Genomic DNA, 70,068 nt, shown 5'->3' on the forward strand with positions numbered 1-70,068 from the left:
AAGATGCGGTCCAGGCAGGGCGAGGGCCACGTGAGGACAGGCAGAGGAGAGGTGGCCACCAGCCAAGGCACACCGAGGACAGAAAGCAGATGTCAGGCTGGCGGAGCAAGGAGGGAGTCTGCCCTGCAGGGTTGGAGGGAGCGGGGCTCCGCCAGCGCCTGGGCGTGGACTTGCTGCCTCCGGGCTGCAAGGGGACAGCTTCCTGCTGATTGGGTTGGCCTGGCCTGGGGTCGCTGCAGCCCTAAGAGACTCATTCTTTCTGCTTCCGCTCTCTTGCTGCCCGCGTGACTTCCCAAATAAACCACTTGCTAACTGATCTTTCCACCCAGGTCTTGTCTCCAGGAACCCAAGCTAAGGCACCCTGTGCTGTACAGAGAGTTACCGAGTGTCCATCCGAGTCCCACGTTCCTGAATGACCTCTAAGTTTTGTTGAAACCGTTGAGTGTAACTATCCGTTTTCTGCCCACCTGTTTTGAACTTGGCAATTTACAAACAAATCTAATTGGATCCCAACCCCCTGGGGCAGATAGCATCACCAAGACCACTACTTTAAGCAAGAGGGAGATGGAGTCTGACTGGGGACGAGTAGCTTGCACCATCTGGGACCCCGAATCCACGATCTTTCTGATGACCCGGCACCAAAACATTGCCTGATAACTTCCGGGTAGACGTCAGGGTTTTACCTATGTGTTCACCTGTATTAGTTGGTGCGTATTAGTTGCCTTGACCGAGACCAGAATATCAGTGGCTTACTTATCAGAAAGTGACCTGTGGGGTGTTTCTGCTCCTGGGAGTCCCTGAGGGCTCCGATTCCAGCACCATGTGCTCTGCCACCTGGGGGTGTCGTTGCAGCAGCTCATCACCCTGGTCCCCCTCCAGGTGGGAAAAGGGAAAGAGGAGCTACTCACATTCCGTGTTCTAGCTTGGATCTTGAGGGCTCCCAAAGGCCATGGTCGAAGGTTCGGTCGTGGTCTGTGGCTCTGTTGAGAGACGGTGGACGCCTCAGGAGGCAGGGCCCAGGAAGCTGGTTCATCTGGTCAAGCCCTCGAGGGGATCTTGGGACCAGCCGCTCCTCTCTGCTTCCTGAACGCCCTGAGGTGAGCAGCTCTGCTCCTCCACGTGCTCTCTGCCAGGCGGACTGTCTCACCACGGCCCCAAACAGTGGAGCCAACCAGCTGTGGACGGAAACCTCTCCAACTGTGAGCTGGAATGAACTTTCCTTTTAAATTGGTTTTCTCTGGTTTTTCATCACAGCAACGGAAAGCTGACTAACATGGTCTCCATCAGAATTTTGACCCTGGTCACGGTTGGATGCCAGGGGAGGGGAGCCGGGACGTGTTGGTGCCTCGCTGACCCCCTGGACGCCGTTACTGGAGGATGGGGACATGCCTGTGGAGACAAGCCACAGGGCCACGGTGGCATCGTGCCGTGTTGCAGGGAATGCAGACCCGACACGTGGATCCTTCAGCCCAGCAGAGGAGGTGGTCAGGGGGCGCGGGCCTGTGTGAGGCGGGAATACGATAAGTACAGAACACAATGTCCTGCTATCAGCCGGCAAGTCCTGACCTAGAACGCACAAGTGAGGAGGTAAAGAAGCGGGCAGAGTGGCGTTGGCCTGTCCAAGCCTGGACTGCAGATCCCCGAATCAATCAAACGACCAGACGGAAAGCCCAGACCTTTGCAGCCTGGGGATTTGACAAGGGTCCCAACACCGCACTGCCCTCCACCTTGACTTTGGAGGGAAGGACCCGGGTGAATAAAGCAGAGCTGGTGGGTGAGCGCAGACGAGGCCAGCTGGACGGTGGCCTTTCTGGGAGCTGGCGGGGGAGGCTGCAGCAGCCCACCCCAGCCCTCCCCGCGGCTGCTGGAACCGAGGACCCTCAGCTGCGTGGTTTGCACCACAGAAACTGCTGGAAGGCTGAAGTCAGAGGCCAGGTGTCCGCAGGGTCACCCTCCCCAGACCTGCAGGGGAGGGATCGTCCTGGCCTGTCCCTGCTTCTGGGGCCTAGGTGTTCCTTGGCTTGTGGCCGTGTCATCCCAGGCTCTGCCTCTGCGTCTCCTGGCTTGTCCTGGAGTCCCTTCACGTCTTTCTGTGTGTGTCCACGTTTCCTTTTCTGGTAAGGACGCCAGTAGCCTGGAGTGGGGCTCCTCTAATGACCTGGCCCTAACTTGGCTCCTCGGTGGAAGGTGGAAGGCCTGCCTCCAAATAAGGCCACGCTCACAGGTGCAGGAGGTGAGGGCTCCCGCGTGTCTTTTTGGGGACACGGCTCAACCTATTTTAGTTTGCCTGATGGATGTTCATATCTGAAGCCAACATAAACGTGAATCTCGCCCTCAAAGCCGGGAGACTCCCTCTAAAGCTAACGGAAACATCCAGGGAGTTTTGTTTCCTGAGCAACAAGCAGCCCTTGTGCAAGAAGGGATTGCCAAGAAAGGACTGGCTGGTTCTCTCTCCCCTGTGCACCCTGTGAGGAGGCGAGCCATTTTGACATGCCCTAGGCAAGAATTTGTCAGTAAAAATAGAATAGAATCAATTAAATTATGATGTCCCAAAGGCAATTTGTATTTTTCTAAAACAAAACAACAACAAAGAAACCCCTATGCTTTGTTTTCAAAACACGTTTTCGCATTTGAAAACTGAAGTGCATTTTCAAGGGTCACTCTTATTTTGCTTTCTGTCCAACTTTTGTGAACCTCGTGTGGTACAGGATGGCAGTTAGACGGGGGAACTCAGCGTCGAGGGCCCGGGAGCCAACGGAAGGCCCCCCCGTACCCTGAGCGCCTTGAAAAGACCCCAGGTTTTGACCTCTCAGCCACCAGCCAACACCACTCCTGCTGACGTGTCCGATGGCCGACTGGGCTTCTGGTCACCTGGAGGCAACTGACGAGGCCCAGGCCCGGGGCTGGAGGGGCTCGCTGGTGAGCGGCTTGGCTGGGCTTGTCCCCCAGGGTCCACGTGTTCTTGGCTCGGTCCTCCGAGGGGTGGTATCGTGGAGACGTGGGACCCTCAGGAGGGTCTGGGGTCCCCATCTCTCTGGCTTCTTGTTTCTCTTCCTCCCACAGGTGCTCCGGGCACCCCATCCCCCTTGTGTCCTCGCAGGGCCCAGCTGATGCCAGCGCCGGGTCCTTGAACCTTGCACAGCTGGGGTCTGAAGTGTCCCCAAAGGCCGTGTTGGAGGGCTTGGTGCCCAGCCTGTTCTACGGGAGACGGTGGAAGTACTAGGAGGTGAGGCCTTGGGAAGGAAGTCGGGTCATCTGGGAAGGGATCTGAGGGGCCTTGGGGCTCCGGTCCCTTCTTCCCTCCTTGGTTCCTGGCTGCTGTGAGGTGACCGCTTTCTCTGCAGGCTCCTGCCATGAGGCTCTCCCTCAGCACCGCCACAGCAAGGGAGCCCGCTTGGCTGACCCCTTGATGTGGGTTCTGGGAGGCCCCGAGCAGAGCTTAGGACTTTAACCTGCAGGACCGAGAGGGATAAGTGGCCGTGTGTGAGGCTGCACTGCGTGCTCAACAGCAGAAGGCAGTCCTGTGACACTGTGCTGATGTCCAGGTCCTCGCTGAAAAGGCTGGCCGCTCCCATTTCTGGCCTGGGGAGCTGACCCAGGGGGAGGCTCCAGCTGTCCCCTGGAGAGGCCCTGTGAGTGGAGGAGCCCCTCAGCCCAGCCCAGCCGAGGTCCTGACCCCAACCAGGACCAGCTTCCCAGTCTTGTGAGCGGGCCACCTTGGGAGTGGACTGTCCAGCCCCGCTGCCCTGTCCCAGCCAGCATGCGGAGCCCTGCTGGAACATGAAATAGATGCTGGCTGTTTGGAACCGCCACGCTCTGGGAGCTGTAAGTAGAGTGCAGGCTTGCCGCTTGCTGTCTCTGGCGACGTGCGGATGTGAATGGAGCCGTTCAAGATGGTGTGTGGACATTCCTACCCGAGGGGAGAAACAACCCGCAGCTCGGAGGACTTTTTCTTACTCATGGGGGTTGCGATGCTGTGTCCAGGTGCCCCGCACTGGGGAACATCGGCTTCATACTCTCGAGGGCTCGGCACGTGGGTTGTAAATGGTGTAGTTCTGGCAATTAATTGAACTCGACCCTAATTTCAAAGTGATCAGGGCCTCGATGTGTGAACCGAATTAAAGAAGCCAATGTGGATCATCAGAGTGCTAAACGAGATGAGTACCAGCCCCGCATCCGTTGTGATGATACCGTGTACCGCAAAATGGCGCCGTGATGATACCGTGTACCACAATGTTGCATCATGATACCGTGTACTGCAACGTCGCGTCACGATACTGTGTACCCCAACGTCATGTCATGATGATACCATGTACCACAACGCGGCGTCGTGATGATACCGTGTACTGCAATGTTGTGTCATGATGATACCGTGTACCACAATGCCACGTGCTATTATGAACCATTGAAGCAATCGATGTTCGTGAGTGGGCTTTAATGATAGGGAACAATGTGTATAGCATAGTGTTAAATTGAAAAAGATACAAAATTTTATGGACATTATATTCTACGGTACAATATATGAACGTATATGTGGTTTCCAAATTAAAATATTCCTCATAGTTAAGACGCCGGCACAATTAATTGTACAACAATGAAGAAGTCTTTAAATAACTCGGTACATCCATAAAACATCCCATTCAGCCCTTAAAGTCACATCGTAACGACACATAAACGGACGGAAACCCAGTGAGCCGCTTGCTGGGTGGGCGTCTCGGTGTCCCGGGAGCCATAGAAGGAGCCACACGGCGGCCCTCTTCACGCCACCCGGCTCCTTCCGTGGTGCCTCTGGAGGCCGCAGGTCTGTGGTCGAGGGCCAGCCGGGCTGTGTCCCCGCCAGCTCTGGGGAGCAGCCTTCCCACCCCTCTTAGCACGGCCAAGGCTGGTGGTCCTTGGTGGTCCTCCGTGGTCCTCGCTCCCGCATCCCCGGCGGCCTCTCCCGGGGCTCACGCCTTCCTCCCTCCGTCTCTGCGACCATGTCCGTCTCTTCCTCCAGGACCCCAGTCACGTGGGATGGACTTCCCACCTGCTCCAGGGTGAGCTCACCTTAATTTAACGCATTACGTCTGCAACGACCCTTTGACCAAACGAGGTCACACTCGGGGGTTCTGGTGGACTCTTCAACCGGTACAGGGGATGAAGGGAAAGAAGTAGATTCTGAATATAAAATTCCGTGTAATACTTCAATAAAAAGTGAAAAACGAGGTGTGGCTCGCTCCCGGGCACACAGGTGTGCACACACACGCTCGCACACAGGCGGGGTGAAGGGCTGTGGGGGACGCTCTCCTTCCTGGGGGGCTCTCTGGGCAGAAAGGCTGTGGGTTCTGTTCGACCCTGTGGGTTTTTTTGAATTTTATAAATTTTCTACATTGACGACACACCCCCCTTTGTAATTAAAATGCTGGTAAATGTTTTGCCAAGTTGTTAGAAATAAAATAGCTGGTGGTGCCGAGCGCCCTGAACACTACCTGCAGGGTCAGTGGGCGTCTGGCAGAGCCCGGCTCACGCTGCCCACTGCTCAACATGTGCGCGTCCTGACCCGCGAGCTCACTGAGAGACAGGCTGCTGATGAGAGCTGCAGGTTCCCAGCAGACCGAGCAGAAGGGGCAGAGAGCCGTCCTGTCCCAACCCGCGCCAGGCTCCCCGCGGTCGGCGCCCCACCCCAGGGTCCTTTGTCACGTGGGTGTGTGTCCAAGTGGGCAAGGAGTGCGGGCTGCACACCCTGAAGTGCCCCGTTCCTCCCTCGCCCCTAACTCCTGGCAAAGCATAGGGTGATACTGTCTGTCTCAGTCCACCATCTTTCCTTCCCCCACCCCTCCCACCCATTTTCCTCTACACCATCCAAAGTTCCTTCATTATTCTCTTCCCCCCACTGCCACCCCCCACCCCCGTTAAGTACCATCATCTACTTATCAGAGAAAGCATTCGCCTTTGCTTTTTGGGCTTGGCCTATTTCCCTTAGCATATTCTCCAACTCCATCCATTTACCAGCAAATGCCATCATTTTCTTCTTCTTTATGGCTGAGTAATATTCCACTGTGTATCTATACCACAGTTTCTTTATCCATTCATCAGCTGAAGGGCATCTCGGTCGGTTCCACGGTCTAGCTGCTGTGAGTTGAGCAGTTGTGAACACTGATGTGGCTGCGTCACTGCTTGAGTTTTGTGCATAGGAGTCACTTGCTTTCCTTTTGGTGTCTGGCAACTCCCAGCCGTCAAGGCTCACAGGCAGCTCAGGCCCGGTTTCCACTTAACTTCTCAGTCTTGGCCCTGCTCCAAGGTTCCCACAGCTTTTCCTACTTTCCTTTTTCTAGGGGAGATAAAAACCAAACCTCTGGTCTGGCCTCGCACCTAAGGTCACCGTGGCCGCTCTGCTCTCAGGGCCCACCCGCCTCTTCAACGTCACGCACCTGCCCCGCTGCCTCACGCACCCTGTCCCCTCTGCCCTGAGGTGGCTGTCCCTGCCGCGCAATTTTCTACCCCCTGAGCAGCCAGCTCAGCCCCCATTTCCCAGGGCCTCCTGGGCATCCCAGGGCCCCCAGGCCTCCCGGCCTCCACTGCAATTCGAATTGCCACATGAACATGCGTTATGTAAATTTGAACTTTGCGATTTTAAAATAGCAAAGGCTAAAAATATCAGTAAAATCTCTTTGTGCTCAAACTTTGAAATAATGCAAATCTCCAAACTTAAAAGAAAAAAAAAAAAAAAAAAAAAACCTCGCTCAGGGCCACCCTCTGCCAGCTGCATTTCCAAAGGCCTGCAAACCTGATCCCGGTCTTGCCTCTGCGGCCTCTCAGTCCAGGCCCGAGGCCCCCGGGGACACTGTGCTTGCTACGGGAACTCCGAGTGCGTTCTTATCAGTACGCGGGCTACAGGTCAAGGCACGCAGGTGATTATTAGTACTCAGTTCACAGGTGTGCTGACACGCATGGCGGTGACAGTTTTTCCAGAAGTCCTGATAGCGGTGCTGGGGCTAAGGCTGCGGCCGGAATCTCGGTGAGAGCTTGGCTCTCACTGTCTCTTCCCTTCCTTGGATGAGAGACGGGTTGGTCACAAGGAAGTGTGGGGCCGACAGGGGGAGGCAGAGAGCCTTTCCCCGTCTGATTTTTCTTAACCACCTCCAGCTCAAAATCATCTTTGCAGCAAATGCATATCTTGGGGTGGCATATTATGTCCCCTCCAATCTAAGGCTCCAAATCATTTTCGAATGAATGGAGAATCAATAAATATCACTATTGAAGACACTCGATCTGCTCGGAGGGCTCTCCTGAAGGGGCTGCCCCTCACTGGCTTCCTGCCTCAAGTCCTATCCACGCTGCAGTCGGCCTCAGGGGCTCTGGGAGGCTCCTGCTGAAACCAGAGCTGGAGACTGAACTGGGTTCTCCGCTTCTGCCGGTGGGAGATCTGGGTAAGTTCCGGGCCTCGCTGGTTTCTTTACAGGCCTCAGTGAGTTCTTTCTGGGTTCTAGTCTCATGGATTTGAAGAATGACATCACAGACAATGAAAGCTGAATGTCAAAGAGCAGGATTTATTCCAGCGAGGAAAGGAAGCCACGCTCTCCTGGAACAGAGGGGCCTGACGGCAGGCTATCCGGTGGGTGTGCTAGTCCAGGGCTTAAGAGGGCTGCTGGGTACCGTCCTTGGCCGTCTGTGCTAACAGGTATTGGCAGGTGTCAGGGCCAGTGGTTCGGCCCTGATCTTCTGATTGGCTGTGCCCTTCCTAGGCCTTCCTGTAGCCTCTATTTAGGTGTGACTCCACTTCTGTTTTCCCGCTACTCTGGGACACAACCCTTTTATCACTCCCCCGGGACAAAGTACTGGCTGGAACGTTGGGATGTTAGAAAAGAGCCTAGCTGGGTGTGGTGGCTCACACCTGTAATCCCAGCGACTCGGGAGGCTGAGGCAGGAGGATCGCAAGTTTGAGGCCAGCCTCAGCCACTTAGTGCAACTCTGTCTCAAAATAAAAAGGACTGGGAATATAGTTCAGTGGTTAAGCACCCTTGGGTTCAATCCCTGGTATCAGAAACAAATAAGTAAAAATAAAACAAACCCCCCCCCCCCAAACAGCCTTAACTAAGTCCCACTACCCTGACTGACTGACGGTTGTGCTATGTATCCTGTCTTTTTCACTATGAGCTCTTGGAATGAAGACTCGGCCTACTGCAAGTGTTCGTGTCGACGTGTTTGCTGCCATTATTGTTAACTATGTCATCATGCTTACCTGGTGTCACGAGGGCTACCATAACCCTCTCCACCCTGCAAGCAAGTGACACCGTTCTTCCCTTGCTGACAGAAGTGGCCTTGGGAAGCAGAGGCTGCCCATGAGGCCCAGGGCTGAGGCCCAGTGAGTAGGCCACACGTCCCCCCACCAGAGTGTACATGTTGCAGGGACAGGCAGCGCGCGTGGTCACCAGCCATCCTCCTGTGCCTGGGGACTGCCAGGGACATAGTAGTCTAAATGCTGACTGCCCGATATTGGCGGGTTATACAGCTGAAGTGGCACGTGGCCTAGGGTTCGGAAACGCTGGGCTGGATTTGACAAGGCCTGGAGGGGCTGTTTTTTGAGGCACTGGCTTAGCAGAACCATTTATTCGATTAATCACAGAGAATGATGAAGTTACCTGCAAATTAATAAGGATTATGGAATTGTGCTATCGGCACAAGGGAGACACAGGTCTGGGCAAAGACCACACCTGTCCATCTGAGACTCCACAGCTCTTTGAGTCAGGCAAGAGCTGGGTATAAAAATGGGCGGGTGTGTGATTTCTAATGAATAGAAAAGAGAAGGTTGGATCATGAACATAACTTCCGCTCTCAGTTTGCTTTCCAAGTGGAGCTCACGTGTCCTCTTCCTGATCCGATTGGGCCAGACACCTTTGAACGTGGGATATTTCCAGGCAAGTGCTGGTGCCCAAGGACAAGGCCACCCGGGGGGTATTACTTTACTTCTGCAGCACTGAAGGATGAAATGCTGGGGACCTGCCACTCAGAATACAGGTTCTCGGATGTGTCGTTTTCTGTGGAGGAAGAAGGGCCAGGACTGCCTGCGTTCCTGCAGCTCCACGCCACTAACAACAGACGTTTATCTCTCACGGCTCTGGAGGCTAGAAGTCCAGATCAGGGCCAGTCAGTGCTGCGTTGGGGCAGGGCCGTCTTCCTGGCTCGTGGGTGGCCCTTCCTGGCGGATGTGCAAGGGGGGGCGTGGGCATCTCACTTCCTCTTGTCCTAAGGCACAAGGCCACTACCCCCTGTCAGGGGTTCCACTCTGGGGACTTCACTGCTGCTCAAAAGCTCCACCTGAGGCGTTAGGACTTCAACGTATGAATGTGTGTGTGTGTGTTTGTCTCTCTCACACACACACACATGCACACGTGATTCAGTCTAAAGCAGCTTGAAAGGGAAGCTGTCTCCAGGATTTCTGCTCTGAGCAGAAAAGGGAAGGCTGCCTGCCTTCCTCCCTCCCTCCCTCCCTCCCTTCCTTCCTTCCAAAGTCTTCCATTTAAAATAATCTTGAAGTCAAAGTGACGTATTCTGGGTGAAGAGTTCTGCTCCCCTTCAGCAGAGAGGAATGGCACACTGCCCCTCCCCACTGGTGGGCCCTGGGGTCTTCCTTCCCGTGTGCCTGACACTGGGATTCCAGTCCCTGGGGTGTTAAACTATAGGAGACAAACCAGATGTCATGAAGAAGTCTTGCCTAGGAGGATGGTTCAATATGGTGTGGAGCATCAGGATTTCAGATGGTCTTTTCTAGAAATGTCCAGTGCTCTGAAAGGGCTGGGTGAGGGTGGAGGCCCAGGTCTGTCCTAGTCCCTGAGGGCTGGGTGAGGGTGGAGGCCCAGGTCTGGTCCTGTCCCCAAGGGCTGGGTGAGGATGGAGGCCCAGGTCTGTCCTAGTCCTGTGGGCTGGGTGAGGGTAGAGGCTCAGGTCTGTCCATGTCCCCGAGGGCTGGGTGAGGATGGAGGCCCAGGTCTGTCCATGTCCCCAAGGGCTGGGTGAGGATGGAGGCCCAGGTCTATCCATGTCCCCGAGGGCTGGGTGAGGATGGAGGCCCAGGTCTATCCATGTCCCCAAGGGCTGGGTGAGGATGGAGGCCCAGGTCTATCCATGTCCCCGAGGGCTGGGTGAGGATGGAGGCCCAGGTCTGGTCATGTCCGCAAGGTCTAGGTCAAGGTGGAGGTCTCTGAGGCTGGGATGGTTGAAGGTTGAGCTCTGAACCGGTTCTTAGGCACCTGCTCCCGGGGTGCCGTGCTTCACTCTGAAGGGCTCTCATGGGCCAGATCATGTCACCCTGATCATGTTTTTTCTGGACGAGCTGCTCTGTGCATCTGATGTGCCTGCAGGGGCAAGAACCGGTTTCTCCAGCCCCTGGGCTTCTGGGAGACCCGGAGGAGCAAGGTGGTGGTCATGCCCAGGTCCTTGGGGCTGCGGGTGGAAGGGGCTGGCGGAGAAGCCCCAGGACACAGGCCTTGGCCTGGAAGGACGGGAAGCCCGGAGGAAGCCTGAGGCCTCTGGGTCTTAGGCTGGGGCCTCCCTTCCCGGCCCGGCTGCGTGCAGCTGGCTAATGATTAATGCAGAAGGTGGCCTGTGGGCGCTCACAGGTCTGGCACCTCTGTGCCGTGGCCCCGCCCGTGACGTGACGGAGGCGTTCCCTTGAGGAACTTCCTGTAGCTGGAAGGAGAGATCAGAGTGCTGTGGAGGCCGGAGGGTCGCTCCTGCGCTCCTGTGGCGAGGTCGGCGGCCTCGAAGCCTCCTGGAGAGGAAGCTGTCCTGACGCCCCAGCAGGAGGTCTGCCTGCTGAGGCAGGACCCACCGTGCTCCCAGCGGCCCAGGTCTGCAGTGGTTGCTCCCTGGCTTTCCCATCGCGGTCTTGGGGCTCAGCCTCCACGGAGAGGCTGCTCTGAGCAGCCAGGGATCCCTGGACCTGTCGCCGGTGAGTGTCCCTCTCGCAGAGCTGCTCTTGGTAGCGCTGAGAGCCACGCTGCTGGACGTGGGAGGTCTCGGGACTGGAGTGCGGGAGGTCCCAGCGGGCTCTGCCCTGGGCACACTGGCGAAGCCCTCTCACCCCAGCGAGGGGCCTGTGGGAAGTGTGTCGCTTGATGTCTCCATTTCTAAGCAGCTGGGCCCGGACTCAGGGGCGCCCAGAGCAGCAGTCCCTGCCTTGGGGAGCGGCTGCCCGGGCGCCTCCACCCTGCCAGGCCCGCTCGGTTCTGTCTGGGGTCGGGCTTTCTGGTGCTGCCAAAGCCGGGACGTTTGCAGGTGCTCTTGGCAGTCACCATTTCCAAGTGCTTCCGACAGCTTAGAGGCGGAGGGCCAGCTGAGAGAGCTGGGGTCTGCACTCCTCTTCCTCAGAAGGCTCCCCGGGTGCTCGCCAGGCCAGGAAGGAGCGGGCAGGGCCTGGAAGGGGCGAGACTTGGAGAGGACTCTGCAGATTTTCAACTGCATGTGGGTCATTTGGAGCCTTCCGCGGTGGAAGGAAGGAGAAGCCCTCTCGGGGCTGGTCACGGCCCCACTTACTTAAAGCAACTCGTCTGATTTAAGTTGCACTTGAAATCAGCTGTGTGTCCTCACCAGCCTGCGACCGCAGTGACCGCGCTGGTCCTGCTCCTGGACTCCCAGCCAGCCCCCGTGCTGCCCACCCCCGGGTCCCGCTGGAGTCCGAGGCAGCGGCTCTCTGGGGCGTGGCTGCTGGCACCGAGAGCAAATCCTAGGGGACCTTAATCTATCGCTGTGGTTTCCATAGTGCGGGGCCACAGCGACTGCTTTTGGAAAACACGTACCTTTTGTAACTGGAAGGGCCAATTTCTCCTTCACTCTCTGCCGGGCCTTGCATTCCAGGTGACTGGTAAAGCAGTCGGACTGTCCAGTTGCGTTAATTGAGCCTTGAAAATTGGTAAATGATTGATCTGGTGCTGGGTAGCTGGGGATGTAGCGCGGTCTCCGAGGCTGTGATTCCGTCTGCTTTGTCCTGGCCGCGGTGAGATCCGCGCTCGGACATTTGCCGGGTCTGTTTTTGGCCATCGCAGGTGGCGGCTTCTGCCGGGAAGCACTGCCTCGCAGGCGTTTTGGACCTTGAGTCATGGGCAGGAGTAGTTGTCGTTTTCTTTCTGAAGACAGCAGGGAAATGAGGCACGCGAGCCGTGGTCCTTCCCAGGGCTCTGAGTGCCTGGGAATGAGGTGCAACGGGACCTGGTCCCGGCGGGGCCTCCGCTGCCAGTCCTCCGTCGCTCAGCGAGCCGGAGCCGTGCGCGGCCCAGGGCCCGTGTTCCTGCTCCTGGTGGGCCTGCCTGCGGGGTCTGCCTGCTTGGGCCGTCAGGGAAGGAGGGGGACAGAGCCCTGCATGGTCGTGTCCACGCACTCCAAGATCCCGCCACAGGGAGCCCATGGGCCCTGGCGCCTCACGCTTTGGAGGGATGGCGTGGAACCACACGGCGCTAAGGCTGAAGTGAGAGCCACCTGCCTCTCGCGGCGGCACAGGTGTGGGGCGGGAGGAGGGCTGGGAACAGAGCCCTTGCCCCAGGCCAGGGCATCGCCCCTGCCTGGCATGTTCAGGGCCCAGGCGAGTTGGCCTTCGGCTGCCCCGGAGGGACCCACAGGTCCCGCAGGTGCCTGAGAAGGAAAACGCAAAGGGAAGGAAGCAGGTGCGGGGCGAACAAGGAGGTCACCAAAGGGAAGGGGGCCTGGGAGCCAGGGCCAAGGGTGTACCCGCGGGCCTGGAGCGCGGCTGCCGGCCCTGACCTCTCCGACGGCACCCCTCACAGCCCCAGAGCTCTCGGCTGCCTCGCGACAAGCCTGGCAGGTGACCCTGGGGTCTTTGCACCTGCTGCGTCCCCCACCAGGGGAGCTCCTCCTGCAGAAGTGCACAGAATGTGGCCGTGCTCGCTCACCTCTCGGGAGCCCGAGCACCTGTGCAGGTGACAGCCAGCCCACCCCCACTCCTGCCCGTCCTATTTCCCCTCACCTCTTCCTCCCTCGGGGAGATGATCCACTGATCCGTTTTGTCTTCTCCTCTTTGTGAGCACGTAGCTGGCAGTGGGCGGGACTTTTTCTCCGCGCCTGCACGCAGGGTGGTAAGCCCGCTCTGCCTCTGGGTGGGCGGCAGGGCTCGGGCTGCACCACCTGCAGCCGTCACCCGCAGGAGGCTGGGGTGAGTTGGCTGCATTCAGAGCTTCTCAGACCTGAGCTGCACCAGAGCCGGGGCCTGTTTAGAGCAGTGGGTCTGAGTGGGCCCAGGACGTGCCTGCTGCCCAGGTCCCCGGCGAGGCCTCTGTTCCAGCATGGACACCAGGAGCTGCCAGCGCCCGTGCGTCCCCATGGGCAGGTGCTTGGCTGGGCTCTGACCCATCGCCTTTCTGTTCCAGGGCGAGGAAGAACATGCAGAGATGGCGGGCGGGCCGCTGGGAAGACGTGCTGGCCGTGCTGGTGGTCCTGGCCAGCCTCTCAGGTAGGGGTCACCAGGCGCGGTGGACGGGTCGCTGGCACCGCTGCGGCAGGGCGGTGGGCACACAGCCGCCGGGAGGGGCCTCCCACTGTGCCGCTGTCCCCCAGCCTCCGTCTTGGTGGGAGGCCGTTCCCGCTGCTTTGACTCTGCTGCAGGAAGGAGGCGGTCACGGCCGCGGCAGGGCTGACCCTGGGCTCGGGGACCTTCCCTCCAGCCGTGCGTCTGTCGCCACGTCTCTCTTGCTCTTCCACCCCGTCCGTTTCTACCTGGCTTTCAAGGAAGGCCTGGCACAGGTGCCGCCTCCTCTGGTGGCCCTGCGGTTCCCAGTGTGGGAGCCCCGGGGGCCATGCACCCAAGTGAGGGTCCGTTGCACCGCAGCTCTGGGATGGGGACAGCGCTCCAGGTGGGGGAGCCTCCTGGCATTGAGGCTTGGGCCCCCCTCTGGGCCTCCCTCTGACTCTCCCTCTGGGCCTCCCTCTGGGCCTCCCTCTGCATCTCCCTCTGGGCCTCCCTTGGGTCTCCCTCTGACTCTCCCTGTGGCTCTCCCTCTGGGCCTCCCTCTGGGCCTCCCTCTGGGCCTCCCTTGGGTCTCCCTCTGACTCTCCCTCTGGCTCTCCCTCTGGCTCTCCCTCTGGGCCTCCCTTGGGTCTCCCTCTGACTCTCCCTGTGGCTCTCCCTGTGGCTCTCCCTCTGGGCCTCCCTCTGGGCCTCCCTCGGGTTTCCCTCTGACTCTCCCTCTGGCTCTCCCTCTGGCTCTCCCTCTGGGCCTCCCTCTGGGCCTCCCTTGGGTCTCCCTCTGACTCTCCCTCTGGCTCTCCCTCTGACTCTCCCTCTGACTCTCCCTCTGGGCCTCCCTCTGGGCCTCCCTTGGGTCTCCCTCTGACTCTCCCTCTGACTCTCCCTCTGGCTCTCCTTCTGGCTCTCCCTCTGGGCCTCCCTCTGGGTCTCCCTTGGGTCTCCCTCTGACTCTCCCTCTGACTCTCCCTCTGGCTCTCCCTCTGGCTCTCCCTCTGGGCCTCCCTCTGGGCCTCCCTCTGGGCCTCCCTTGGGTCTCCCTCTGACTCTCCCTCTGGCTCTCCCTCTGGCTCTCCCTCTGGGCCTCCCTTGGGTCTCCCTCTGACTCTCCCTGTGGCTCTCCCTGTGGCTCTCCCTCTGGGCCTCCCTCTGGGCCTCCCTCGGGTCTCCCTCTGACTCTCCCTCTGGCTCTCCCTCTGGCTCTCCCTCTGGGTCTCCCTCTGGGCCTCCCTCTGGCTCTCCCTCTGACTCTCCCTCTGACTCTCCCTCTGGGCCTCCCTCTGGCTCTCCCTCTGGGCCTCCCTCTGGGCCTCCCTCTGACTCTCCCTCTGACTCTCCCTCTGGGCCTCCCTCTGGGCCTCCCTCTGGGCCTCCCTCTGGGCCTCCCTCTGACTCTCCCTCTGGGCCTCCCTCTGGGCCTCCCTCTGGGCCTCCCTCGGGTCTCCCTCTGGCTCTTGCATCTGCACACCAGCTTTGGCTGAATGAGGGCTTATCTGGCTCCAAGGCTCCCGGGAGCTGGTCAGCTCGTCCCCGGCTGCACCCTCTGCTCCCTCCGCGGTGACCTGCAGGCGTGGCGCTGGAGGACGGTGTGTGTCCAGGAGAGCGCAGGCCCCTCGGGCTGCAGACGGGGCTTCAGACTCGGCAGCCCGTGTCGTGTTGGGACAGGAGCCGCCCTGAGCGGCCCCCTCCGTCCCCCCTCCCCTCTCCCTGTCGTGGCCGCTGTTCCGACTTCTCGCTGCACAGAGTGGCGGCTGTGTGGTTTCTAAGCAGAACCGATGTCCGTGTGTCCAAGTGGGCTCCCTGCTCCCTGCAGCCTGGGCCTGGCAAGGGCTCTGGACTTCGGGGATCATTTGCATGTGCCGTGGTGGGAGTGCATGGGGCACAGGGACTGGGAGACCATGTCTTGTGGCGTACGGTGAGTCGGTCAGGGTGCTGGTGGGGGGAGGAAAGCCCCTGACTGGCTGAGCTCAGGGACCGAGCCGGGGCTGGGAGCCACCCTCAGTACTCGTTTGGGGACGCGGCACGTGTGGGCCTGTCTCCGGCATGCGTGCAAAGATCTTCTCCGAGGGCCGTCGCCCTGACGAGCTCTGGCTCATCTCTTCCCTGGTGTCGCTGGGTCTGGTGCGCTGGCTTGAGGCAGGGGATCTGGTTGGAGGTGGGGAGGTGGCTTATCTAGGGGGGCAGAGTACTATGGGCTAATTCTAGAGCCCCTGGGAGCCCCCGTCCTCAAGCTGGTGATGAGTACCAATTTGTGAGTGTGTTCTGGACGCTTCTCTTGGGAAGGCTGTGGGCGGAGTCCTCTTCACTTGCAGACGCTTCCCATTAGCTGAGGGCAGGGACCATGGACACCCGTCCTCTCCTCTCCATGTTGCCCGTGGTATTGCTGCTCATACAGGACTCGACCACCTGATTTATTCACTCAGTAACCACACACGGGACTTCTGTCATGTGCCACTTCTTTGAGGCACTGGTAGCAGGGCTGAGTACAACCAGGCAAAATCCTTGTTAACACAGAGCTAGAGCCTAGTATGGGAACCAGCGCTTGAAAGCCTGTGATAGGATCGTTTAGGGTGTTCTGGAAGCCTTCCCTGAGGAGCAGACAGCTGGGCCAGGAGCTGAGGAGCAAGTGAGACTGGATGTCCAGGATGGTCAGTGGATGTGCAAAGGCCCTGGGGCTGGAAAGAGTCAATGGGTCTGACAAACTAAAGATAGTCCAGTGGCCTGAGGTGGAGTGGGGGCAAGTTTTGGGGGATGTGGGACTGAATTCAGTCTTGAGGATTAGCCAGTCCGTCCTAGGTGGAGGAAATCGCGGATACAAAGCCTGGAGTCTGGAGTGGGAGTGCCCGATGGGATGCGTGGCCGTGGCCTGGGCCGCAGCTGTGGGCGGGACTGGTGGTCTACCGGTGACCTGGACTCTGCCTAGGGGCTTATCCCAGGGACTGAGCCCCGGGCCCTCCTGTGCTCCTCGTCTTCCTCCTGGCTCCGTTCTCCTTCCAGAGCTGCGTCGGAGGCTTGGCTCTGCCTCGCTGTCCTGCTCCTCCTGGCAGGGAGCGCTGCAGCCCTGCTTGCCACTCACCACACACCTCAAGCAGGAGAGGAGAGGGGACGGGGGGGCCACAGGGTGGCAAGGACGCAGAGAAGAGCAGCCTGGGAGGACGGAGAGGCGGCCACTCGACTGTCATGCCCTGAGCCAGGGAGGACTCGCAGCCCCTCCGGGGAGCAGAGGAAAGGCCACCGCAGGAGAGGGACGCAGTTAGGGCCGTTGGTGGCGGGCCAGCGGGGCCACAGAGGCCACGAGCCTGCTGCCCGGGGAGTTCCGTGGGAAGAATGCCAGGCTGGGGTGGGGGCGAGGGCAGTCGTCACTCTTGGCCACTTGGGTGGCAGCTGGTCCTTTTTTCCTCAGGGCAGCTGAGCAGCAAGAGGGGCTGGGATGGGAGCGGGGGTCGCAGGGAGCAGACGGAAGGAGCTCCAGGGGATGCAGCGCCCGTCCTTCCCCATTAGGCCCTGCCCTGCGGGGCACCGGCCAGCAAAGGGAAGGGGAAGGGCTGGCTGCGGTCGGCCGGTGTTAAAGGCCTTATTTCCAGTTTTCTCCTTATTCTGTGTTCTGTGTGGGGCGGGCTCGCGCCCTTGGTCGCTGATAAGATACGAGGGAGGGAGAGGCCTTTACCAGAAAAGCAGCTCCGGACTCACCAGGCCTGTCCCGAGGGCGGTGGCTTAGGGACTGCGGGATCAGGGGAGTCTGGGGTTTAGCGTCTGGTTCCTCCTGTTTAATTTAAAGGCCCATCAAACTGGAGGGTTTCCGTCTGGCACGGCCCCACGCACCTCCGCAGCTGCAGAGGAAGCCTCACCCCGGGTATCCTGAGCCTGGCTTTGGGCGACAGGGCTGCCCGCCTCGAGCCGGGGTGGAGGGAGGTCTGGGTTCAGACGCTTGCCTGGACTTGCCTGGCTGGGCTCCCGGGGGCAGGCCCGCTGGCCCCGCCCCTCTGGGCACTGCCCGTCTCTCACCTACCTGGCACAGGTGAGGTGGGGATCCTGAGCATGCAGCCTGCGGGCTCAGCCTCTTTCTTTCCTTGGGGGCAAGTTTGTCTGTTTCTTTTCTTTTCTCCTGAAAGTGTGATTCAGCCTGTGGCTTCCCCGGTGCTCATTGTGGCTTTTTGTTTTAGTTGACGATCAAAGAGATCCTGGGTCGAGAGTCTTGCCCAGGTCAGGAGGGAGATCCAGGCTCAGCGGTTTGTTTAAAGTCACACTTTCTCTCTTTTTCTCTCATGCTTCGGACAAAACAAAGAATGGTGACCGTGTGTCCGGAGCCTGGCCGGCCTCCTGGGGCCTGCCCTGCCCCAGCTCTGCCCTTGGCCAGCGGGGCCCTCGGGCTCCTCACCTGGCCTGCAGCACTACCCTCCCTCACGTGGCTCCTGCGGAAGGTAGTGCTCTTCCCGCAGTGCATTCTGGGTGCTCAGTGAGGTGCTGACGCGGCAGCGTGTGTCCCTCAGGTGGCTCTTCCCCAGGAGCTTTAGGGCCGCCGTGAGATTCCCCTAGAGCCTGCCTGACACTTGACCTTAGGAGGTCAGAAGGAAGGAAGGGAACTCACCCGGGGACACCCAGTGCACATGGCGGGCCACCTCGCCGACCCGTGGGGTCACAGGACACCAAAAGGCAGCAGGAATACCTTGACGGGCCTGTCAGGCAGGGCTGAGGAGCTAGGTGTGTGGTGTGTCACTGGCCAGGGCCTTCCTCTGGTGGCCTCAGAGGCAAAGAGCATGGGATTCAAAGTAGGAAGGTGGAGCTGGGGTCCCCCCACCACTGTGACCGCCAAGTGCTGAGTTGCTGGTGGACAGGGCTGGCTCCCTCGGCAGGTGTGGGGGGACTCTTCACACCTCAGCTCCTGGTGGGTGCCAGTGACCATCGGTGTCTCTTGCTTGGAGGTTCAGGGCTCTATTCTCAGCCTCCATCTTTACACAGTGGTCTCTGCAAACTGGTGGGCCTCAAATCTCCCGCCCTCCCTCGTAGGGACTCCTATGATTGGATTTAAGGCCTGTCTTAAATCCAGGTTGATTTCATCTTGAGATCCTTAACTGATGACATCTGCAGAGGCCGTTTTCCAAGGTCACATTCTGAGGATCTGGGGGACATGGACTTTTGGGGGCCAGTGGTCAACACTGTACTGCCCAGTGAGGGGAGGGGAGTAGAAAGGAGGATGTGGCAGTGGCCCGTGTCCATGGGCAGCTCCTGGTCTCCTGGGGCTCCCCAGGGGCAGGACCACTGGGTGGACAGCCAGAGGGAGTCACAGCTGGTGATATGGAAGGTTGAACTGTGTGGTCGACTCCGGGAGGTTAATTGGTTCCCCACCTTGATCAGCTGGTTGTTTTCTAGCTCCGGGATCCAGTTATCAGATCGTAGTCGGGCCTAACAACGCAACGGTCCTGGAGGGTGCGGAGGCTCGCTTCAACTGCACCGTGTCCCCCGGCTGGAAGCTCATCATGTGGGCGCTCAAGGGCACGGTGGTCCTGAGCGTCACTCCCAGGGAGCCCATCATCACCAACGACCGCTTCACCTCGGAGAGCTACGAGGACCTGGACGGGAACTTCGTCTCCGAGATGATAATCCACAACACGCAGCCCAGCGACTCGGGGTGGGTCCGGTGCAGCCTCCAGAACAGTGACCTGGAAGCGTTCGCTTTCCTAGCCGTCCAAGGTGTGTGCTGGGGGCCAGCGCCCGGAACTGGCGTCCTCTGGCTGGCGACGGAGGGTTGGAAGGGGCCTTCCGAGGTCCAGGCCACACAGGGTGCCGCCTTCTGCGCCCGGTTGGTGTCGCGACTGCCCTTGGAGAGGGTGGTGGTGTTTGTCTCTCCCTCCTCCCTGCTCCCTCCTCCCTCCTCCCTGCTCCCTCCTCCCTCCTCCCTCCTCCCTCCTCCCTCCCTTCACATACAGTCCAACCTTCGTTCGCACTGTGCTTGGAATCTTGCAGAACTAATATTTATTGTTTGTTCTTTATCTCTCTCCTCCCTCCCTCCCTCCCTTTCCTTCTTCCCCTTTCTCCTTCTGTCTTTCCTTTTTTCTGCTTTTCTTCATAAGACTCTTGGGATGGGCTCTGTCATCTGATCCATTCCCGTGTCTACAGAGCCCTGCACCCGCTGGTCAGGGGCAGGCACTTTCTCTGCTGTGGAGATGAGTGGCCATCTCGGTTCTTCCTCTGGTTTTTCGGACTTCGCTGCATTCCTTTGCATACATTATTTATCATCTCCAAAGCATGCTTTACGTTTTGTTCTCTTCCTCGCTAAATTTCCCCAATCTAGTTCTCTGCCTGCCCCCCAACTACAGTAGTTATTATAGTCAAAGGTGTGTGCTCATCAAATAGACCGAGTCTCTGAGAAAGAAGAAAGGTAACCAAATCTGTAATAATGATAACTCCTTTTCTGTTCTTGAAGGTAATGCTGGCATTCTGAAGATCATGTTACATACTGGGGGGAAAAAAGTAAAAGGATGCTTTGTCAAGAATCTAGAATATTCTCATCTAAGTTCCATCACTTGTTGTCTTTAAAAGTCTATTTATGCATTGTTTGTAGAGGCACTGGAAACAGTAGAGTTCTGGATTTCTAGGCTAGCCCTTCTTATAAGAGACTATGCCGTGTCTTTGAAATGATTTCCTATATCCATTGTATATTTGCCTCAGAGAAATTCCCAAAGATTCTGTCTACGTCTGTCATGTTGACAAATCAGACTTAATAATATGCAATGGAGAGACAAGTCTATTTGCTTTTTTAACATGATTTTTTACTTTAGAAATTGAGCTACATTGGTGGGCCTTTACTATGGTGTGTCTTTTATTTCGTGTGGTTTAATGAAGGGTCAGGTGACATTTTCTAAGTAAACGATCCTGAGGCTGCTAGGACTGCTGGCCTTCTGCACGACCAGATTCTTGGGGCAGTGGTTTGTGGTATAAAGGAAAGAACACGGGAGGAGGGGCCGAAGCCGCGAGCTCTGGCCTGGCTTTCGCCCGTCATCTACCAGAGAGACCGGTCACCTTACCTTTAAGAGCAGGGGCAGCTCCCCTGACCTCCTCACAGCTTGCTGTGCTGACCAGGTGCAACATGACTCAGGATGGTTTGGGGGCTCCCAAGTCCCCTCCCTTCAGTGGACTGCACGTGGGGCCACAGTGCTCTGGGGTGCAGTAGTGCAGACATGGGGCCTCGCTGCCTGGGTTCACGTTCCAGCTTTATGGCTTCCCAATGGTGTGACCTCGGACACAGTGCTTAATGACCTTGTGCCTTGTTCTTTGTCACGCTGTCATCGATGTAGGACAGGTGGGGCTGAACACCCAAGGAATTTTCAGGAAGCAGGTTTATTTTGGCTTCAGCCTAAAAATCTCTGGACCCAGAGTCTGGAAATTCCTTTAGAGTTATGCTCAGTGGGCGGCTTCCTGACAGCGGAGTGGAGGGAACACAATCGTCGCTCTTCGTCCCACAGTCCTAGGGTAGACAGAGGCTTCACACGTTTTGTCTGAAGACCTGGCATTTATAAGAAAGAGGAAACTTCAAACCACGTTGAGCTCTCTGCAGAACTCCTGCGAGATCCTGTTGACATTCTTGGTAAACACTTTTCTGACGAGAGGAGACGCTTGATTCTGGAGTGGGACCCGGTCTGCCCCACCGTGGCTTCTAGTAGGTGGGTCCGTGTGAAGCCTTCAGCACAGTGCCGGGCTCAGCATGGCCCCAGGGCCATTTGCTTAATATTTATTGGGTTCCTAAAGAAGCACGCTGTGTGCTGGGCGTTTTTGTGGGACTCAAAGATGAAAGAGAAAGCAGGATTCCTGTCCCCAAGAGCCTAAGGAGAAGAGGGAGACACAAGTTGCCACAGACGCTGGCCAGTGAGAGGGAAGGAAGACCAGGTTGGAGCCCACGGGGAAGGAGGCGAGCGATCCGCCATGGAGAAGGCTCCATCTGAGGTTCCTGGAAGGTGTGCCAAAGCCCGTGTGACGAGGAGGAGGCGCTCCTGGTTGCGGGAGCCAAGTAGAAAGGCCTGGCTCCTTGCTGCCACACGCCTGCCAGGCCGGTTCATAGCCCAAGTGCCACTGTGGCACCCTTTCCCGAGGCTCCGAGTCCAGGAGCTGCCTGATTCCCCCAGTGCACATCGTTAGGAACGGGTAATCGCCCTCGGTTTTGGTTTCAATACAAATGAAAGAGCAAGCTTCTAGGGAAGGCAGAACTTTCTCCAAGGTCACGCAGGGGAACCCGCAGAGCTGGGACAGAACACCATCCTTTCTCCCTGGTTCCATGGATCTGGAGAAGAATCTGGGAAAATAACAGAGGAGACGCCCGCAAGTTACCCAGTGATGCCTCTTTCCTTCTTATGTGTCAGCAGAGAACATCAAGAGCTGACGGAGCTCTGGGGGAGTCGGGTCAGCCCTGTGGGGGTCCCAGTCTTGGCCTCTGTGTACGGAGTGTGTCCTGCCACTGGAGAAGCTTCGCGGAGGCCGTGGGGAAGGCGGAGCCCAGCTGCGCGCAGGCAAAGAAAGTGCCCCAGGCTGCTCTGTGGGTCCTTCCGTCAGCCAGTCCCCCAATCCACCCCTCGCCAAACTGTAGGCCTCTCGTGTTCCCATGAGCACGTGGGCCAGAGTTCAAGGTCCTCTGTTCTTGTCTGAGGCAATGCCATTCCTGCCCGTGTCCACCATCTCCCTCTCCATCAAAGAAACGAAGAACAGACCAGAGGACAGATGCCAAACCCTGTGGACACAGGGGACAGGTCCTTTCCACTCCTGTGGCATTCACAATGGCTGTTGAATGAGCAAAGTGCCTTCTTATTCCCAGAGAATGTTCAGGAAGGAAGTAGTTGGAAACCTAACATTTCGGAGTGGGCCGGTCTGGTTCACGTGGTCAGGACGCCACGGCTACCCCAGGTCTGCTCCAGGGCGTCTGTGAAGCCTCTGCTCTTCTCTAAGCTCTACGATGGGAGCCGGTGTTTTGCTTTCCCTCTGGGGAGTGTCCGGGGAGCTTTTTGCTGTGCCCTACCTGGCTGTGGGCCTGTACTTTCCAGATGGATAAGGACAATGTACAAAGTCACGCAAGGACAAAGCACCCAAAGTGCCCACCGGAGAGAAGGAAAGTCCCCTGTACAGCTTCAGAGTCCACAGCACCATCGACCTTGAAGAAAGCTCAGCTGTTGACCTTTTGTCTAGTATCAAAGAAGAGCCAGGACTGTCTACAAAGGCATGAGCTTCTCCACTCTATGCATTACATTTCAGCGTGAAGTCAGATTTTCTTTACGTCTGTCAAACAAAGCAATATATCGCAACAGATGGAACGAAGCAGCAGATGGGCAACCTTGCCAGACATGGGAGATTTTGTATATATATAAAAACAAGGTCACACTTCTTAATTTTTCTTGTTTTAAAAATAAAATTATTTTTTATGAAAATATGTTGATCTCCATTGGCATGGCATAAGCTATTATTTTTAAATAAACATTTCAAAGTTAATATTTAAATTTAATTTTAAATATGTTAAAGATCAATAGAACCCATATCAATGAAAAGTCTTGGGAGTCCTCAGAGTGTAAAAATATGGAACCCAAACTGTTTGAGAACCACTGACCTAATCCAATCGTCTCATTGACAGGGGGAAAACAGCGCCAGAATTTCAGGTCTTTTTTAGGGCGATAGCACTTTTGCAGCCAAGCCAGGAGTGAGCCCAGAGGCTTGATTCTTAGTCCAGTGTTCTTTCCTTTATGTCATGCAGATGGGCGTTTCAGCATGTGGAATTTGCATATTGCAATGCATATATGTTTCACTAAGGCCGTGTCTTTGCTGGAGCCAAGACTCAGGTGGTTTTAGCAATATCAGCAAAAAATAAGCCATATTTTTTCCTATGTATTATTTACATTGTGAATGCCAGTATAGGCAAACAGGTTCTTGATAAAATTTTTAAAAGAATTTATCTGAGTAAACCATTTTGGTACACGATTTGGGTTCATCATGTCTATCATTGCATTAGATTTGATTTTTGTTTAAGGTATAGCTAGAAACATTTTAAAGGCCTTGTTGAAGAAGGTCATGTCTACACATCTGTGATCCCCCCAATAAATAAAACAAATATGACTAACCCAAAGCCCAGGAGAGACCTGCTTCCCAGGAAGCTCTGGGATAGGGCCTCCACACACTGAAAAGAATGTGGAGGTTTTTCCCTTTTTGCTTTGGCTCCCGGGCAGCCCAAGACAATTCTGTGGCTCACAATTTACTTTCTCTTTCCCATAAAGCAGTTTCCCCAGGGTTCCTGATCGTGTCTGTTAATTTTCTCTGCATCTTATTGTGAGCGATCTCACTCTCTTCTGGGAACCTGGCAGGTATAGAAAAAGACACAGGTACAACCTGAGTTGGGGTTTCCAGGACAGACACAGCCTCCGGGGCCTGGGGAAGACGGTCTCTTGCAATGTGATCGGGAGCCGATTCCCCGGGAATAGGAGGGGCAGGCATGGCCGTTTCTCCCGTCTCTCTCTTCTCTTCCTCAGTCATGGGCACGCTGTCCATTCCCAATGACAGCATCGTGGTCACTGAGGACCAGCCTTGCACTGTCACCTGTCGCGCCCTGGGCTGGAGCCCGCTCCCCGATATTTCCTGGGAGGTCGCCGTCCCCGTAAGCCAGTCGAGCTATTACTCCTTCCTGGAGCCGGGCGAGCCCCGCAGCACCGTGAGCGTCCTGACTCTCACGGCGCAGGGCAACGGGACCCTGACTTGCGTGGCTAACCTGAGGAGCGTGCAGGCCCACAAGGCCGCGGCCGTCAACCTCACCGTGGTGCAGTCTCCGTCTGGTGAGTGAAGACTCTGCCTCGGGTCCATGCGTGGTTGCTTCTACTCTCTCTGTTGGGCCACTTCAGCAATCTGCCTGAGAAAATCCCTCGAGACCTTGATCTCAGCTGGGGATGGTGATGAAGGCAAATGACTGGTGGTTTAAGGATCCTGTGATCTCTTCTGCTTTTAAAATTCGTCCTCAAGTTTTTCCTAATTGCACAGGACAATCATCCAGAAGTCTTGCCAATCATTTATCACAAAAGAGCACTAGGTTCAGAGACAAACACTCGGACCACGCGTGTTCTCTAGCCTCGCTGACGCTGTTCCAGTCTGGTCCCACTCCTGGAGAGAGGACGCAAGTCCCAGTGTCCGGGAGGCTCTTCAGGTTGCCTTAGGAGAATTATGAGGTTTAATTTATTTTCATCCAGAAAATGCATGATGTGTGTGATAGTGCCAAGCTTCCATCTATTATTTAGTTTGACTGAAGGATGTGACTTTAAAGTCTAGAGCCTCCAGAGGAATCTGCTGTGGGGTCCTCAACAGGACAGAAACCCTCACCAGCACCTTGCGGAACCTGTGAGCAGAGTGTGGGTGAACAGAGGGGTTCAGGGGTGAGGGGGTGATGGGAGCTCAGCCTGGAGACTTTCTTTAACTCCTTCACTTCACAGGAGAGGGAGGGAGGCCTGGAAAGGTGTCGTGTTCTAATCAAGATTTCTAACTGGGTGGGGAAGGGTGGGGCCTGGAAGCTAAGGAGAGCTTAACTCTTGGTCCCAAGCTTTTCCAGCATTACTTGAGGTTTTTCAAAGTTCAGAACAAGGCTATAGCCAAAGCAAACCTATAATAATAGCAATAATAAACAGCACTTGTCAACAGTGGTAAAGAGTCCCAAGCACTTCCCAAATGTTTTCAACACTGTGACCAAAAGACCTGACAAGAACAATTAGAGGAGGAAAAATTTATTTTGGGGCTCATGGTTTCAGGGGTCTCAGTCCATAGAGGGCTGACTCCAATCCTTGGGACCTAAGAGGGGCAGAACATCATGGCAGGAATGTGTGGCAGAGGAAAGTGGTTCAGGACCTGACTATCAGGGAGCCGAGAGAGAGAGAGAGAGCGAGGACTCCACTCAACAAGGACAACATATACACTCGAAGGCACGCTCTCCGTGACCCAGCTCCTCCAGCCACACCCCGTCTGCCTGGCTAACCCCTATCAGGGGATATGTGTACCGGTCAGGGTAAGACTCTCATAACCCAGTCTTTCCCCTCTCAACTTGTTGCATAGTCTCACACATAAACTTTTGGGAGATACCTCACATCTAAATCGTAACATCAAATGTGACCCAAATTCATCTGCATGGCAGCCCTAGGGGTGGGGCTGTTACTGTAAGGTGAGGTGACAGGGACAGTATTGTCAGGATTTTGACCAGGTCATAGAATTAGTAGGCGGCAGGGGAAGTCCTGGTGGTCTGTCCCTGGGTTCTGTCCACCCATCCACCCATGGCTGTGAGCAGCCACTGAAGTGTGTATGAGCTTCTGGTGGCCGCTGTAATGAAGGGCTGCAGGTCGCGGGTCGGGGCAGGAGGAGTAAACATCAGGAATCCATTGTCTGCTACTTCTAGAGGCTGCAAGCTCAGGTCAGGCTGTCAGCAGGCTTATTCCTCCCGAGGGCTGTGAGAGAGATTCTGTTCTGTTGCCTTCCGCCTGTTTCTGGTGTTGGCTGGAGATCTTCCACTATGTGTCCTGAGAAATATTGGTGCGACCACTGCCTTCATCTTCCCACGGCATTTCCCCATGTCCAGACCACCGGCCCCCGTTGTCTTTAATGAGGACAGTGGTCATGTTGGATTAGGGAACTGCCCTCCTCCACAATGACCTCAACTTACATTTTGCAATGCTTCTCTTTCAAAATAAGGTCATGTTCTGAGGGATTTAACATGTGAGTTTTTGGGGGGCATAGTTCAGCCCATAACTGATGAAGTCTCTGAACCTATAAACACTGTTCTGAGCCTAACCTGTTATGTGCGCAGCATTCTGAACTTCAGACTGTGTGGATGGGTCCCCAGGGCAGCCTTGGCTCACTCCCCTGAGGTAGGCCCTCTTGTCTCCAACTCAGCTGTCCCAGAGACCAGGCAGACAACAAAAATGAACACATGAGCGAAAACCTGCATCAGCTACGGGACAGAGTGGTGGGGTAGTGGGAAACCAGAGCACACAGGCCCCCTCCACGCAGAGTGGCTCACACCAGCTCCAGTTTGATTGTGGCTGAGGGAATGTGGACCCCGTATTGCCAGGCCCCACAAATCCCATGAGAAGGTGGAAATCTGGAACTTTATGTGAACTTCTGTGACTTCTGAATGTTGTAGCTACTTAGAACATTCTGTAACTCTGTAGTATAAGCAAACACAAAAAACAGAAGGGGCCTGGCACTGGCCGTTCACCAGCCCTGCCGTGATGTCTCCCTGATAGCACAGGCCCCAACTCAGGCAGTCTGCGGTCTGTGAGATAGGAAGATGGTACTGCAGAGTCAGAATTTGTCTCCAAGGGAACTAACTTGTAGTTATTATTTTCCAAATTCCAAGGAGCAGCAGTCTAGTACAAAGATCCTTCCTCCTTTTCCCTTCATCTGGAAGGTTCTGGAAGCCCTTTGTTCTGGAATAAGGAAGAGCAGGAGAGCTGCCCATTGGGACAGCTGCCTCCTCTGCTTATTTCTTGTGCACACAGTCTGGCTCTGTCTGAGCGGCTGTGGGGTCATCGCTCTGGGTGCTTAGGCCTGGTTCTGGTGAGAGGCAGTGCTTTAGGGCCAGGACATGAACTTGTGTTTCTTGGACTTCAGGTCAAGCTAGTTCATTCTAGCTGATTACGTTCAAAGAAATCTAGCCTGCTCCCTAGCTAGACAGCAAGTGAAGAGCAGCTGGAAGGCACACCTAGTTCACTTTTCTTTCTCCACCTTATTTTGAACAATTATAAAACCTTTACCACAGTTGTATCGAGAGTACCCATGTCTCTTCCTCTGGGTCACTAAACGTTCCTGTTTTGTCACGCTTGCCTCCTTCCTTTTCTGTCCCTCACCCGTCCCCCAGAGCATTTGAGAGTCACCTGGAGATCTGATGACCCTGCACGTCTGTCATGACAGCGAGGCCCTTCTACACATGACCCCGGTAGCTGGCCACTGGGAAGCCTAACCTCCGCACAGTACTAGTTCACGGCACACGGTCGTATTTCCCAACATCTCTAGTAATGTAGCAAGTCGTTGTTGCCTTGATGTCAGGGCTTCAGTCTCCTTGAAGTTCAGATGGCTCCCCCGACTCTTTGCCTCTCACGGTGTAAGCATTGTTGAAGGGTCCCGTCTACTTCTGAAGGATGCTCCCCAATTTGAATTTTTTCTAATTTTTTCCCAGCATACTTTGATGCATGCTAAATATTTTTTGCAAGATGTAGGTAATGCCACGTGTGCACATGAGGACAGTGTTTTCTCTCATTGGTAGTGAGTGCGTCTGTCTGGCTCAGGTGGCACCTCCTGGATTTCTCCAGTGTGAAGGTACTTTTTTGCCTTTATAATTAACATCTAATCGGTGCCCACTGTGGGAAGGTGCTGTTTCTCCACCACCTTGCACCTGATAACCTTTGCATTTCCTGCTAACTCCCTGCTGGAATGCATTATTTCTCTGCTGGCTATAAGCCAGTCTTTCTATTTTTAGTTGTTGGCATTCTTTTGTAAAGCAGAGACCTTCTTTTCTTTCTTTCTTCTCTTTTTTTCCTTCCTGTTTTGGTACGGACTCATTTTTGTCCATCCTATTATATTCCACTCCTGTTGTGATTCCTTTTGATGCTCAGCTTGGTCCCGGGGTGGCCTGGAGGAGTCCTTTCAAGCTGCTCTGGTGTCTTTGGGATACTTCCCTCTTACTTTCTAAACACTTGGTCCAATCAGGTGTTCCAGACTCACTTTTCACCTCCCATGTCCCACCTTGGACTTGACCACGTCTGCGTGGAGCTGACCAGCTTGCCTTTATGCTACTTAAATATGATGACATCTGGTCCAGGCTTTGAAAGGGAAGGTGGAAAAAAAAAAAAAAAAAAAAGCCCACTGGCACCAAGTGGATTGAAAGTGACTGTTTAAAGCGCGTGTTTTACAAGGTGGTGAGGCAGCCAGGCGCTCTCGCGTGATGGATGGCACCCTATAGAAATGGATTTTAGAGATTCGCTTGCCTGCAATTTGTTTTCCTGCAGGGGAAGGGCAGAAGAAGGGCATTTAATGTCCCCTGCAGGCTGACTCAGTGGAATTCTGCGCAGATCAGACGAGGGCTTTATGTGCGGCAACTGGAGCAGACGGCTGGGGAGGGGCTCCGTGGGTGGGCGGCGGTGAGTCTTATTTTATTGGACTCATTTGGAAAAGGGTCATTAGTTTCTAAATTATTCATCCCGATCTGGAGCAGCTGGTGCTGGTGGCATGTTGTGTGTTTTATTAGTGAGTCTCCATCACAGCCTTGGCTGGCAGAGCTGGCGGAGGAATGCGGCCGGAGGCTGCGAGGGGCGGAGCCGGCTCCCGGGCGCTGAGGCGTGGCCAGCGCTGCCTGACAGGCCTCTTCAGGGCTCTGGTCAACCTTGGTCCTGCCACCGCTTCCCCAAAGCGCAAGGAATCTGTTCTCATTTCTGGAATGATCCTTGTCAGTCATTGAGAGGACAGTGGCAGCCGAGGAGGCCGGAGCAGGTCGACCAAGTGGCATGAAGTTCTTACTGGTGTGCCGACCACGAGCCTTCCTTAAGAAGAGCGTACTGAAGGCCAATGTTCATCTTCAGAACCGCTTTGTAAAAGCCGATTTTCTTGCTTAAGGAAGTCACGGAAACCTAGGGTATCACAGACTCCCTGAAACGAGCCAGCGAGAGCTTCTCTCACCCCTGTCTCGAGACGCACGTGGGCCTGTATGCTGCCCTGGGTCGTTTTCTTTGTGCGCTTATTTGAGTACAGGTTGCGAAAGGATAGAGGTGACACACAATCCCCTTTACAGGACGTGGTGACTCCTGTCTACGGTGCCTTTCCTTGGAAGTAGCGATTTGGGGGCAGAGAGGGCGGTAGGTGTGGCAGTCCTGAAAACTCTAGACCTAATGGTGTGATTCTGCGCTCGGTTCTCCCTCTGGTAACAAGGGCCGGAGAAGAACAGTGCTTCTCTCTTCTGCTGTGTGTCAGTTGCTAGAGGGGCCTGGATGCAGACGCCCAGGCTGAGGCCCAGGCCCCTCCCCAGAGGCTCTGATTTAATTGGTCTTTGTGGAGCCGGGGAATCATGATTCTAAAGTTCCCAAACTGTCTGTTGGCATCTAGGATTTTGGGCTACTGGTCTTAAAAAATCCTCCAAGTCCCCAACTTCCATCCAGCCTTGTCCGGTGTTGTGACCCACGCAGGCTTAATCACCAGACAGGGGTCTGCTCCCGGCCCACCCATCAGATGAGTGACTTTGGGCAAGTTATTAGCCTCCCCGAGCCCTGTTTTGTCATCTGTAAAACTGATAAGAAGAGGTTCCTCGCGGGGCTGCTGTTGGCGGCAGAGGAACTAAGCTGAATAGCACCCAGCACTGGGGTGGTCTGCCCAGGCAGGCAGTGCGGGAGGGCCAGTGGGGGGCCTCTTACTGGCCTCGCCATCTCCTGCGCCCCTCTTGTTTGCACAGTGTGCTTTGTACAGGGTGGCGGTGACATTCTGTGTGAATACAGTGGCTTCAAGAAGTTCTATGCAGCCTAATTTTAAAACGGCACCTTCCTTTGAGAGCGCCTGGGAAATACCACGTTCCTCACCTGGACAGACAGAAAAAGGGAAAGGACTCTGGAGGCTGAGTAAAGCGCACCTTGGGTCAGTCACGCAGCCTCGCCCCAGGGTGTGGGGAGCGCGGGGAGGGAGGCGGTGCTGACCGGGAGATGGCCTTCCTCCTCCCTGGCTGTGGGTCACTCGGGGACGGCATGCTCCCTGCCAGCCAACCTGCCGCGCCTTGAGGCAGGCTCCACCCGACCTCCCAAGATGTGTTGACTTCATGTCGGGCCTGGGCGGGGACTTCCCAGAGGGGTTGGGGTGAAACATGGTGGGGTGAGGGTGAGTTGGAGGACCTGGGCAGATCACTTGGGCTCTGGTTCCTGGATAAGACCACTCCAAGACTCTGCCTTTTCTGCACCCCTTTATAATTTTTTGGGAGGGTGGGTATCAGGGATTGAATTCAGGGGTACTCAACTACCAAGCTACATCCCCAGCCCTATTTTGTATTTATTTAGAGACAGGGTCTCACTGAGTTGCTTAGGGCCTCGCTTTTGCTAAGGCTGGCTTTGAACTTGCGATCCTCCTGCCTCAGCCTCCTGAGTCGCTGGGATTACAGGCGTGCACCACTGTGCCCAGCAATTTTTTGATTTATCAATATGGGACTGTTATTTTTTATTTTTTCAATCAGCCATAATTGTACTCATTTTAAAAACTGACCTTATAGGCAAAAAAAATCCATAGTGTGTATGTAAGATATGTGCACGTCTACAAATAGGCACATATGAATACACATATATGTAATATACAAAAAATAAAATTATTATTAAAACCAAAGAGGCTAGTAAATCTGTGTAGCTCCAGGACTAACTCCTGCCACCGCCTGGCTCATCCATGAGGCTTCGGGCTCCACTGAGTTAGAAGGAGCCTGGAGCTCAAGTGTCTCCTGGGTGTGGACTTCCAACAAACAGCCTGTGGTCGCCACCAACAGAGACAGGAGAACGAGTGATCTGGTTCCCGATGCCGGTTGCCATTTTGGTCAGAGTAGGGGGCTTTTCCTGGAGGGTGGGCATCGCTTTGCTGAACTGGTAGTTGAATTGAGGAACAAGGAAATGTCAATGCCACAGTGTGGTCCACTCCCTTCCTTGACTCTGTCACCAGTCTCAGCGAGGCTGCCTCCCCTCCTGCAAACAGGCGCTCCCAAGAGCACTCCCAAGGTCGTAGCGGGCAGTGGCTTCTAGGCCAGAGGAAAGGTTGTGAGGTCAAGACCGAGCTAGCAGGAGGGTCTGAAGGCCACGGCAGGCGGCGTGTAAGTCCACAAGCATGACGTCTTGTGCAAGCGAGGATTCCTGCCGGTCACTTACATCTTGAGCCAGACCTTACCACGTAACCCGAGCCAGCCACCTGACTGTGAAGCCTGTAATATTTGCAAACCAAGTTTTGAAAGAGCCCATCAGACTGGATGTAGGGTGACAGTGGCCATCTCGGATGTGTGCCTTGTCCCTTACAGCCTTCTCAGGACCTTCCCACGCATCTTTTCAGTCTCTGGGCAAGAACTGGTACTGGTGTGTGAGCTGGAGGTCAAAGGTGACAGCAGGTAAACAGTGGCGTGAGATCGACTGGCTTCCCCGAATCAGGCCCCGGAGAGGCCCGAAGCCCTCCTCGGTCCCCGCAGTGCTGATTTTCAACTCCAGATTGAGACTAGGCCAATGCAGGTCTCCACTTAGTCATCTCCTTATTGATTTGGGGACAGGGGAGCATGGGCACACCCTGTGACAGGTGGAGTTGCTTGGGCAGTGTTTACATTTGGTCACACACCAGGGATGCTCAGAGTGTGGGTCTTTAGCCACCTGTATCCCAATCACTTCGGGTAGCATTCCAGACCCCTCGATTCTGCACATCCAACAAACATTCCAGAAGCTTCTTGGGGTTCTGCTGCCTCTGGAGTTAGGGGATAATAAACTTGCTCTCTGAAAGTGAAGGGCCTGTGCTAGCTCCAGTTCTGAGGCTGGGAGCTAGGGTAGAGAAGGGCATGATTCTGTCCTCCCCCCTCACAATTTTTGGAGACCCTTTTCTTGTCTCTTTCTGTCCTATCTCATTTCAGAAAGATGATGAGTAAGGTGGAGATAGATGACATTAGAGAAATAGTCGTACTTTCCCCACATCCCTGCCATTCTGTTCTGAGCATCTTAATAGGGACAGAAAGGCGAGTTCCAGGTGTGACTCAGCTGCAACCGTTGCCTGACTTCTTACGTAGAGACAGAAGGGAACTCGGCATCTTAGGAAGTCTCCTCATCCATCCACTCATCCATCCACCCATCCATCCATCTATCCACCTATCCATCCACCCATCCATCCACCCATCCACCCATCCATCCATCCACCCATCCATCCATCCATCCATCCATCCATCCATCCACCCATCCACCCATCCACCCATCCATCCATCCATCCATCCATCCATCCATCCACCCATCCACCCATCCATCCATCCACCCACCCATCCATCCATCCACCCATCCATCCACCCATCCACCCATCCACCCATCCATCCATCCATCCATCCATCCATCTGGCCTAATATGTTCCAGGTGCTTGGAGTATAAGAAAAATAAGATAGTCCTTGAACTTGAGGAAGCTAAATCCTGTTTGGGCATAGAAGATATGTAAGAAGAAATAGAAGCAACTGTTGATTTCCTTGACATTTGAGATGAAAACAACATGAGATGTTCAAAAGAGAAACTGTCAAAATTATTTAATATTTTTTAACTTCTTAGAAGGAAATTAAAAAAAAATCCTTTACAGACAAAGCAGAGAATCTTTGTGTGAAAGCAAAAGACACATCTTTTTATATGATATAATTCTTCAATGTACAGAGTTCCCTGAATTTCAGTACTTGTTTTAGGACGAGTGTGTGAATTATTCTGCAGCTGGATCCTGACTTGCCCACGAGCCAGCATCCAGGTGGTTGGTGGTGGTGGACACTAGGGCCTGAGTTAGTGATCATCTCTCACAATGCTACACTCACTCACTCTGAGCGTTTAGCATAGACGCAGAGGTAGCAAACTACAATCGCAAGGTCACTTTTCAAGGCAAGCTCTAAAGAAGAATAACCAAGAGTGATTTTTCAACTGTAGCCTTTGATTCCAAAGTGCGGGATGACTGCTGATTTCCACGCCAACTCCGCGTTCCTTCAGAGGAAGCCCACTGTTTCCGCATTTCTAATGCAGGAATCTAATAAAGCAGCCTGCCTTTACATCGAGATAACCACTCATGCCCTCGGGTTGAGTGACAAACTTTTGTGGGAGAGCAATTCGCTGTTGGACGTTGGTGGCTTGGCTTCCGTGTGGCTTGGCAGGGAGAAGTGGACTGCTGGATGGGGCCCTCTGGGTACGTCAGCCTAGTTCCCCTGGCAATGGCCAGGCCTCGCTGCCCTGGAGGCCTTTCTGTCATGAGGGAGGTGTTCTGTAGCTGTGGTAATCGAGCACTCAAAATGGGGCCCTAACGGAGGCAGTGAATATTTAATGCCCACAATTTTAATTAATTAATTAAAATTGGTATCTGAATAACCATGTAAAACCAGGACTGGAGAGCTCTAAGACCCAGCAGCAAAAAATCAAAATGACCTTTCCTCTCCCTTTCCTCCCTGCCCACTTCCTTTAGCTTCCTGTTTGTTCCACGACTTACCATTTTTTTCTTGCAACCCCATGACGGCCTGGTGCAGTAAGAGGACAAATGTCCCTGAGGAGGGTGGCTCCTGAAGAGCCAAGGAAAAGTAGCTTCGGCATGTGAAGTGAATTCTGCAGTGGGGTTTGGGTGGGGCTGTTGGGAAAGCCCTGCCCCTGAGTTCCTTAGCCATGACCGTCCCTCTGTGCGTCCCTGTTCCCTTTGGCGCTGGAGGCCCCCAGTGGAGACACAGAGCGGGAACCCTTTCGGTCCTCCAGTCTTGCCCGGCGGCTTCGGGCTAATTCTTGACTAAACAGAAAGCGTGCCATGCGAGGAGAGTCCTCCGCACCTTGGCCGGCTCTCTGCCTCCCAGGAGTCCGGGGCTGCCAACTCCCTCTTGGGCTGACTCCCTAAGCGGTTCTTTATTGACAACCATAAATACGGTGGTGGGTGACGTTGACTAGTACGGAATGACTGAACACGGGAGGGGCTGGCCTCTGGCGCCCAGCCCCGTGGGGCTCAGGCCTCCGACATCACTGGAAGACACAGGGCGCCTATTGTGGCAGCGTCACTAGCTGTGTCCTCTCCTCTCAACCCGCAGACAATGCTGGTGAAGCAGGCTCGTCGTTGCCTACCTGGGCCATCGCGCTGCTGGCCGTCTTGCTCACCTCGGTTTTTATCCTGATATTTGTTCTGATCATAATATTCTGTTGCTGTTGTCCCTCTTGGAGGAAGAAAAAAGGTAATTTTTTCCCCACGTCAGTTTTTGTGTAGTTTTGAACTTGGGTATAAACAGATGACACTAATGAGCTCATGAGCTCTTGTAAGAACGGCTATTGTCAAAAAGACAAACGGTAAGTGTTGGAGAAAATGTGGAGAGAAGCCAGCCCTTGCACCCCGGTTGGGAATGCGAGAATGCAAATAGGAACCGCCATTATGGAAGCAGGAGGGAGGCCGCGAAAGTTAAACCCTGGCCGGCGAGATCCAGCAACCCCACTATCTGGTATGTATCCAAAGGAAACGAAACCAGCATGTCAAAGACATGCCTGCCCTCTGTGTTCATGGCAGGGCCACTGAGAGCCAAGCAGTTCAAGGAACTGTTCAAACGTCCATCAGTTGAGGAATGGACAAAGGAGATGTGAGCTGTCACACAAGTTGAACTTACAGAGTCGAAGGGCGGTTTCCAGGTTGGGATGAGGGGTTGGGATGTGTTGGCCAAAGCACACAAGGTTTCAGTTAGACAAGACAAACAAGTTATGGAGATCTGTTGCAAAGCAGGGCGCCTATAGTCAATCAGAATGCATTGTGTGCTTGAAAATTTCTAAGAGAAGAGATTCTAAACGTTCTCACCATAAAAATGTAATTAAACATAAGAGGCAATGGATACTGTGAATAGCTTGATTCTGTCATCTCACAATGCATATATATCAAAACAGCACATCACACACTGGAAGTACGTGCAATTTTTATTATTATAAAACTGATATATTTTTATATAGATCAACATCAGTTATACTTAATAAAATTGGGAAAACAATAACAGCAAATGAAACAAACCAAAAACAGAAGAGACCTTGACCTTCAGAGGCTTCTAAGGAGCTGGAGAAATCCATGGGAAAGCTCAGGGTCATCCTGGGGAGGATGTTGATCCTGTAGGAGGCGTGGGACACCCAGATCTTCCCACTATCAAGAGGCCAGTGAGGCTTTCTCCCTAAAGACACTGGTTAATTGAATTTTGTGCCTATTTTTAAGGACACATGGCTATTGTGATGTGCCATTTAATGCAGTGGTTTTTCTAGGATAAAACCTACCTTTTTGAGCATGTCAGAAAGTTGTTTCCTGGTGTGTGGAGCTAAATCTCCCATTGTAGGAGAATGTTGATGTACTGGTAGAAAGAAAAATAAGGTCTTCTGTTAGAGTCTGGATTTCCCCAAGATGATAATTTCAATGCTTCAAATATACTAAACACCATTTTTTTAAAAAACGTATTTTCTGGTACTCTGCTGGTCCCTGCAGAATTCTCCCTGTGCCAAGTGGTTGATAGTGGAGTGACTGAGAATGACCGAGTGGCGTTCTAAAGAACACGGGCTTGAGAGATGCCGGGGACTTGGTCTGTGGCCTGTTACTCCCCATCTTCAAATTCTAGATTCCCTGTAGTCCAAGGATGCATTGATTAGAAACATTAGCAATTTCATGACAGCTTTTTGGGGTATGTGTGTATATATCAACCATATCTGCCATTGCCACAAATGAACCTGATTGAAAATGTATCTTAGAATTAATGAGAGAGGGTAATACTACTGTGGTAATATCTATCTGTTAAATTTGGTGACACGAATAACTACTCTTGGGTTGTTGCGACAATGAAATGAGGTGATGCTTTGTATAGTTCTGCCCTGGGACTGTCACTCTGTGAGTGCTAATGAATGACAGTGGCGTTTGGTGGTTCCCAGAACTTCTTGGTGAAGGAGCCTTTGTGATATTGGTAATCAAATTCAAAATCACCAAGTCCTAACTGGGTACCTACTGTCTTTCAGGTTCCTCAGGGTTGTTTATTTTTCTGATGGTTAATAGTAAATTCTACTTTCCTTATACTTGGAAGCCATTTGATAATTTGGTGTGGGGTCACTTCATAATACCTGCTGGGTCAATAATACTAATGTGAGGACTAGTAGAATATGGGCATCTGTAACAATCAATGAGATTTTATTTTTAAAATGAGTATCCTGATTTTTCTAATGAGATTCTGTTTTTTTTTTTCTAGAGTCTACTTATCAAATTAAAATAAGGTAAGTTTGAAATCATGTCAGTTTTTTGAAAACCAAGTGAACCACCACTACCATTAACACCATTACCACCAACAACACCACCACCACCACCAACAACAACAACACACATACACATAACTGAGGGATTTTAGGACTTGTGTTGCTCAAAATTAAGTGCTGAAAATAGAAAATGCTGTAAAACATATATGCCCATCACAAACTCATAAAGCAACACTGGTGGAATGATATAGGGGGAACTGCGGTTGGACGTGCTCTGGCATCTCAGGGAGTGGAGCAGACTGTTGGTGTCTGGCATTTGCAGCTCCTTCCACAAGAGGACACTGTGCCCCAGGACTGCCTCTCCTGTTCTCAGTCCAGGGTGGGGACACCAGGAGAGGATATGCTGGGATTTCTGGGGTAGTGGAGAGCCAAGCCCAGAAGGTGCAGCAAGGCACGTGGCCCTGCTCAGGGGCAGGAATTAGGCCATGCTCACAGCTCCTGCCAGGAGCGGGAGGCAGGACAGATCCCCTTCCCACACCGTCCAGCGGTGGCTGCCAGCACTTTAAGGTAACCTTGTCAAGGACCTGCCACAGCATGCCGGCCAGCGTGGATGCAGTGCTTCCTCGGGCACCCGTGCGCGAAGGGGAGGGCTGCAGACACGTGGCCTTGCTGCAGGGTCCTGACAGTCAGGCTAGATCTCGGTATTATTGTTAATTTAAATATTTTAAACACTGAGATTTTAAACTGTCCTTTGGCGATGCTCTGTACAGTGGATAAATGTGTCATCAGCAAGGGACGGGTGCTATCCATCTCCCTGTGGCGCTGGTGACAATGCAGTTCTGAGAGAGGCGCTGTTCCCTGAGGATACCACCCCCCCGCAATCTGAAGACGTGTCCCCGTGGGGCCTGACTTAGGGTCTGGGAGGAGGAGGGGAAACCCACCCAGTAAGCGTTCTGGCCTTGCTCTCGATTGCACGCAGCAGCAGGATCACAGCTGGCATGCTGGCTGCACCCTTGTTGACCGTGCCCATGCCCTTGGTGTCTGTTCTGGGGTCTTAGGTGACCTCGGAGCATAGTAAGGCCGTCAAGAGCTGTTGAGCGTCCTGGGCAGAGAGTGGCAATGGCCACAGAGCAGTGACCCCGGAAGCCACGGGTCAGCTGGCAGACGCTGAGACGTCCCACACACGTCAGGCTCTGGCCCGAGCTCTGCGGAGCTTTCTGGCCTGTCTGAATTCTCCCAGTGACTTCACAAGGCCACTTTTTCCATTTCGTAAACGAGGATCCTGAGATGTAGAGGTTAAGTAAAATTCCTGGCATGTCCCCTGCAGGCAGTGAGAGGGCAGGAATGTGACCGGGCAGCCTGTCCCAGGGCCCAGGTCCTTCCTCTGTGTGTGGCTCCCGTGCTGGGCCAGGCTCCCCGTCCGCTGGGTAGGACAGGGTGGCTCGCTTGCTGACCCGACCTTCTTTCCAGGTGTCTGCCATGCGACGTCCGGCCACTCAGGCATCTTCTGCGTCAAAACAACAGGCACATTTTTCTTACAGAATCAGTGCGTGTTTCTTGTAGACAAAAATTAACAAAGATAGGTGTAAGAATTGGTGTTCAAATCCCTACGGTTCTATTCTCAGGGTGGTTACCATTCCCTATGTGTGTTCACACAGACACACACACGTGCACAGGCAGGCACTTTTTAACATTTGAACCATATAAGCATTACTGTATAACTGACTCTTTTCTCTTGACTCCATCCTGAAGATTTTTTCTGTCAACAAATACTTGCCTACAACATTTTTTTTTTGCACCAAGGATTGAACCAGGGGCACTTAACCACTGAGCCACATCCCCAGCCCTTTTTACATTTTATTTTGAGGTAGGGTCTTGCTAAGTTGCTTAGGGCCTCTCTCCGTTGCTGAGGCTGGCTTTGAATCCTCCTGCCTCAGCCTCTGGAGCGAGGGATTCCAGGCGTGCTCCGCCGCGCCCGGCTGGCCCACAGCGTGCTGGCTCTGGTTTGATGAAGTCCTAAAGAGAAGTGTGATTACAGAAAAGGGCACAGACCATGCCTGTGTGGCGTGGCTGGTGTTCACAGGGCACGTGTGCCGGGACTCAGCTGCTGAAATTCTGAGCTGGAATATCTGCAGTGTCCTGAAAGTGCTGCCCGGATCCCGTCACATAGCTGTCTGCCCCATTACCACCCAAGGTGACATTCTTGTGACACCTCTCCCCACATCCCCAGGCCTAGACTCCTGTAAACCTGACAGAGATGGACTCACATCACACATCCTCATGCCTGTCTTCCTTCTCCAGTGCCTCGCTCTGGGGCCGAGCCACACCGGCACACGTCGATGACTTGGCGGTTGTGCAACGTCACCGGGGTGCGATCTATTTTTCCCTTTTGCTTTAAGTGGGCGTTTGGGTAGTTTTCACCTTGGGGCTGTTCTGAACGGAATGCCCCTCTCTGAGCGTGCTCAGACGTCCTTTGTGAACCTAAGTGCCCACTCCTATTGCGGCAGGTGCACCTCTAGTGGAGAGCGCTGGGCACAGGGTAGGCCTGAGCTCAGCTTGCCTGATGCCGCCACAGTTTCTAAAGGCGCTGTCCCAGGGCCGCTGCCCAGCAGCGCGTGAGGGCTCTCATGCCGTGATTTGCAGCAGCGTGGAGATCCGTCCTAGACCATCATCATGCATTTTACCAAGCCCCTGTGTTGGCCACCTGGGCTGTTTGTGGGTTGTGCTATTACACAGAGCCCATGACAAAGATTCTTTCTAGAATAGATTCTTAGACATTGAGTAACCTCTTCCAAACTTCTGAAGCTCGATATTTTTAATTCTCTAGGCATTGCCAGGCTTCCGGCCCCAGCACCCGGTCCCCCTCTTGTGTTACTTCAGAGGCTGGTGCAGGTTTTCCATAAAGGGCTGCATTTTGGTTTTGCCAGCCGCCTGGCCTTTGTGACAACATTCACCTCTGCTGTTGTAATGCGAGAACAGCCCCAGACCATATGATGGTCCACGGACGGGGTGGCCATGTTCCAATAAAACTTTATTTATAAAGCCGGTGGTGGGCTGGATTTGGCGGTGGGCGAGTTCACCGACTCCTGCTGGGTTGTCAGTGGTTTCTGAGAGTGGAGTACCAGGTGGGGAGTGGGGTCTGCGGAGCTCTCAGGATCAAGCTCCGTCTTTCCCACCCAGGACGTGAACATGCAGGGCACACACGCCTGCCCACAGAGCCAGCCACCTGGCCGACGCCTTCCTGTGGTGGGCTCACTGCGTCAGAGGCCGAGGGTCACCAGGCAAGCAGGGTCTCTGTGGCCAACTAACATTGACTTTGTAAAATGTTCTAATTCTAGGAATTCTGAAAAGGAGAACACGGAGAAAGGAACTTCTGAGACAAAGTCAAAAAACGAAAGTGAAAACTATGGATTCAGCTCAGACGAACAAAAGACCACACGTGAGTAGCCGGAGGGACGGTAGTAAGAGAATGTGCTGGAAGGGCTGGCTGGCTGGATTCCTCTCCTTGGGGAGGATAACTGCCACGGGGGTAGTTAGTTTTTGGAACATTTTTAGAAGGAGAAATTCTAGAATTAGGAATATTCTAGGAATAAGTTATTAGTAGAAAATCCACCTGTTTGTCTAAAACTCAAAGTGAGGTGAAAATATTAGAGTTAAAAAAAATCTTTGGGTTTTTTTTCCCCCCCTGGACTTTTTCTATAAAGGCTTTGGTTTAACATGTGTGGGGAGGCATTTTAATCCTTTGCAGGTGACTTCCTCCAAACCTCTGCCAGATTCCAGCCACGCCAACCTGGCAAGTAATGTGTCCCCTTTAGCCTGCAGGACAGCGGGAGGCCACTCCACTCTGGAAAGTCTTTCTGTATTATCTCATGTCCCCAGAGCCTGCTGGGGCAGCAGAATCTTCGAAGGCCGCCTCAGGACAGTGGGGTTTGAAAGGCAGATGATGAGGGGAGGCAGAACACACCCCTCCTCGCAGTCTGCAGGACAAATCCCACCTGCTTTTCAGCCAATCAACCCTTGATGAGGGTTTTCTTTTTTTCCCCTGTGATTGGGACTCTATCTTCAGTACCCCCCTTCCAAATAGTAGGTTTCAGATTTTAAAAAATTCCTCAAAACATGAATGACCTCCATTTATAAAGTGACCACAACTTCCTGCAGAGTTTTTTGTGAATGTTTATTTGTTAGTACTTGGAGCAATTAATCAAGCATTTTGACTAAAATCAAACCTCCATTTCTTTCCCTTCATCTGCCCTGTGTTTATTTTTCTTGGGCAGCTATTAATACCATTGATTCATCTCATCTCTGGATGAGGCTAATATGTCAAGAAAGCAATTGATTTTAAGTCAGTCTTCTAATATTTTTATTTTACTAAAAGAATTCAGTTCTAAAATTATGTAATCTCAAGGGATTTTTTTTTAAAAGTATTTATGGTTGTATTAGCTTTCCATTACTGTGACAAAATGCCTGAGACAACAAGCTCCTAAAGAGGAAAGGTTTAATTTGGTCCACGGTTTCAGAGGCTTCATTCTACAGCAGATAGGCCCTGTCGTTTTGGGCCTGTAGTGAGGCAGCACCTCTTGGAGGGAGCACATGACAGAGCAGAGCTGTTCACCTCATGGCAGCCTTCAGGAAGCAAGAGAGACAGAAAGGGGCCAGGGTCCCGATATCCCCTTCAAGGTCGTATCTCTGGTGCTGTAACTTCCTCCCCAGAACCCCCCTCTTAATGGTTCTCCCACCTCCCCATAGTGCCAAGCCGAGGACCAGGTCTTTAACACATGGGTCTTTAGGGGACACTCTAGATCCAAACTGCAGCAATGGTCAAGCACTATTTTATTCCAGGGTCCACATAACAGTAAACGCATTTCCTTATAAGTCGCAACGACACATAGCTTGGTTTATTTTTAACCACCAAACACACCGCAGTCATTCTTCTGTTATAGAGATGGCTCCTCTCCCTCCTAAGTCCAGAGAAGTCAGCGCCCGAGGACAGCCTGCCAGCAGCCCTGCTCCTCAGGTAACCCGGACGTTTCTCCTCCATTTAGAAGTGCTTACCTGTGGTGTGTGGTGGTGAGGAGCCGGTGGTCCGCCTGGAGGGAATGGGTGAGACCCGAGTGTCTCCTGTCCCTGCAGCGGTGACTCAGCACCACAGCTGACCCGCGTCGTGTCTGTTGCCTGTTCCGAGAGGACGTGGCTTGACTGGGGACATACCCAGCAGAGTCAGCAGAGCCACGGGGACGTACACAGCTTGCCGTTGTTCACTAGGACTCAAGTCAGCTGTGCTCTCCTGCTTGCCCGGCACCCGCAGGACCCACTCTGAGCCTGACCCCAGGGCACTTTGGCTCATGGAAGGACGCTGGCTGCTGGAGCCAGACGTAGAAACAGTGGCTTTCTGTGCATGAGATCTGTGACAGGGAGCTTGGGAGCTGGGGGCGCTGGTGGGATTAGGGTTGAGGGGAGTGGAGGGGCTGAGAGGAATTCAGCCAGAACCGCCGGGACCTGCGCCACTCTTCCTGAGACAGAGGTTGCTGGCAGAGTGTGATTTTTGGGGAAAGAGCAGACATTTAATTTGGCACTTGTAGATTCTGAGGTCTCGCCTGGAGGTCCACGTGAATACGATGGGTGTGCAGTTGAATTCACAAGTGTGGATTCCAAGGCGAGTCGTGTGCTGTGGACACCGTTGGTTTGTTCTACACAGGAGTGATCATGAGCCTGTGGGAACAGCATCCTGTGGGCCCGGCGGCTGGTCGCTCTTTTCTGGCGTAGCTATTTACTGGAGTTTCCAGGCAACCCGGGTGGTGATTTTCCTCCCTGCAATCAGGATCCAGCCCACCACATCCATCTGCCAGTGATGTGTGCCTCCCCGCCCTCGGGGAGGAAGGGAGTGCTGACGGATGCTCCTGTGTGTCAGGAGGACTTAAGCCACGTCACTAGTGGTGACACAGGTAGCAAGCAGGAAGACATGCCAGGGGACCGTGGCACCAGAGAAGCTGGGCCTGCGTGACAGACCGCTAGCTCTTGGTAGCAGTTTTAGCTCTGTCCTCAGGCTGGGCGTCAAGGAGAATGGAGAGGTCGATTCTTTCCATCAGGGTCCAGCTCCTTGGCGCACGCATCTGCTGCTGCACCTGATCTGGGAAGAGAGGTGACTCTAGAAATGCTTCAGGCTGCCTTTAAGAAGCCCCATTCTGCTGATTAAGAGGTGGCAGGAAGGGGTAATTGTCACGCCTGAGGGATGCTACGTGTCCAGTCCCCATGGCCGGGTGGAGTGGCAGGTGAAGGGTGTGGCTGGCGAGGGGCTCTACCTGCCCAGCGCCGAGCACAGACATCCCAAGAGCACCTTTCAGCAGCCATTATTTCCACGCTGCCTGTGACTACCTTCTAGCCAGCCTGTTTCCACTAGCCGAGCCCAGGGCTTGGGAGGAGAGGCAGAACTGGGTTGCACCAGGCAATCCTCTCTGAAATGCATGTGGCGTAAATAGGGAGAAGGGGAACTCGGGTTGAGTGTGGATCTAGAAATGGAGAGCGACGTTCAGAGGCGAGTGGGCGTCTCTGAAAGCCTGAGGGCTGCTTCGAGAACACGCAGGGAGAGACCCCCTGAGAGGTGCCTGCTCCTGAAACAGGCAGCCAGAAAATAACCCACGGTGGAGAAGGAACGGCCGTCGGCGGGTGCTGCGCCCCAGGGATGGGAACATGCACCTGTTTCCCGGGCATGTGCCAGGCTTTGGGGAGGCAGGCACCTTGCACAGAGCATCATGGTCCTTAAGAAACAAGTCGGGACCCTGGAGACACGAACTGTCTTCTCTGGGTTAGAAATTGGGAAGGGGCTTTTAAAGAGCTAAGTCCCGCTTACAGCGGGGGACTTGGAGGGGAGAACATACCTCCTGGGTACTGGAAGGAAGGACTAGAGGTGGAAGCACAGTGTTCCCTTCTTGGTCAAAAGAAGACACAGTCCTTCGTGAGGTCCACTGGTCCCTGGGGAGCTGCCAGCTTGACCAAGCCGCAGTGTACAGCAGCGGGTCAAGGTGACCCTGAGCACAGAGGCCCTGGAAGAGCCTCCGGGTTGCGGGCCTGGGCTGTGTTGGGAGGTCTTGTGGTGCAGGTGTCCCCAGAGCTCCTTCCTCTGCTCTGGGGACAGACAGCACAGTCCTGCTTCTTCCCTGAGTCTTCCTCGTTCGGCAGCCAGCCGTCTTTCTGAGGGCCAGACGGGCGCTGGGAGCCGTCCAGAGCCCCGCTCGTTTGTCCTTTCGGCCTCCTCTCTGCACACCTCAGTGTGACTCCACCCTGTCCCAGAGCTCCTGTGCTGCCGGGTGTTTCTGTGTGGCCTCTTGGGCCCCTGCTGCAGGACTCCTGCCCGAGGGACTGGTACATTGGAGTTCCGGGTCGTTGTCTGCATATCCCAGGACTTTGCAGAAAGCCGTCCCTCGGCCTGGGGCCTGAGCAGCCTGAACTGAGACCCCCAGCTGTGACCTTGGCTGCGAGAGAGCCTGCCGCCACGGTTCTTCCTGCCGGCTGCTCCTTGGCCTAGATAAATGCCCATCCACGGAGAGACAGCGCTGTGCCCCGCAGCTCCGGACGGAGGCCCCCGAGCAGGACAAGTCTGGCCGTGGACAGCACAGCAGCCGTCCAGCCCGGCGCTCCCTCTCTGTTCATGCCGGCGCTCTCCTGCTCACCCTGGTGATCCATGGACCCCGGCGAGGTCAGGTGTTAACTAAGGGATGGTTGTGGCCTACACGTGGTTGGAACGGTTTTCCCAGGAGCTCAGGGAACAGCCATTCCCTGAAGGGCAGAGGTCTCCAGGGGCCAGCACTGTGCTCTCATGGCCGGGCACTCTGAAGAGTGTGTGCACGCAGACGCTTCCTCTGCCGTGAATCGCAGGCGGTTAGGACAAGCAGCATCGTTAGGACCAGCCTAAAAGTGGCTTCGTGGCTGGGGTCACTGACAGTGTTAAGTAGTTCCATGTCAGAGCCGCTTCACTCCGTGACCTGGGGCGCTCTGGCTTTCTTTGGAGACTCCCTGTGTAATAGGGAGGAGCCACTGTGCCCAGGTCGCCAAAGGAGTCATCAATGAGGCCTTGGAGTCCTTCGGACTCTTGGTCCCCTCCTCTGGACCTCCTGGCTCAGAAGGCTGGGAGGCATCCGGGCACCCAGCTGTCTAGAACAGCCTGGCGTGGCCTGACTGGCTGAGGGAGCACTACCTGGTCACCTTACGGCAGTGTGGCAAGGGGGCTGGCTGGAAGGGGGAGTGGCTGGTCACCAAACACCGGCTCACCTCCTCCCTGCTCATCAGGGACTCTGCAGTCATGGGGTCCCAGGGCATTCACGGTGCCCTGTGCTGCCTACACAGGGGAGGGTCTATTCTGGACCCTCCATGGTGCCTGTACTCTTGCCCCTCTGCCAAGAATCACGTGGACGCCCCTGCAAGTAGAAGAGGGTCCGGACACTGGGCCTGTGAGCCTGGAGCCCCCAACTCAGGGCTGCGCCCGGCGGGACGAGAAGCAGGAGGTGTTGCTGGGGTACCCGCGACCCCTCGCCATGGACCACAGCACGATTTCAGTTTCAGCTTGTACTCAGCAGTTACCGAAACGGGAAACAGGCGTGTTGACGCCTGAGGAAGGGACAGGCCCGGCATCCCGTAACTCCTGCTGATTCCTTCTGTGGAGGCCACAGCACCAGGAGCTCAAGCCGCCACGGAAAAGAGCAGGACCAGGCATAGCAGGGTCACTCTTCTGGTCACACCCGTGGCGGCTCCTGATGCTGCCAACGCGACAGTCCCTGGAAACCACAGAAGGGCCAGGGCTTGTCTCAGGGACAGGTGGAGGTTTGCCCCACAGAAGCCACAGGGCAAGGTGGCTGGTCCACGGATGACGCTGGGTGTGGACAATGGGACAAGGCAGAGGTTCCCAGGGCCCTGGCCCCAGGCTGCCTGAGGCTCCCTTCCTGCCCATTCCTGCTCCCCTCCCCCAGGCCCTGCCCTGATGTGGGGGATTTTATCTGAGGGGTGGGCCAACCAATTCCTGCCACGTCAGGTGGGAATCAGGGATGTGTTTTCCTGGCTGTTGGATGCCTGTCCTCCCAAAGATTGCTTGGTGCACGTGGGGGTGCCCCTGGCACCTCTCCATGCCTGCAGCATGGCGCCCTGCTGGCTTGGCAGCCATCTCAATACGACAGAGGCACTTGGGGCATTTGTTAAATTGCAAATTTTGGGGGCTCTCCCAGACTTTCTGGACCATTTTCCCTGGAGGACAGAGCCAATTAACTGGCATTTTAAAATCATGTTCCCCAGGGAATCTACTTTGAGGAAAATATTTTCATAGACATGGGCAGCATTATTTCTAAGGGAGAGGACTCTGAGTTCTTGGGGATTTTCTCAGAACTGTGCATTTGGGGGGCTGGGGTTGTGGCTCAGTGGTAAAGCTCTTGCCTGGCATATGTGTGAGGCACTGGGTTTGATTCTCAGCACTGTGTATAAATAAATAAATAAAATAAAGGGCCACTGACAATTAAAATAAAAGAAGAACTGTGTTTTTGGAATCACTGGGCCTCATGTGCCTATAGCACTGAGTTTGCTCCAAAGCACAAAGAAGTTCGAGATGCTTTCGGGGGTGGAGAACAAGGTCAAGTGCAAGGTCATGACACTGAAGGCTGTGCTCTTTTTAGACCTCCTGTGGATCCTGAGGCTCACTGCACTCAAAATGGGTGACAGAAATGGGGTTCTAGGCTGTAGAGACCCCAGGCCACACATTAGATTCTAGGAAGAGTCAGAAGGAGAAAAGAGACTGATTTCAAAACAGATAGCTACCAAACCGTGACTTGGCTTCATGATCGCTTCTGTTCTGGTGGAATCCGCTGTTGGGATGTGCAGACCCGATGTTCTTCTCTAGACAGGCATGTCTGCAGGTGAAGTGGAGTTACCCACGTCACGGTGGCTGAAATGTGTTAGGACGAAGCTTTTGAATAAAATTTGGATTTTTTACTAAAACTTACTGTTGGTTAATGGGAAAGGCAAGTTCTCTTCAGTTTGACATGAGACCCTGGGGTTTGCATCTGCACCTTGACGAGGTTTTGAAGCAAGTACCCATCCTTTTCCTCTCCCCTTTCCCTGTCTCAACTCCTGATTTGTTAATTTTCCTCGTTGTTTTAGATGTTATGTCCCTTTCTCTGTCACTTTTAGAGGGTGACACGTGACTGTCTTAAAACCTGGATCAAGCCTTCCCCCCCCAACCCCTCCTCCTGTTGAGATAAACAAACTGGTGATACATTTAAAAAATAGCAGCACATCTGTGCAACCCAGAAGTGGAGACAAAAGCCAATGACCACAAACATCTCCAGCACACTCCTAGCCAAGGTCACTGTCCCGAGAACACTGCTGAAATAGTCCTGTTTGTGCCCAGGTTCCTCCTGCTGTTGGGGTCGCTCCATTAAAGCCAGGAGCCAGAGTGGCTGCTTGCTCAAGACTCACTAAGGTCCCAGTGCAGCCTGAATTATTTATCCTGCCCAGTTACATTATTTAAGATGTTAAATGCAGCTACAGAGCCTTGGAACCCGAGCTGGCATCTCGGGGCTGGCAGGAGAGGCATGAGGCGATGCGCTTTTTACAGGGCGATCCTGTCCAGCCCAGGCCCCTGTCGGCAGGAGTCCATGATTTGTGTGTGTGTGTCTGGATATGAATGGCCAAGATGGGGCTCCTTCCTGACAGGAGCCTGTGGCACCCACTGCCAAGGGAGACAGATGGGGAACCTATTTAGAGTCGATCCAATCTTGTCCTCTCTCTTTTAGAAGGAATGTGTGTTATTTGAAGAAGTTTAGAAATATTTTATGTGTTCACAAAAAAGCCATCTGGTAAGCAGGAACTTCCGTAGGAAAACTGAAAAATAAAACAAATCAGGGAATCTTTCCATTTGTAATTTACCTTCATCTGAACGAATCTTGGGTTTTAGGGACTGGATTGTTCTCTGGACCCTGGACTTGGAACCACCCCCCCCCCCCCAGGGCGTGGGTGGTGGAGAATAATGGGGAGAAGGGGGAACATGTTTTCATACTCGTGTCCCCTGCACCCGACGGTGATCTCATCTGGCCAGTGGCTTCTCCTTCTCAAGTTTGCATTTATGGTGAACTCAACTGATTAAATCGATTCTTTTTCCTTTGTTGCCAGGAAACCAAAAAGCATCATCCAGGCCCAGCAAGCCATCCACAGGTCTCTTTCAACATCGCCAGTCCTCAGAAAGTCAGGAGTGCGACTTTGGTATAGTGAAGGCTTCTCTCGGGCTCTGTTTTGTGCCTGCCGAGACCGACATCGCCAGGTCTCCAACTGTCCCCATACCAGGACTGGGCGCAGCTTTGCCAGTATCTCCTGGCCCCGCTGGACAGCTGGAGCTGATGTCTTATGGTGGCACGAACAGTCCGTTTTCTCAGATGCCACGGAGAATCTGATTTCTGAAACATTTCATGGTTTTAGCGAATGCCTTGAAGTTTCCAAGTAAAACCTGCAAATACATCATGTTGATATTTAATCATCGTTCTGCACTCTCTCTTGGCTGATCCAATAAATGGCACTTGACTATATTCTACCACAACATTTTTTTTATTTTGGTTTTTATTTTTTCATAATAGGGCTTTTAATAAGATCTAGAAATTATGATACATTATTTATAATTTAGATCATACCATGACTTTTAAAATATTTTTATTGCCCATAAGATGGTATTTATGTTTGTTTAATAGGGCATTATTGTAAATGCTCAGAGAAGTAGGAAGAGAAAGATTAGGATCATTCGGGACTCTGAATCGATGGGCAAGTCAGAGCCCAGCAGGTTTTAAAGTGTCTCAGGGTCGAATGTTTACAAGAAGATAGTCCTTTCTTCCGGCTCCCATCAGACTCATACTCAACTCCTCAGGAGAATCATGTGTGGTTCCTCTGTGCTGCGGACGAAGCCACGCATGCAAGGATCATGGAGGAACTGAAGCGGACCACATGCTTTTCAATAAACAGAAAACACCAAAATCTCGTATTGTGTTTCTTGATGCTTTATTATTTAGGTGTTGTTTTAGAGAATCATATGTTTAGAAATTAAGCTTTTTCAAGAAGGCAAGCAGGGACTTTTTATTATTTTAAATTTTATTTTGCATCCATGTATATAGGAAAATAACGTCTGCCTCATTCTACTGTCCTTCCATCCTCACGTGCCCACCCGCCTCACGCCCCTCTGTGCAATCCAAAGTTCCTTCATTCTTCCTGACCCCTCCCCCACTAAGCATCAGCATCTGCTTCATCTGGTGAAGGGCATCTAGGCTGGTTCCACAGCTTAGCTATAGTGAACTGGGCTGGAAAGCAGGGACTTCTGACAGAGCGTCTCATCTTTGTGTTTGCCTTTTGCTTCTGTGTCTCTGCCCCACCCCAGGTCAACGTGAATGTCGCAACTAGGAATGAAGTGTTTGTCTTCCGGAAAGTCCCTTTCCCTCTGGGTGTATTCAGTGAATGTCATCGTCCACCTGGCCTCTTCAGATGTAACCTAGAGGCAGGACTACTATTTTCCTGAGCTCTGAACTGGCCAGTACTGTTTTCTATGCTGGTTGGCAATTAGCCACTGCTCTGTGGCTCCCATACCCCAACATGTTAGTGCTAAAGTGGGATTTACTCCTTAAATATGTGACGATTTTAGCGAATTCCTCAAAGGTACTAAAAGATGCACATTCGTCATGATATATTTCTCATCACTCAATATTCCTGCTTATTAATCCAATAAATGTCAGACAAGTCTTATACTCCCATGATTTATTAAATACTTTCATGAACTTAAAGCACATTCAGCTCCTACCATGGATCTCCTCCTATGAGCCAATGATTAACCCAAGAGCTATTTCCTAGCACTATGGCAGGGTTTTGTTCTGAGTAGCTGTTACTTGTACAGAATCCATTCTGATTGGCTAGTGTCCATAAAGGCTCCATTCTGATTGGCTGGTGTCCTAAAGATTCCATGCTGGTTGATCAGTGCCTTTCTAGTATTCATGCTGATTGGGTAGATTTCCTACCTTACTGGTTGTCAAATATCTATTTTTGGTATCACTACAGGCTTAGAGGATTCTGGAAAAAAGTCATCTCTACTAGTACTGTCTCTAATGTGAGACAATTGGCTGCCTATTTTTTAAAACTTCTTTTTGGTGCATTATGATTATACATAATTGTGGAATTTGTTACATATTTGTACTTGCACACAACATACTTATTTTTTGAGAGGTAGAACTAGAATGCAGACTCTCAAATATCCTTGAATATTGCTCTATCATACTCCCAAGAACTCTTTCTATGGAAAAACTGCTGATTTAATTGCTTAAAATGACACTCCTGTTTATTATATTAATTCTTTATTCCTTGTTGGTACAGTTCTCTCCCTACCGATCTTGAATGGGTTCGGGAGATAAGAGAGACAAGAAGGTCTTGAGACCCTTTCTGCAGAGGCAGTGAGTGAACTTGCTATTCTTTACTTAATAGTTATCCTCCTTAAGCCACCCCAGGATCCAGACCCCAAGACCAGACAAGTGCTCCGTCCTTTATGTCTTCAGACCTCCACAGCACCTGCTGCACACGAGTGCTCTGACATCCTACAGGCCAGTACTGGGAAGGGCAGTATCTCGAATATAGTGAGCGTCTGCCACCAGCCTGAGAGAAGAATCACATTTCTGGGTCTGTTTTAGGAATCAGAGAGGTCACACACAAGAATACAACTGAACTGCAGGCTTTGAACTCTGGAGGACAATGCCCGTGGCTTGAATGGAAGTTGCTCCAACTTTAGGCATGCTTGTTGAATCATTCTTGAAGGATCTTTCAGCTTATCAGAATTATGTTAGTATTACATTTTGAATGTCTTGTCCCCCTGAGACCATTCAGGAGTGTAATCCCCAAGGTCCTATATTAAAGGTAGAAAGAGGGTGAAAACTTATTCCTACACAGTGTTTAGAGATGTCTTTGCGTAGTGATTAGGTCAGATCAGGTCATTAGAATGGAGTCTCCATGGCTGACTCTTGGTGGCTAAGGAGAGGCAGATCACAGGAACACAGAGAAACAAATGTACTCCCTCTGTGACCTGATGCACCCATGGCGGACCCTGGCCAGAGCTGTTTGGACTTCCATCCTCCAAAACTGTGAGCCAATAAACCCGCTTTCTTTATAAAATAACTAGTTTAGTTACATGTGCTTTGTTATAGTAATAGCATCCACGGTAAAAACAACAAAAACCAGATTAATATAGTCACCAGGAGCAAGTTCTTTCTCTATCTTCTCCCAAGAGTGGAATTTTTCAAAGGAGTCCCCTGGCTAGTTTTTATTTCACAAGAGGTAGATCTATTATTTGAATAGGAGTATCTAAAACCATACCAAAACCACAAGGGACTATTTGAGTTTAAATTATTTAGAATACATAAAATAGAAGATCCACTTTCCAAGTTGCATTAACTATGTTCAAGGGCTCAATGATGGCACGTGACCAGGGGCTCCTGTGTTGAACAGTGGAGATGATAGGTTTCCATTGTTTCTGAGAGTTCTGCTACACCATTCTGATCTGGAGACAGCTCCTTGGGAGTGACCTTGATGTATCAAGGATGCTCATCTGCACAAACACACAATCTGTGTTTTCTTCAGCATTGTGACTGCACTCGACAGTTTCTATTTAGGAATCCTGCAAACCCCAGAGCAGCTCTCAACTGAAATTGGTGTTTTGCTGATGTGGTAAAATCATCTCTCACTTTGCAAAACAGAGAGCTGAAGCCATCTCAGGGGGCTGAGATGACTCAGCCTCAGCAGAATGTTAGGGTCAAGGTTGTTTCTCAGTAGGATCCATGAGGTTTTCTCCTAATAAATGGTGGATAAGGCTAAACATTTATTTAAATATCCCTCAAAGCCTGTCATAAAATTCTAGCTAGGGAAGCCACTGCAATCCATCCCCTTGGTTAGTCTGCCAGGTTCCAAACCTTTCCCATAAAGTGAAGGTTCCTCTGCAGTTTATTTAGAGTAGAACTCAAGTCCACGTCAATACCTTGGAGATAAAGGGAAAGCGTGGACAGAAGTACTCCCTGTGTGGTCGTGGCCTTGGGAAACCTGGCCTTGGAAAATGGTTACTGGTGTTGTTATGGTTTGGAAGTGAGGTGTCCCCAGAAGGCCCCTGTGTTAACGTGGGAATACTCGTGGTGAAGTGGTTCCATGCTAGTTGAATGGACTGACTGGGTAGTAGCTGGAGGCAGGTGGGTGTGCAGGAGGGGTGCACCCTTCTGGGGCCCATTTCCCCGTGACCCCTCTTCCCCCTCTGCTCCCTGACCCCATCGTGAGGGGAGCAGCGCTCTGCCGTCTCTCCCTTCCTCCGTGATGTTCTGCTTTACTTCAGACCTAGAGCAAAGGTGCTGGTCCACCATGCACTAACCCTCTGGACCATGAGCCAAAATAAACCCTCCCTCTCTAAGTTGTCCTTTTGGGGTATTTTGGTCACAGCAATGACAAGTGGACAGAGGCAGGCAGGAAGTCTGGTCACACTTCTAGGATTGGTGGCATAAACGGTGCTTGGGGTTGTGGAGCACGAGGGATGCTGTCGTGGACCAGCTCCGTCCTGGGGAGGTGGAGAGCATGCTCTCTGTGACCCAGAGGGGAACCTGGAGAGCCCCGAGCTGGGGGAAAGATGAGAACAAAAGGTGAGCGAGGGTCCAGGGGAGCAAGGACCCAGGGAAGCAAGGGTCCAGCGGAGCAAGGACCTGGTAATGAAGGTCAGGGGAGCAAGGACCTGGTAATGAAGGTCCAGGGGAGCAAGGACCCAGGTGAGCAAGAACACAAATAAGCGAGGACCCAGGTGAGCAAAGACTCAGGTGAGCAAGGACCCGGTGAGCAAGGACCCAGGGAAGCACAGGTCCAGGTAAGCAAGGACACACGTAAGCAAGGACCCGGGTGAGCAAGGACCCAGGCCAGCAGTGCCCTGGACAGGGTGCATTGTGAGGACAGCTTGATGGACGTTGGTGCGCAGCCCTGGCACAGTGCCAGGCTGGCGGAGTGCTTGCCACCCTCAGCTGACAGGCAGGCAGGGGTCCTCAGACCTGTGTGGAGCAGGCTCCCGACAGCGGCTGTGTCCCTACTGAAGGGACCTGGCCAGGTCTTGGCAACCTGGCAGGGAGGAAGCCAGAGTGCCTACACTCCAGCCTCCCCATCTCTCCTCTGGGTCTCAGGCTTGTGCCTCCCCTTGACCAGACCAGACCAGAAGCCAGAGGACCCCGGGTTCCACTGATGTGGCCTGCATGGGTCAGTCCTGGAGAGTGGACCAACGGATGCACAGGGACAAGCAGGACGTTAGGAAGCAGGTTCCAGGCACGGAGGGCGAGTTTGCGTGGCAGAGTGGAAGACGTTCGCCTGGTGGGGCTCCGCTGCCTCCCCTCGGGTGGTGGAGCCGCCTGCGGGGAGAGGGCAATATTGGGAGGAGGAATCCGGCTGCCTTGAACCTGAGCAGCTCAGAGCTTCGGGGCTCAGTTCCACATCAGCAGGACAGAGGGGCGGAATGGCGGACCCCGGGGTCTCTGCGGAGCTGCTCGCACGTGCGTGCAGCTGGGCTCCACTGCGGACGGGCGGCCGTCCTCATGCTGCGGCGTGGAGGGAGCTGTGCTTTTGCAGATGGTAAATATTTAATTCTCACCCAGCGCGGCTGTAACTCAGCCACAGGCGGCCGTGTCCCCGGAGCCCGCGCAGCATCTGTGAAGCGGGTGCGCGGACCAGCTTGACGGAGTCCAAGCGGCAGGCGGCCCTCGCTGACCGCCCACGGCCAGCTTCCCTCTTCCGGGAGGCGCCTGTCACTTCTAAAAATAGTCAGTGTGACTCAGCCTGCAGGGACGGCGGAGTCCTGAGAACGATGGGCCAGTGGCTTCAGGCGGAGGGATTTAGGCCCTACCTCCTAACAATACGGGGCTGACCCTGCGGAAGATCGACAGGGCTCCAGAAGTCGGTGGGGCCGTCGGGGAGGAGTGTATTCATTCTCTTTCTCTTTAGAACCTTAAGAAAGGACGCATTTCACAGGGGGACTTAATTTGGGAACAATTGGATGATACACTTCCATTGCACGGATAATGAAGGCCGAGGTGGTTCAAATAATTACAAATTATTGTCTAAATCACAAACTCATTAAAAACTACAGGTGATGGAGGATTCTGTTTTCTCAGAAGGTGCAGATTGGACAGGGTCAGGGCACCGCACTGGCCTGCAGGCTCCGGTCATGGCCCCAGCAGCCGACGGAAGTCACCCGGCCCCCTGCTCCCTTGCGGGTGTGTGCCGTGTGTGTGTGTGTGTGTATGGTGTGTCTGCTGTGTTGGGTGCGAATCTGCATGTGCCGTGTATTTTGTGTGGTTATGTGTGAGTGTGAATATGTGTTCATATCCCCTGCGTGTGCATTTGGAGGATGAGCCTGTGTATTTGCCAGAGACGCTTGTCTGTGTGCCTGCGTGGATTTGGGCTTGTGTAAAGGGCACAGGAAGAGGTTTGGCGTCTTCCACGGGGATGGCAAACTATAACCTGTGAGCCAAGTTCAGTCTGCGGCTTATTTTGTATGACCCGCAGACTTGAGAATGGATCTTACATTTTGAAGTGGTTGAGAAGTATTGAGAGTATTTCAGGGCATGAAAACGAGGTGGCGTCCTGATTCAGCGCCCGCAGGTGCAGTCTTACTGGAAGCAGTAAAGGCTCATTCACGATGTCTGTGGCTACTGTCCTGCAGCACAGTTGACGGAGACCTGGTGGCCCACAAGGTCTGAAATGTGATTCTTGGACCTTTTGCAGAGAAGTGTGCTGAGCCCCGGGGTCCCCTGTGGGCCCCTATGAGGGGTCCTCACTGAATTCTTTCCAAGTCCTGTGATGGTTCTGTCTCCACCTTACCAAGGAACCAGGGGAGGTGTGGAGCCTGTGGCTGCAGTGGATCTTCTGACAAGTCTTTCTGTCTCCCAGACAGGGGTGGTCTCTTTCCTGCACAGTGACGCCTCCCTGCTTGGGTCCCACAGGGCTGGCCCACCCTCCATGGTCGTGCAGGGCTCCCTCCTTGTGAATCCCACTCTGGTCCTTGTGGTGCCTGAGGGTCTGCAACCCACTTTCCCAGGGCCCTGGCACGTGCTGGCCCCCGCCCACTTTCCCAGGGCCCTGGCACGTGGTGGCCCCTGCCCACTCCAGGGCCCTGGCATGTGCTGGTCCCCGCCCACCTTCCCAGGGCCCTGGCACGTGCTGGCCCCTGCTCAGAACACCAGGACAATGCCCTTCCCCACTGCTTTGCCAGTACCAGCCGGGGACTCTCAGATCCTGTTGGGTGAGAACGTCTGGCGTTTTTCTCTGTCAGCTGCTCCTTCCTCGTGGTTCTGGGTGGGAGCAGGCTGTGGTGAGACGGGCTGAGAGACAGAGCCGAGGCCTCACCCCTTGACACAGGGCGGGCAGTGTGGGCGCAGGCACAGTGCTGCTCCTGTGTGCCGCTCACCTGACCAGGCTGAAGCACCTGAGCGCCTCTGCTGGCCTGGGACCCCCTTCAGCCCTCTGGGACCTGGGCAGTTGGAGGGGTTGCTCGGGAGGGAGGGGTGCTGATTCTGCCACCGCTTGCCCGTCACCAGGGTTCGGGAATCTGAGACAAATGCAGGGGCTCCGTTTGTGGTCCCTGCTTCCTGCTCATGTTTCTCTTTGACCACCAGGGACGACAGGCCCCTCTCCAGGTGCAGAGGTGGGGTGGCCTGGACTTCCTGTCAGCTGCCTGTCCTACTCCTGGCCCTCCCCTTTGACGCTTTCTTTGCCAGCACTTCCGTGGATGGGGTGACGTCCCACTCCTGTAATAGAGGTCATTCCTACTGCTTCCCTGACGGGACCCTAACGTCATGCCCGCCCTGTGCCCTGTCAGCTCTCAGGCTGGCTTAGTGCCTCTGCCGTGTTAATGTCGCCTCAGGCCTGCCCTTCACGAGCTGGTCACTAGTGAGCTGGCTGTTATATCATTATATATTTAGTGCCCACTTTCCCATTTAAGTCTGTGAAGGTGGGCCAGCTCTGTCTGCTGGGTCCTCCTGTGTCCTGATGCTGTTTGGATGGGGATAGGCACATTCCTCACGGTCACTAAGTACTTGTAGAATGAGTGACTTATGGCAAAAGCAGAGGGGACATGAAGCTGGATTTTGCTTCTAGGCAGCTGCTAACATTGTTTTCAGGATCTCTGGGCTGTCCCAGGCCCGTTGACCAATGTCCAGGAGTGGCCCCTTTCCACTCATTGACTGCCTTCAGTGCCAAGCATCTCAAGCCAGGGAATAGGAGTGCCCACCTATGACTGGAAGATGCCCCTTTAAGGTAATCATCTCCATGTTTTTTTTGAATGGGATCACAGCAGAGTTGGACTTTTCCTAGTTTGGAGTCTGGAAGCCTCAGAAGCATGTTGCCGAGGAACGATCCTGGAAAGAAGACACTGAGTCTGGGCCCAACTTGCTGTGTGGCCTTTGGCAGGTTACCCGACTCATCTGAGCAAGGGTCTCTTGAGTGACAGGTCTGATTATCTTCCCAGGGTGCTTGTGGGTGCTCCAATTTCCTAACAGTTAAGGTGTGCTAGTGACTCTAAGTGGATGTCCTGCAGTACCTGGAAAAGGTCCGTGAAACTTCCCAAAGCCCTCGAATCATCTATGTAAATGCTCAGCGCTTACGCATCACTCTGATTATTTCGCTGTGAATGGAAACGTAAGATTTACTGGTCACGTGTGTAAGGAACGTGAATTTTCCATGACTGCGACCGCCTTAGGAGACTGAAGTTAGCTTTGTTGGGAACTACACCAGGAACATTTTGGGAAAATCAAACCAACCCCCCTGCTGAGGTTCTCGAGTGGCTAACGGGAGACATTGAGGTCCCTGGGATATTTTTCTGCTGCATTTCTGGTGATTCTTAGGACAGATTTGATGACGTCACGTGTCCTCTGCTGTGGTCCTGTGGAGCACTGTGTTCGCTACATGGAAAACGGCTTCTTCAAATCACAGTAGGGTATCATGCTGACGTTTTTCTCTTGAAGTTTGGATACATTAGGTAAGTGAAATGATCTGTGAATTTAATTTTGGGTTAGTAAAATAAACTTTGAAAATTAATCATTATTCAACACTGAAAGGGTTTGGGACTTATGGACCATCCAATTGTGAATGTCCTTTGAGTTTTAAAGTGTCCCTGCCTTCGCTCCTTCCTCAGGGCTCCTGCTGACCTTACAGGAGGACTGGCAGGGAAAGGGAAGGAGTGACTCATCGGTGGGCTCAGGTGTCTCCGCTTTCCTTCCGTTAGTCCTTTAATGGCACTTTAGAGTGACGAGGAGATCTGTGACACCAAGCTGCCCAGGGGCTGCCACCCTGTGTTGGCCTTGTCCTGGTTGCAAAGTACATTTGTGCAGAGTCCAGCATTTGCACACAATGGGAGTCGCCATTCAAGATGGGAGGTGGGTTCTGCTTCCGCCCAGGATGCAGAAGCTGGAAGGAACATCACACCGACTTTGATGACGAACTACCCAATCATGGCTTTTCCTGAATCCATCAGACACCCAGAGGGCAGAGATCGCGGGCAATCACTGAGGGGGACATCCCAGTGGAAGAGTCCCTCCCCCAGGAGTGACAGCAGATAAGCATCACAGGGAGAAGGCTGACCACGAAAGGGCTTTGAGGACCAGCCAAGGTTCCAGCAGGTGGCTAAGGCCTAGAGGGACTTGTATGGCAGCAGGGAACCCGGGGTGCCAGGCGCAGGGATTCACACTCACTAACCGACTCTCCTGTGGACTTCCTCCAGCGACCAGGGAGATCCGTGGAGGCTGGAGAAGCGCCCTCGTCAGAGTAGGTCTGCGGGCCGCCATGAGGCTGAGGCGGGTGGGGAGGACGGGGAACAGGAAGCCCCACCTGTCTGCTCCTTCACTCACAGCAAGAGCCTTAAGCTGCTTGAATGTGTCCCCTGCCAGGCACAGGCACAGACCCACGTTGTTGGGAGAGGACCAGAAGAAAGCCCTCTTCTCTGGGAGAGGGTGGAGAAGGCCAGGGTCCGAGCCTGCAGCGTCACTGCTTGGGTGTCCTGTCCCTGTGGAGGAAGGCTCGCTGAGGGTGCGGCTTTCATGAAGGAGGTTCAGGACTCTCAGGAAGATGCTGAGGTCACCCGAGCATGTCACCCCAAGTGTGCCCCTTCAGCATATGGATTATGGGGTGTTAAGGACCAGAAAGAACCAGGAGAAGCAGAAAAAGCTCTAAATGTAGGGGAAAACCCTTCTTTTGTAGAGAAAATGTATATTTATAAAAGAAATTTCCATTTGCGAAGGTGTTTTCCTTTTCCCTCCCACATCACGCCTTGAAGAGGAGGATCCTAACGATCCTGTCAATGGAAAGGGCGCTGACTTGACTCTCATAACCCATCTGCTCAGTAGCCTCGCTCGCTGTGCTTCTTCTGGTCACCGTCCCAGAACTTGCTGTCCCATGCCCTCCCGGAAGCTCCAACCACTCCTGCTTTGCTTGGCCCAGGTTGGTAGATAAACCCTGACCATCTGCTGCCTCTTGAGGCTCAGCTCGTTCTTTATGAACTCCTGTTCATGATTTTGGAACTAACTCTTTTCTCTTGTTGCTCTGTCCTGTGTCAGTTCAGTTCTAAGGGTCCAACTATTGAATCTAGGAAAGAAGGGGAAAGGTTTTCTCCTTATCCTATCTACCATAAATAAAGAAATCATCAAGAGGCTAAAATCAAAGCAAGGAAAGTTTGATTAGACTTGCTAATCAGGAAACATGGGCTTGGTGAGGCTGAACCAGCTGAGCAGAATTCAGTCAGGGGAGAGCAACTTACACTGTGTCAAGTCCAGTGGATGGAAATCGCTGCAGATAAGGGTGGCCGTAACTTGTGTGCATCCATTGGACCGTCCAGGTCAAGAGGTGAAAGTGGTTACTCTCATGTTTCTCAAACCTGACAAGGTATTGTTAGGTTACAGAAAATGGTTCCCTCGGGTTGATTCAGTTCCTGGCATGGTTGGAACATGAATCATGGTGACACCCTTGGGTCTTACGCCACCCATTTAGATTAGCTCTACTTTGTATATTGTCCCTTGTAAAGTTATTCTTTGTTTTTTCTCCCTTGTTTCCAGTGTTGTAAATTCGAAAGAAAATGGTCTTTGAGTGATGGACACTTAACTGCTGGAGTCAAGTATTGCAGGAAGAGGATGTGAACACTGCCCCAGCGCCCCCTAATGGTGATCTTCCTGTACTTTCCCATCATCTGAAGGTTTTCAGGTAACACTGAAGTGTGGGCCAAGGATCTGCTAATCTTTAATTAAAAGTGGAAAAATGATTAACTTGTAGGGGAATAATGTGTATGTCTAGAGAATTATAGGGACTGGCCTAGGAGATGAAAGTCAATTGTTACCTCTGGGACATTCTGGCAGAAGAGAAAGAAAAACATGGACCTGGGATGAGGATGCTCAATGAGCCAGGTAGCTGCTTTTCTTCCCACAAAAGCCTTCTGCATACCTGAGCCCCCAAGATGGTCTTTGTTTTGTGGACAATAGCTTCCCCCCATTTTTTCAAGATTTCAGTCCTTGAATAAGCTGATTTGTTTCTCACTAATTCTCGTCTCTCTGGTATTGGCTTTGGAGTGGTGAGCAGGTGGAGTGGGATCCAGCAACATTATTTCTTCATGGCAATTTTCCTCCTGTCTTTAAATCTCTAAGGGTTGGGAAAGGATTTCTGCTCTTCTTTATTTTACCTTATGCGACTATTTTGAGGACATCAGCATCATCATTATTTGGTGTTGGATCAAGCCCAGGACCTAGTGTATGCTAGGCAAGTGCTCTACCACCAAACCACACTTCAAACCCCATTTCAAGTTTTATTTTATCAACCTTAAGTCTCAAGCACACGAGGACAACCTAAGACAGATGCTGGCCCATGCAAACGAGGTCTGTGTACAAACTACCAGCAGCCTCGTAAGCACTGAGTTCTAAATGCAGCTTCCTTGCTGGGGAAGGAGTGAGAGCTGGTAGAAGCCTCCTGTGTGAGTCAGGTGCCAAGCTCGGAGAAAAAGTGAGGGTGGAGCAGGAACTTTGAGGAAGGTCACTGGGCACTGCACCTCCACTCTAAGCCAAAGCGTCATTAGTGGGATGTGCAGCCTTTGGTTCAGCGAAGGCAACTGTACTGGTTTTCTAGGGCTGCCATATTGAAGAACCACAGACTAGGAGCTTAAACAACAGAAAAAAGTCCATTGTTTTTCAGTTCTGGAGACTGCAAGTCTGGGAGCAGGTGCCAGCATGTGGATTTCTTTTGAGGCCTCTCTCCTGAGCTTGCAGATGGCTACCCTCTGGCTGTGTCCTGATGTGGCCTTTCTGTGGTGTGTGGGCCATGTTCATCTCTGCTGCCTCCTCCTCTTCTTAAAAAGACCCTTGTCAAATGGGATTAAGGACCTGCCTTTATGACCTCACTGAACTGTTAAAAGAGATTTTATCTCAAATATAGCCAGTTTGTTGGTTAAGGCTTCCACATGTGACTTTTGAACAGACACAATTCAGTCTATGACATAAACCATAGCTAGACAAAACCCCAAACCAGTGTGATCCTAATAGATTTACTCAACCCTGCCCCCTTTAAAAGTCTTTGTATTTTTCCGCTTGAATCATTGTCCTCACCACTGCCATTTTTATGACTATATAGTATTTCTCTGAGGGAATCCATCATATTTTACTTACGCCCCTCCTTATTGTGGCACACTTCAGCTTTCATTATTTTTTTCTGCCTGCAAGGAAAAATCCTTATGCACAGGTTGTTTCATAGTTTGGAATGTTCTCTTAAAATAGATTCTAAAAAGAAATGATTGCATCTCAGAGTATGTTCCCCGTTAGGGCTGAAATGTCTCCCTTGCAACATTTGCAGGTTGAAGCCCTTGCCTCCGATGTGACGGTATTTGGAGTTGGGGGCTTTGGAAGGCGATTAGAGTTTAGTGAGGTTAGAAGGGGACCATGGAACTGGTGTCCTTACAAGAGAAGGGCAGACCCCAGAGAGTTCCTCGATGTCACCTGAGACTGCAGCAGGAAGATAGCCGTCTTCAGGCCGGGAAGAGTCCTCCCCAGGATCTGAGTTTGAGGACGTCTTGCTCTTGAACTTCCAGCCTCCAGACCGTGAGAAGATAAGTTTCTGTTGTTAAGCTGCCAGGTCTGCGATATTTGTGTGGCCGCTGAGGGGACCCGCATACCCTCTGACACCCATGCTTTGCCTGCCGATGGGTGCGTCAGCGGCCACGCCTAGACGGAGGGCACATACCGTTTCCCTGGCTGTGCCTGGAAGCTTCTCTGTGTCTGCCCTTTCTCAATGGACTTTTCCGTCACCTGTAAACTTGCGATTCCAGTGTACTCTCATTTCAATCATTTATGAAGCTACATGGCAGATCCTAGCACTGACAGCCAGTCATTCAAAATCACGAATTTTGTATTTTTAAGCCTACCAATAACAAAGACTTTTTAAAAAAATGATCCCTCATGTATCAAGAAATACAAATTAAAAATGACCAAACAGCAAACCTCCAACCACTGCAAACCAAAACCAAGACCCTAGCTAAAAACACCTACAGAACTTATAGAAATTCATACCTGACCCCTTCAAATATGTTTCCCAAAGCATGTTCTATTGGGTCTTTTCGTCACAGCAGGGGAAAAGCCGACTAAAGCAGTGAGCCCAGTCAATCTTAGGGCAACTTAGACAACGGCAACAACCGAGAAACTCCAAGGACAGAAGCATATTCCTAAGGAAATTGGAAGGTCAACAGATGCTTACTGGCCAGTTTTGAAGCTCCTACGGACAATCTGCCACACTCCACCCACCTTCAGTTACCAGTTCATCCCTATCAGAAGATTAATTATCTGATAGGATCATTTTTATTATGTAGCTTAATATACATGGAGTGTTCTATGAAGACCAGATTTGTGCAGTTTAGAAACAGAAAATAGGAAAACTACAATAAAGGATCTTTTTGTCACCTGAGTCAGCAAATTCAGTGATGAAACCTATAAAAAAATCAAAAGCAAAGAGCCCAGGAGGGGAGGCTGCAGCTGGGTTGTGTGGCTTGGGAGGGTGTGGCCCCTCGGGTCCAGAGAAGCCTCCAGCTCCTGGAGGCCGAATTTGCTTCAGACTGTTCTCAGGTTGTCCGTAGGAGCTTCAAAACTGGCCAGTAAGCATCTGTTGACCTTCCAAGTTGCTTAGGCATATGCTTCTGTCCTTGGAGTTTCTCGGTTGTTGCCGCTGTCTGAGTTGTCCTGAGGTTGAGGGCTCACTGCTTTAGTCAGCTTTCTCGCTGCTGTGACAAAAAGACCCAACAGAACAATTGTAGAGGAGGAAAAGTTTGTTTAACGGCTCACAGTTTCAGAGGTCTCAGTCCATGGACAGCAGGCTCCATTGCCCGGGTCTTGAGGTGAGGCTGAACATCATGGTGGAAGAGTATGTCAGAGGGAAGCAGCTCACATGTGATCAGAAGGCAGAGAGACACCGCTCAATAGACACAAAATATATACCCCATGGCCCCACCCCAGTGCCCACCTCCTCCAGCCACACCCCACCCACCTTCAGTTACCAGTTAATTAACTGATTGGACCAATTAACTGATTGGATCAAGGGTCTCATAACCCAAGTATCTCTCCTCTAAGCCTTCTTGCATTGTTTCGCACAGGAGCTTTTGGGGACACCTCGCCTCCAAACCATGACTCCTTCGATTGCTTCCCTGAGACGTGTCTTTGTGGTCGCGCCTGAGCGACTGTTACCTGAAAGATCGAGACCTCTTTGCTTCTCGGGTCTGTCTTTTGCACATTTATTCAAAGACTCGTTATGTTGCAGTCAATGGTCAGGTCTTTTCGAGGTATCAGTGACATTTTCAGAGGATCCAATACTGTCACTTAAAATTGAAATCGCTCATAAATTCGGTTACCCCTCTTCCAATATCCTGGTTAGACAAGTGACCCAGTAGTAGCAGAACTGATGGGGGGTGGGCTTTAGTTTGAGCTTCTTACCCCTCAAGGAATGATTCCAGGAGGCAAGGAAGCAGGAAGACAGACAGGAGAGGGGCAAAGCCAACACCAGGTGTGTAAAGGATCAGTTTAGTTAAAGGCAGCAGGGCTGCCCTGGACAGGAGACCCTGTGAGGGGCTGGGACCCTGGAGGCTGCTGAGGAGAGGGGCTGCAGGGCTGCCCTGGACAGGAGACCCTGTGAGGGGCTCTGAGCTTTTCACCTCCTCCCACTTCCACTGGCCAGGCAGATTCAAATCTCCCCGCAACTGAGAAGGTCCTACAGCAGAACAGGAGAGACCCCAGCAGAAGAGGACGCCACAGAGCACGGGGTCTGTCTCACTGGAACCCTGTGCTGCGTCTGTGGATGGTGCGGAGTGGGACCCAGGGCACCAGTGGCTTGCTTCGGGGAATGTCACCTCCTCTCCCTTTTCCTACTTGACTCCATCGTCAGGAGCTCTCAGGGAAGAGAAGAGGACTTGAAATGCCCGGATCAAGTGGTACCACTTCCGGCTTCGTGAGTTGACCACATCTTCCTGCTTCACTGGCAAACTCCTGAGCAATGTGCGGTGTTGGCAGCTGCTCTTGGCTTAGGATGATTCTAGAGAAGCAAGCGGGTGGAGACGCCGGGTATCGTGGAGCACCCTTTCGCTCTGAGGCGCAGTGGTCCTCCTCTTACTGACCCCCAGAAGCCACTAGCCTGAAAATTCACAAGTGACTGTGCTTTACAGTCTTCATCTTCTCAGGCAAAGGCGGGCGGGCGCCGCAGGGACCTGCTGAATGCAAATTTTTCGATGTGCTCTTTGGAAGAGCCCAACTCTCAAAGCACGTGGTGGCTAGAGCCTTGGCCGTGGTTGGCAGTTTTCCGGGCGCATCAACTCTCTGGACTTCTTGCTTCAGCATTAAAAACTGTGACATCTGTCGGATGTGACCCTGCAAAGAATAAAGCTGTGACTTACGTCTTCTCAAAAGCCTCAAATTCAGAGCAGATTACTGGAGCGGGAGACTAAATAACAGGGTCAAGTGCGCGAACATTTCAGTGGTTATCACAGCAGACTCTCAGCATCCTCATCACCAAGTGTGGGGAGGTGAGTGTGGAGACGAGGCGGAGCTCGCTCTGCAGCCTGGGAGACTGGACCATTGTTTTTCTGGAGGAGAAAGTTCTTGGGAAGACATTCATTTCCGGGACTGCTTAAATTTAGGAAGAGATGGTGATGAGATGGGTTGGAGACCGGCCGCCCGGAGCCCCAGGGCTGACTGGGGCGGAACTGTGCCAACAGGGTGCTCTGTGCACCCCTTCCCCAGGAGGAACTCACTCTGTGGCAATTTGGAGGGTCGCTCACAGAGGACAGACTCAGTGGGAAGATGACAGCGAAATGCAGAAGCTCAGAGAAGCTGGAGAAGCACACGGAAGTGGCGGATTTTGTACTGACTCACTGTGACTGGGGAGCGTCCAGGAGAAAGTGAAGGGGGGAGGAAGGAACAGCAGCAGGGGTCAGAGGGCGTCCAGAAGACCAAGCAGCAGAGAAGCGGTCCAGGCGGAGGCCAGCCTCCACGAGGGGCAGGGTTAACAGTGAGGGGCCGGTGGGATGTTATGAAGGACCTACTCTTGGGCTGAGTCTTCCTTAATTGATGGGTAAAGGTTGCCAAGGACCTTGTGAGGGAGTGTCTTTGAATGGCCAGTTTCTTCAGAGAACTCTGACCTCAAATTATCTTCCATTATGGACACAAAGTACTGAATTTCTCTTCCTGTTTTCTTGATAGCGAAAGCCAGCCATTGATGACTTAAATGTAAACTTGTTCTCAAATTCATGCAGGACTTTAATCCCTAGGGCCGCGTGTTAATAGTATTGAGAAGCTAGAGACTTAATCAACTATGGTTATTCTGGAGCTGGGCCTTCTGGGAAACTGAGGTGCCCACCTTCAAACCCCAATTCTGTGGTTAAATCAGAAAGCTTTCAACATGTCACTCAGAGTAACAGGCATGAGTTAATTATAGGGGTAGGAAAAGGGAAGGGGACACTCTTAAGAGAGAGAAAGTGGGTCCCCTCAGAGAGGAGAGGGACAGCATGCCTTTCCTGTACTCCAGTTATATTGGGGATCCTGGAGAAGTTTCCAGAGAATCTCACCCAGATCCAGCCTTGACTTCTGACTGACAGCAGGATGACATCAGACTTTCAAGTCCCCACTGCCGTGGCCACTGTAGGTCACTTTCTTACAGATGTTCTGGTTAGGAGGAATTATTCTTACCTCCCTGAGTTTAGGGGTCTGGTCTGTGAGACGATCACAGAAGTCTCTTCCCTTCCCACAGAAGTCTTCCTCTCATGGACACAATTTTGGGCCTGCATCTCTCCTGCAGATAGCAGGTAGTGTGCTGAGGAATGTGACGTATCCTGTCCACGGGGCCAGGCAGGCTGCAGGTACATTGCTTCCTGGAAATAAAGCATGTGGGGTCAGCACCGTGGGCCCCTCCCACAGGATTATTCCCTCAACCTCGTGTCCCCACTGCCACATCTGTCTGCCCCCTAGCGTGGTGTCAGAGGTTGGCCCCTGGGGCGTGGTCAGACTAGGGGAAGTCCTTAGAGCGGAGCTTCCATGATCCTCCCCAGAATGCCAAGCCTGTGGATGCCCTTTCCCCCACCCTGACCTGTGCCCTTTCCTTCCTTAGGGGACTCAATCTCCCACTCCCTCCTAGCCCAAGACATTCCTCTGTGTCCTCGGAGTCAAGGTCATCTGAATACTAACCGAAGGGCATGCCGAGGAGGGGCGAGAGGTGGATTGCATTGCCTGCTCCCCAATTTTTACAAGTTTTAAAGTACCACTGTCAAAGGGTGAACTTTTAAGAATCTCATTAATTAAATTCCAATAAGAAAAGGCGGTGACGGGCACCTTTTGAGGACCAAAAGTCTCATAATAATCTTTGAGGCAGTCTCCTACTCTGAGCCACCTTTTACCATCAATTGACCCCTCGAGGGGAAACCAAGGACACAAATCCTCTATGTATGAAAAGAATAATTTTAAGTCCTTTTTCTTAACACGCGCTCCCCGAGTCTTGAGGGCCTCCTTGAGACCCGTCAGAAACAAATCATGTGACGAAACTGCTTGTCCCATGGTGTGTCACTCACCTTGCGCTGGCCTCACTCTCCTCCTGGATCTGACTCCCAGTCGCGTTTACCGAGGTGATCCCGAATCCCGCTTGGCCAAGGCTTCCCCGGAGGGCGGCGTTCGCTTCTCAGGCAAAGGCTCCAGTCAACCACATTGGGCGCCAACTGTCCCGACCCGCAGGACATCAACACAGGACGAAGAGAGAAGGAATGAAGAGACAAGAGACGCAGGGAGTGACAGCAAGACAGGAGTTCTGATCAAGCTGCAAATTTTTATTGTTCTCACGGGTATTTATGCTGAGGGAATGAGGGGTATAATGAGACACAGGCTGGTTGGCTGTGTTTTTCTTTTGGCTCCTGATAAGGTGCAAGTTTGCGCCGGCGGGAAGGTGAAATCCCGGAAGAGAAGCAGGGACGGCGCCATAGGAGCCATATCGTCAGAACTATCAGCCGGGAGCCGGGAGGGGCCCGCTCCGCAAATCCGTCAGCCGTCAGCTGCAGGGTGCCTGAGTCAGCTGCAGGGTGTTTGCGCAGGGGAGGCAACCACAAAATGTTCCCTGGGCTGCTGCTTATCGTGAAGGTCAGAACGTCCTCAGAATGAGAACTTCTTCTTGGTCCCTGACAGTCATCAGCAGGGAGAGCCCCTGTGCCGTCCAGTCTTCTCAGAGGTCCTTTGCTTTCTGACTGAGACCCGCTCTGCCCGAGGATACAGCTCTGGCCTGTGTGCTCAGGAGGGGGCTGTTCCCTCTCCATCCTCCGGTGCACATCTGGGGAGGAGGCTGGTGTCTCTCTGGTCTCCAGCCCCTTCCTGACCATCATTCCTCTTTTCCTAGACACCTGGCTCCAGTGTTGTGACTGCTGTTACTGTGTGCGCTCCTCTGGGCTCTCCAGGGACTCAGAAGCCACAAGGTGGCGCTCTTTCTCCCTCATCCAGACCTTTGCCGTGGGGTTTGTGGATCTGATTGGGTGGCTTCTTCTACATGTCTCTCGTTATTCTGGTGCTGAGACTAGGCCCCTGGGCCAGGCCCTTTGATGGTCTGTTCATCTCTGCTCTATTTCCGATCTCGAATGTTTCCACAAAGTCATGTTCAAAGGTCTGAGTCCCCATCGTGCTTTTGGGAAGGATGGAAATTAAGAGGTGGGGCCTGATGGAATGTTCAGGTGGTTGAGGTAGGGCCCTCGAGGGGGTCCTGGGACCCTGGTTTCTTTTGTTCCTGGTCCTGAGGTGTGTCTGGCTTTGCCTCCACCATGCACCCCTGCCATAGTGTGCTGCCAAGGTCCAAAGCTACAGGGCCCGTCATGGACTGAAACTCCAACCTGAGGCCAAAATAAGCCTTTCCTCTTTATAAGCTGACCTGTCGTAGGTATTTGTTACAGTAATGGGAAGCTAAGTAATGGGAAACCAAGTCCATCACAAAGCCACACCCCAAATCAACATGGCTGGAAGTACTCCTCAGACGGAGAGTTGGGAGAGGGACTGAATATCTGCTGAGTAATAATCCCTCCCAACTGGTGCCCTTGTCTTGTTTCACTGGATGATCAACAGACGTTCATTTCCCCACCAAGCCCGCCAGCCCCCTATCACTCTGGTCCCCTCTGTCTCATCGGAGCCCAGTCAGGCCCTGTTCTTGTCTCCCCTGGCGACGTCAGGCAGCTTCCCTCATCTCCAAGTTTCCCTTCACTCTGCTTTCCATGAGCAAACCTTCTCTACTGTTTCCCAAACCAAAACGTGGCCCTTCTTAGATTTCTTATCTGCCTCCAGCCACCAAACCAATTGCTGTTCTTTATAGCAACACGCCTCAGATGAGTTGCCTAGATCCACGGTGTCCACTCTGACCTCCAGACCCTCTTCCCCCCGTTCCCATCAGGCTTTCATCCTCCACACGGAGCTGCTCCTGGCGAAGTCCCCAGCCACCTCCATCTTGTCAACCAACGGACACTTGGGGGTCCTCGTCTCGCTTGGCCATCAGCAGCCTTCAGAACAGTTGATCGTGTCCTTTCAAAGTCTCTCATTTGGTCCCCGTGAACCTCCACTCTCCGCTCCGGCTCCACTGGCTTCTTTCTGCCCCCTTTTTTTTAGCATTCTCCTCTCCTTCTCCAAATGCTAGTTCATCTGGACTGAGTTTCTGGTGCTCTTCTCAATCTATGATCCCTCTCTAAAAATGGTTTATGGTCTCATGACTTAAGAGCCATGTATAAGTTGGGCATCTCTAATCCAAGAGTCCAAAATACTCGGAAGAGTTCCCAAATCTGGAAACCTTTTGTGTACTAATATTATGCTTAAAACGTTCTGGATCCGGGAGCCTCCGGGATTTGGGCATTTTTGGATTACAGATGTTCAACTGGTGAAGTGTATGCACATATCACCAAATCAGAAAAAGCCGCACGTCTGACACACCTGAGACCTGGGCGGTTCTGATGAGGGATTCTGACCTGAGATGCTGGTGGCTGCACACGTGTCCCTTCATGCCTGGTCTCCTCCGCCAGCCTCCAGGCTTGTCTGATGTCTGTCTGGCATCTCAGCTGGATGTGGAATGGAGGCCGGGATCCATGCGTTAGTGCCTGTCCACTCCCCGAGCCCCCGCCGCTCCCAGCGGTCAGTGGGGCCCGTGGGTCAGGCTTTGGGCCGTCTTCACACCTGGCATCCGTTGTCTCATTGCAATATCCCTCGACTACCTGGGATCCAGCTACTTGTCACCACTCTGTGGGAGGCACGATGACCCCCTAAAGACGTCCACGCCCTAATCCCAGGACCCTGAGCACTTCCTCACGTGACCAGCGGGAATGCGTGGACGACAAGGTTGCAGCCTTGAGTGGGAGACTCCTGGGTGGCCAGCCTGACCCCGTGAGTCTGAGAGGAAGAGGAGGGCAGGAAGGTGGGCCAGCGAGATGCGCGTGGAGAGCGCCGCCCCTGCTGTTGGCTTTGTAGATGCACCAGCCAGGAGTGCGGCTGTCCCGAGAAGGGCGCAATGTCCTCACGGCAAAGGAAACCGAGACCTGGGTCCTGGAACCACGGGAGCCACCGTGACAATGGCTCAAGTCAACAGGATGTGGATTCTTGCCAGAGCCTCAGGGGATGGGGCTCCACACGCACCTCGGTTTTAGCCTTGGGAGACCATGCGAGACTCCGCCACGCAGGGCTGGCCTACGTGTTCAGGTAAGTATCAAAGCAACGGGAAGTCATGCAGCCTCTGACACTCCACCCCTCCTGTCCCTGTCGAAGCCACTGCCACCTCTCCCCTGAGGCAGTCTAGTTGCTTCTACTCCATGTATTCAACTTGCGTGAATGTGTGCGTGTGTGTGTGCGTGCGTGTGTGCGTGCGTGTGTGTGTGTTAGTTACCCGTTTGTGGGATTGAACCCAGAGGCATGCTACCGCTGAACTAGATCCCCAGTCCTTTCTATTTTTGATTTTGAGATGGGGTCTCAATGAGTTTCTGAGTCTGGCCTCAAACTTGTGATCCTCCTTTTTTGGCCTCCCAAGTCACTGGGATGACAGGTGCGTGCCACCGTGCCTTCCGTTGCTCCTAGTCCATGAAATGGCCACGGCCACACTGTAACACGGGTCAGATGGTGCCATCCTCCGCCTCAGAAGCCCCTGAAAGCTTGCCGACATGTTCAAATCAAACCCCATGGTTTGTCACAGCCCACGGGACTGTGCGTCTGGTGCCTGCATAACGCGACATGATTTTGAGTTCCCCCATTTGCCTCCTCTCTCACTTCACTCTGCTCACCCTGGCCTGGGACTTCTCAAGTGCACTGCACCCACCCTGCCTCTGGGCCTCCATCTGCAACGCCCCCCGCAGCCCCCGCTCCTTCCCTGTGTCTCACGTTGGCTCCCTTCACTGGTCACGTCTGTGCTCTCCCAGGCAGGCCCGCCCTGGCCCCCGGGACCGAGCCTCCCTCCTGCCTCCGTGGTGTTCGTTAGTGTCAGCCCCCCCACAGTGGCGTCCCTCTTCTGGCCGGTCGCCGTCTCTGCCACTGGAAAGAGTTTCATCAGGCCCCTCAGAGTTTGTCTTGCGTACGTCTGTCTGGGATGTGGCCGGCTTGAAGGGCTCCTAGCAGAGAAGAGGGAGTCAGTACGTTTTTGCTGAAGAACGGCAGGTGTGGCTAGGACCCCTGCGTCCTGGATTCAATGCCCCCATGTCCACCATGTCTCCTGTGCTTGGGGATGGAATGAAGAGAGACCCTCAATTCTCTCAGTGACTGATTCCTATCAGGCGGATCACCATGGCGGTGGTGGAGGCAGCGCTACGGACAGCAAGGGTGCTGGAGGGGTTGTGGGACACTGCCTGTGTCCTTGGTGTGGGGACACGTTGACTGCACGGCCTCGCCTCCAGTGACAGCCCGCACGGAGGTTTATTTCTACACACAGGGTTGGCGAACAGCACCATCGGCAGGAAGAACTTACACCCTGGTAAGTCAAATGCAAGTGGATTCACCCACCTCGCCCAGGAAGCCACACCCAAGTCCTAGGACTCGGAAAGTCCTGTTCTCAGGTCGCTGTGGGAAGACTGCAGATTGGAAGGGGAGGCTGGCCCTGAAGACGAGTCCATGTGAACCT

At 53.2% G+C, this 70,068-nt stretch overlaps 1 protein-coding gene across 1 annotated transcript; it reads left to right on the plus strand.

Moving 5' to 3' along the window:
- The first annotated feature begins 10,447 nt into the window (after positions 1 to 10,447).
- Igsf5 (immunoglobulin superfamily member 5) lies at positions 10,448 to 47,965 on the plus strand. The gene is made up of 9 exons (XM_047565241.1): positions 10,448 to 10,930; positions 13,359 to 13,441; positions 18,824 to 19,144; positions 23,953 to 24,252; positions 34,233 to 34,373; positions 36,396 to 36,420; positions 39,738 to 39,838; positions 41,340 to 41,413; positions 47,548 to 47,965. Exons 2-9 carry the CDS (start codon positions 13,372 to 13,374, stop codon positions 47,641 to 47,643), a joined length of 1,128 nt encoding a protein of 375 aa, XP_047421197.1. The 5' UTR covers positions 10,448 to 10,930; positions 13,359 to 13,371; the 3' UTR covers positions 47,644 to 47,965.
- Positions 47,966 to 70,068: the final 22,103 nt, after the last annotated feature.

This window comes from Sciurus carolinensis, chromosome 9 (genome assembly GCF_902686445.1).
Source record: "Sciurus carolinensis chromosome 9, mSciCar1.2, whole genome shotgun sequence".
Taxonomy (NCBI): Eukaryota; Metazoa; Chordata; class Mammalia; order Rodentia; family Sciuridae; genus Sciurus; species Sciurus carolinensis.

Coding starts and splice junctions, on each gene's coding strand:
- Igsf5 (XM_047565241.1), top strand. CDS start 13,372: ATGCAGAGATGGCGGGCGGGCCGCTGGGAAGACGTGCTGGCCGTGCTG. Junction 13,442..18,823: donor GGTCCTGGCCAGCCTCTCAG/GTAGGGGTCACC, acceptor GTTGTTTTCTAG/CTCCGGGATCCAGTTATCAG. Junction 24,253..34,232: donor CGTGGTGCAGTCTCCGTCTG/GTGAGTGAAGAC, acceptor CTCAACCCGCAG/ACAATGCTGGTGAAGCAGGC.